General features: G+C 35.4%; 4 protein-coding genes across 6 annotated transcripts; 3 read left to right on the forward strand and 1 right to left on the reverse strand.

Moving 5' to 3' along the window:
* Positions 1-17,989: 17,989 nt before the first annotated feature.
* Positions 17,990-24,775, forward strand: LOC106673820 (probable valine--tRNA ligase, cytoplasmic). The gene is made up of 18 exons (XM_014406121.2): positions 17,990-18,161; positions 18,520-18,718; positions 18,862-19,108; positions 19,171-19,399; positions 19,454-19,633; positions 19,732-19,856; positions 19,931-20,076; positions 20,148-20,264; positions 20,328-20,556; positions 20,612-20,734; positions 22,789-22,896; positions 22,967-23,126; positions 23,459-23,736; positions 23,800-23,988; positions 24,061-24,163; positions 24,222-24,388; positions 24,453-24,605; positions 24,663-24,775. The coding sequence occupies exons 1-18, from the start codon at positions 18,095-18,097 to the stop codon at positions 24,711-24,713; spliced, it is 2,871 nt and encodes a 956-aa protein (XP_014261607.1). The 5' UTR covers positions 17,990-18,094; the 3' UTR covers positions 24,714-24,775.
* Positions 24,776-25,839: 1,064 nt separating this feature from the next.
* LOC106673821 (valine--tRNA ligase-like) lies at positions 25,840-27,880 on the forward strand. Of its 2 annotated transcripts, XR_001341433.2 has the most exons (5): positions 25,840-25,990; positions 26,053-26,258; positions 26,313-26,492; positions 26,596-26,720; positions 26,790-27,880. XR_001341433.2 is itself a non-coding variant. In XM_024227278.1 (4 exons), the coding sequence occupies exons 2-4, from the start codon at positions 26,351-26,353 to the stop codon at positions 26,925-26,927; spliced, it is 405 nt and encodes a 134-aa protein (XP_024083046.1). In that variant the 5' UTR covers positions 25,840-25,990; positions 26,053-26,350; the 3' UTR covers positions 26,928-27,880. The 2 variants fall into 2 exon arrangements, 1 of the variants encoding a protein (XP_024083046.1); XM_024227278.1 differs by having other exon boundaries at positions 26,053-26,492.
* A 288-nt stretch (positions 27,881-28,168) lies between these two features.
* LOC106673819 (zinc finger protein Xfin-like) lies at positions 28,169-40,358 on the reverse strand. The gene is made up of 8 exons (XM_014406120.2): positions 39,306-40,358; positions 38,978-39,118; positions 38,856-38,900; positions 36,674-36,751; positions 36,481-36,596; positions 36,237-36,407; positions 35,974-36,166; positions 28,169-32,262 (listed from the first exon to the last, which is right to left on the reverse strand). The coding sequence occupies exons 1-8, from the start codon at positions 39,444-39,446 to the stop codon at positions 28,213-28,215; spliced, it is 4,935 nt and encodes a 1,644-aa protein (XP_014261606.1). The 5' UTR covers positions 39,447-40,358; the 3' UTR covers positions 28,169-28,212.
* Positions 40,359-49,701: 9,343 nt separating this feature from the next.
* On the forward strand, positions 49,702-60,068 carry LOC106673940 (zinc finger protein 33B-like). 2 transcript variants are annotated; one of them, XM_014406335.2, is made up of 8 exons: positions 49,702-50,280; positions 50,390-50,670; positions 50,748-50,909; positions 53,097-53,255; positions 53,389-53,502; positions 55,959-56,083; positions 58,550-58,764; positions 58,825-60,068. In XM_014406335.2, the coding sequence occupies exons 2-8, from the start codon at positions 50,530-50,532 to the stop codon at positions 59,331-59,333; spliced, it is 1,425 nt and encodes a 474-aa protein (XP_014261821.1). In that variant the 5' UTR covers positions 49,702-50,280; positions 50,390-50,529; the 3' UTR covers positions 59,334-60,068. The 2 variants fall into 2 exon arrangements, with proteins under 2 accessions (XP_014261821.1, XP_014261822.1); XM_014406336.2 differs by lacking the exon at positions 53,389-53,502 and having other exon boundaries at positions 49,707-50,670; positions 58,825-60,067.
* The last annotated feature ends 880 nt before the right edge of the window (positions 60,069-60,948 follow it).

The following is a 60,948-nucleotide window of genomic DNA, read 5'->3' on the forward strand; positions in this document are numbered from 1 at the left end:
ATACATTATTGCTAGCTAAGTATGAACTTTTATTTTAATTAATTTATTTTAATTTTTTTAGTATTAATTGCGGGTGATAATGTTAAAATCTTATTGATGAACTGAAGGAATTCGTTCATCCTGTTAAGCAGATGCTTCTTCTGGATGGGCCACGGTTTGACCTTTGAAGATGTCTCCTTCAATTAGATTCTTCCTATGTAGTTCCAACTGGGTCAAGCATACAATACGTAGATGATGTCCTGATAGGTGAACCGTCACACATACAGTAGGGAACAGGACTAATTTTCCTAAAAGAATCCGAAGTATGGTTGATGCCCCGATATGATTGCTATTAAACTTGATGAAGGGATGTTGATGATGATGTTGCCTTTTTAACTAACGCTTGTGACAATATTATTTCCTAGAAGATCTCGCGGACATCGTCTCTTCAGTCGACGAAGCTGGTTCGAGGGAATTCGTCGGGATGAAAGGTTTTGTGCGGATTTACAATGGTTGTAAGGGTTTTGTGAAATTTGCGGCAACGGGTATAGATTTCATCTTAAACTATGTGTAGTTAGGTTCGGTGCATAAAATGTAGCGTTAAAGATTTTTCGCAAGATTAAAGATTGGCAGTTTGAATGTTTGGCTGAACCCAACACTTCCAGTCTTTAAGTTCGTATCGGCTTAATTATGGATGTTTATGTGAAGTAAATCAGAATGTTTGTCGAGAAGCCATGCAAGAGCCTTTATCGTGTCATAACCTCTTGTCGTTTCAGTGTGAGGATTCCATGTCAGGCATGTCGATGTACAGTCCGAGGAGGCACCTTGTCCGTAGTTGGAAGGGGAATATTATTTAATTAGACTGGTCGTTTTACATAGAGTGAAGTTAATTATGTTATGTTTTATTATTTTCTTTTTTCACCAAGGCTCAAGTAGTGTGAGGTGTTGGAGGTTTCGACTGGAAATGACAGAATCGGAATTATTAGATAGGATCGCTGTATCGTCCGCAAATGTCGCTGTTTGAGGATGTAATGGAATGCCTGCTGCACACCGAGTACAGTATGGAACACCAGCATGGACAGGGTAATGAGCAGAGTAAAAATTGTTCCAGATAACCTGGAAAAACCGATCAGTGAGGTGAACAGAAGCACTTGAGCATGAACAACAATCCCGAGTGGCAAACTCCATCAGAAGCATAGCATACAACAATAAAGGTCTCAGGACAGAACAAGGGAGAAGGAAATAATGTCTACCACCTAGAAATGTTAAACAAATTAACACATTTTCTAGTAGATAAAAGATTTTTATGATTTTTTTTTTCCTTTTCCGACACATAAATTGTCGGATTTATCCATATGGCCTGAGAGCAGATGGACCTGTAATTTGGTCGTTATCGATTATTTCGGTCTATCGTCCCTACTTTGGGTCATCTTCAGTACAGAGTTTTTTGTCTTGTCTGATCCTCTTTATATCCCTGACCGACCAATTTTGAGCTTAAATTACCTATAAATTTCAATAAAATTAAAAATACTTTATAAGCCGAAGCTGTAACTCATTTCGATAGCCGACTTTTTTTAAGATGAACATGTTGCACTAGAAGGAAAACTTTTCGTTTAATATTTTTAACTTTTCCCAGTGAACCAATTTTGTTTCTTTAATCCGGCAAAATCTTGCCCGTTCTTCGGATCAGGCGAAGATATTTATGAGAAATTGTTCCGCCCGGTAATTCATTCTATTAAGAAAATCCACCTGCAAAATAACAAAGTCTCGACTCCCTTCCGACGTAATATTTAAATAATAGAAGAGCAGAGAGATGAAGACACGAGGGAAATCTTCCCTATCTTTCCACTTCATAAATACCTAAATTTCGGCTGACCAAGGTCAGCGTGAGCGGAAAAAGAGATATTCAAACAACGATTGAGGACATGTGGTATTTCAATATTTGAAAAAGTTAAGAAAATCGAAATTTATTTATGAACTACTCTCTCACTACTTATGAAAGCTACGTTTTGCCACTGGTTCAATAATCATTGCCATTTTCATCTTTTTATAATATAAAAAGGTTTTATACGATACAATTTGGATTACATTCTACAATTACTTCATAGTGGATTGAGAAAATAACGAGAGAAAAAAGAAGAGAGAGGTAGACAGATAGAAGGAACTAGAGAGACCAGAGTGGAAAAGGAAAAATTAATTATAATATTGTTAAGTTCTTGTTACGGATGTATTTTAAAAACATAATTAAAAATCTAGAAGTGTATTAGTAACACATACCTGTATATATATATATATATATATATATGTTAAAAAAAAATTTTTCTTTTGTCTTTCAGTGTTTTCAGTGTTGGATAGAGACTCCAAGTCAGTCGTTTATCCTCGAACAGTTGAAAAGTTCATGAAAGTTGATGGCACAAGGTCAGTGATAGGCAATAGGGTTCCATTTATACTCATTGGAGGATAGCTACTTTTACATAGGGTAAAATGTATCTGTACGCTTTTCGTTAGGTTTATCTTCATTCTCCACTATTTCAAGCATACTGTTAATTCATTTAGGTGTTGTAAGTGTTTAGTGTTTATGGAGTGGCCCGAACTAAGCGTAAGAATCGCTGTCATCATCGGATTTTGAAATGTCAACATGTATAGGACTTATGCAGTGTATATAAAAAATAGAAATGGGCCAAGTATCCTTCCGTAAGAAACCTTCTCTGATGTGTTGAGTGTTGATGGAGGGGCCCGAACTAAGCGTAAGAATCGCTGTTATCATCGGATTTTGAAATGTCAACATGTATAGGACTTATGCAGTGTATATGAAAAATAGAAATGGGCCAAGTATCCTTCCGTAAGAAACACCTTCTCTGATGTTTATGTCTCGGCACAATCGGTCCGTCAGATTTGATTTTAGTATGAAATATTAAGTATGAGGGAGGATGTTCTTCAGTTTTCAAAACAAGCCCGAGGGCCAGACTCGATCGAAGGCTGGTTCAAAATCAAGAAAGACAGTCAAACAATGCTGCTTTTGTTCAAGGGAAGAGGATATTGTCAGCAACGCGATGCACCTGTTGAGTTGTGGAGTGAGATGAGCGGAATTCGATCTGATGATCTGGAATAATATTATAATTTTCAATTAACGGAGAAGTAGTTTTTCTACAATTTTAACAAGGAGAGTAATGGGCCGATAGGATATAAAACAGGCTTATTTGGCTTTTGAATAACTTTAATTATTAGGAACTTCCATTGCAATGGAAAATATATTGTATAAGTAAAGTAAGCCTTTGTGGGGCAAATTTTGTAATATTTGTGTAAAATTTGTAATATTTTCTGTACGAAGTTATATGAACTCTCTGGATACTGGTGTTATTCAAAAAATACCATTTCTGTGCCGAGTTGGAATTTAGGGTTCGAATTCGAACCCAGAACCTTTGCCTTACACTTTACAGAGATGAATCGTCGTGTCATCTCTTTTGGGATGCACATTGTCAATTCATTGCATCTAAACTTAGCAAACAATTATTTTTACTGAGAATTCTCAAATGTAGTGTGTCTGAAAGAGTTTAATTAATTAATCTTTTTATGTAAGGTATTGGTTGAAATGAAGAGGTTTAGATGGGGAGTTGGTGTCCGAATGGATCGAAGTCAGCTCAAGTGGTTAGAGCAGCGGCGTATTGAGCCGAAGTTCATGGGTTCGAATCCCGCTCGTGACACTACGTTTTCATTTCAGCCAATACATTAAAAGATTAATTAATTGAAAAAATTTATTTGGTCAATCTGACCACGAAATATAATGGTTTTAATTAATGTTTATTTTTCTTGTTTCCAATGTTATATTGTTTATGCATTATTGGTCCGGGGTTACTCTAGTCATGCTAAACTAATCTTCAAAAAACTGCATAAAGCTTTGAGAATTTTAGGAAATTTAAAGTATAGGGAATGTTGTGATTGGTGACCGTTAATCGATAATTATTCAGAAATCGTGAGATGCGGTCTGGTGTGATGTAGGTTTCAGAAAAACATTTTCTTTATCGTGCCAACGTTTCGATCTTTATTGAGATCATCTTCAGGACGTGGGATTAAATATAAAAAATATATTTTGCATTGTATAAATTCACTTTTCCACATCCTAAATGTATTTGTTAAATGTAAACAATGTTTGTAAATCCCAGGCCCTGAAGATGATCTCAATAAAGATCGAAACGTTGGCACGATAAAGAAAATGTTTTTCTGAAACCTACATCACACCAGACCGCCGCATCTCACGATTTCTGAATAATTTAAAAAGATGTGAAAACACTTGTAAATATTGGACTATATTTGTTTTTAATAACCTAGCAGATGATGTCAAACTGTTACCTGAAAAAAAATTAAACTTAAGATAACAAAATTCCTCATTGTTAATGCTTTTCTGACTTTGAGAAGTTTTTTCATGTATTAATTAGTGGGATAAAAATGAATTAATTTGTACTATTCTTGACGAATGTAATGACAAAACTTGTATTTTGTTTCCTTAACGCAATAAAATTTTTGTATCTTTTGTCATCGCATTAACCCTGCGGCCACCTAGGCTCATGATACAATTTTAAATAAATCGAAATAGTTTTGTTGTTTTATATCTTAAATTGTACTGAAAGAAGAAAATTCTTAGACAAATCATATTTTTCAGTTGGAAATGAAAATCGATAATCTTAATAACCGAAGCTCCTGCCGGACCTGGATGTTTGGATAACAAAGTTGTAATCTGTTATCCGCCGGCATAATTTAAAACCGTTCCGTACCTGGATTTAGTATCACATAGTAAACATTATAGGTTTAGACCGACGGACATTAATTAGTCTCTTTATTCAAAGCACAAAATTAATAACTGGGATAAGTTAGGGTGTTGGCTAATCACGCAAAAGCTCCTTTCTTATGATTAATGCTCTTGTTAAAAACCGCCCTCGGAGGATGCAGTTACAAGTTTGCCCCCTCCTCCTTAATGTACTTTTGTAATTATCTGGGAAAAGATCGGGAGCTTCAGGCATTAATAATGATCACATTAATAAGTCTGGGCAGGGTTTCTGCTGTACTTTTTACAAAGAACGATTCTGAAAATATATTTAGAAGTTTCAAATCCGGAGTTATTTAAAAAAACTTGCAAATGTTCCTATTGTAATAGTTCAAATTAGTTTTTTTTTTCGTATATCTTTGTCTTTATAGTCGTTATTCTTAATCCCGAAGAATACGTAAACCAAACAAAACAATGAGCCACCGATCAAAATTAAATCAAATTTTTCATTTAAACAAAAAAAATTGGCAAACCATTTAGTTTTTTCTAAAACACGTAACAACTTTGAAAAGTGCAAAAATTCCTGTCATTTTGAAAGAATGTAAAAAGAGGAAAAGCATTCAAACGGTTGTAAACGTGCTACTTGAGCCTCGAGTTCACAACCCCTCAAACTGTTTATCCGGCCATAACCAATATAAGGGTGATATCGAGGGAGAAATGTATACAGAAGACCGGGTGGTGAATTTGTAATCATAAGCGTCAAAGTAAAAACTTATCTCCGAGATGATAATCGATTTTTTTTCGTAGGTTCGCCATGAATTTGCATATTGCATATACAACAGTCTGAAGAAACACTCGTGAAGCTTATAGTTTACTGGATCTTCAGTACGACACGAGGTACATGAAGAAGACATCAAGATTGTCACTATCGAAATAAGGTCAAAATTAAATACCACGTTTTGATATTATAATTGAGGAAATAATAAAATTCTGTTTAATGCAGAATTCAAGCTACAACATTAAAACAATTAGGACGATTCCCAAAATCCAATCCTCTAGGGCTGGAAATCATGATGATACTTGCTAACGAGGATAACTGTAAGTCCTATCGGCGTGATAATTAACCATGTGGGTTAAGGAGTCCCGGACAAACTGCTACATTATCCCAAGTCCTACCACTAAGTCCATGAATCCACAGGGACGTCATTCAACGGCAACTTTCGAAGAATCGGGGGTTAAGGAAGACAACCCTAACAGTAAACACCCAAGCGAAGGTGAAAGCCAATGTGCCAAGAGCTGAAACACATAACAGCTTGGTCAGTAATACTGCCTAGGCATTCTAGAGTAATGAGAATAAAAAAGCTGCTCAGGAAGTCCTCCTTATGTACTTATGCCTTATGACTAGAAAGAAATCCTAACCTTAAACCACGTTGTGTGATTTCTAAAATTTGTGAGATTTCTCCATGAGGCTGCGGGATGATGACCGGTAGTTTAGTCATTTCTGATCAATTTGGTATTTCTACCATCACTGGTTTTGGTCCGTCAGACGCGTATGCCATTACGCCATCAGTGCTTGGTTTGTTGTCTTGCCTCAGCCTTCTTATATCCTGACCAACTAGTGAAAATGGCAAAATGGGATACGCATCTGACAAACCAAACAAGCGGTGGGCAGACCAAAATGATTGGAAATGACCGAAGTACCTACAATTTAGTTACAATCAAAAATACGTTATAAATTCTAGGTTGTTATTCGTTCACTTATAACCTCCAAACGAAGGCAACGTTTCTGATGAAGTACATTTAACCATTTCACTTACGTTTTGCAAGTCGAACTATCTAAATACCTTTCACCCCAGTTTCAGTCATACCTCGAATCCTTATCCGCATAAGATCTCCCTTTTTCCAGCTACTAGGAAGATCACTAAACACTACTTTCTCCAATGAAGAAAAGTGTCAGTTCCTTTCCTACCGACTTTCCACAATTTTTACTCCCCATTCTTATCAGAATATCACTTCACACTCAGATCATATCGCTGAATTCCTTGGCTCTTCTCGCCCTCTCGCACTACCTCCACACCATCCACCCCACAGACATCAGTCTCAGATGCTCCGCCTTTCCGAAAAGAAATCCCGGACCATGATTTCATTACCCCTAAAATCCTCAGAAATCTTCCAAAATTGTACATTATAACTATGTATTTTGTACACCTATTTCCCTATCCAGTGGAAACTATATTTAATAACCCCAATACCACAACCACACAAATCCCCTGTGTCCCATGCTCTTATATCCCAATAAAGCCACCTTCCTATTTTATCCAAAATCTTTGAACGACTCCTCCTTAAAAGACTAATTCCCATATTCCACTCTGAAAACTTAATTCCCAATCATCAATTTGGATTTAGAACGAAACATGTCGTGAGTTGACAATAACGACCTACACCGGGACTTCAAAATAGTCTCAATTGACATTGTAAAGTTTGCTTTAAAAAAAGCACGACTTTCTAGTGAGGCGTACTTAGCAAAAGTCAGTCCCTGGCCGGATAATTAAAAAAGATCGATATTGTTGAAATAATACAAATTATTATAAACTTAATTACACTAATCTATCTTTGCTATGAATAATTAACCCAAATATTGAAAAATCAATAGTTGATCTTCCAACTGACCAGTTTTAACATTTAAAAAATATAATATATACAGTATATAAATTATTGCTATACTCTGCCTGTGAAAAACCTCAGAAATACGCGAGGCGTTGCAATAGGTTATGACTTGGATAAAGAAAAGTTCTCTCGGCCAAAACCTTTCACTTTTTTTTCAGAACGTTCGGAAACTTTATAAAAAAAGACAATATTACGGAGGGAAAGTACATTATACAAAAATAAACTTCGTCCTATCTTCAGAAAGATTGACTTGGAACATACTTTGTAAGTAATTAACAACGGTGTTGCAACATTTCTTCCGCGTTTCATCAAGAATCTGTACGAAACGGGGAATTTTTAATTAAACTTAAATCAGCTGCCCAATATGAATTAAATGTTGTTAAATTTTTAAATTTTTAAATTATTCTATTGGATAATGGGAAAATTCAGGGGATCGTATTCTGTTAAATTGAACGTATGTGAACGGTCTTTGGAGGTTTTCATCTGCTAAATGTGCTAACGTTTTCAAGAAAGTTATACATAGCTTTTCAAATAAGTTTTGTGAATTTTTGTTGATTAATAACGAATAAATGATTTTTTAAATACGTCCTACAGTGATCCTTCCTTTCTCAATCCAACTTGTTTCTTTCTTTCTTATTCTTTAGAGACATTCAATTATAAACATTATCAGTAAATAAACAAAAGCCGTACCTTAAAATGTTTAGTTAAATATATTGGTCCTCCAGTTAGAAATCCCGACCCTGTTTCTTCCAGATTCTTTCCCCGTTCGTTTTGTTTCCTTAGAAATACTAGCTATAACCTTATAAGTTATTGGTTGAGATAAAAAAGCCAGTGTCACTAGCGGGATTCGAACCCACGACCTTTGGCTAAATACGCCGCTGCTCTACCACTTGAGCTATCGCGACTTCGATCCACTTGTGACACTAGCTTTTTTATCTCAACCAATACCTTAAATTAATTAATTGAAAGAATTTATTTGATCAATCGGACAACAAAATCTAATAGATTTACTAGTTATAACTATACTACCTCCATTGGAAACATTTATACAACGGGCAATAGAAAAGCTCATTCAGACTTCAAAAAACTATTAAAATAAGTAAGGACTAAATATTTCGGGCACACAACTATAAAAAATAAAATCAAAAACCTATTCCTAAAGATGGGGACGGACTATATCATCCCGGAAACCTACTGTAAAGTCTCAACAATAAAGAAGAAAAAAAAAGAAATCGCGAAAAAATCAAACATGGATGTTGCTCCATAATAAATGAAAGAACCGGAACAAAAATATGAGCAGTCAAACTCATTAAAAAAGTATACATTGGTCTTTCAATCTGAAATACAAGCTACCAATGCTTGTGCCTTAGAAAATCATATAAGAGGTTAGACTGATAAAAAATTCTCCATAAGACCAGTTAGCTAAGCTGTTCTAAAATCACTAGCACGTAAAAAGGTCACGTCTAGAATATTCAGTGTATGCATCCAAAACGTCAAAACCTGGGAAAATACAATTTGACAATATCTTGCTACCCCAGGGCACAAAGAATTTCCTTATAACGAAAAAGAAGACAAACTGGTCAGAGGAAGATCAGCAAGAATATTATGAAAACTCAGAAACTTCTCCATAGCCCACTGCTTGATAAGGCAAATCTATTCTATTTATTTGGTCGGTTGTAGATGGTAGTCAAATAAATGACTTACGCTTCTTGAAATAAACACGCGATCCTCATATCAGCTTATCTTGTAAGAATCTAATATTGATTGGATATCAGCAGACAGAGTGTTCGATTAAGTTGTCTATAATAATCATACCTGCTTTAACAAAGAGTAGATTCATATGTGTAATCAAATTGAACATAGTTTTGTTATTAGTCACACAGTATAGAAATATAAGTTTCCTTAAACAAATTTTAGGATAGTGGCAATCTTCCATTCCCAGGATCTTTCGAAACAAGTTCAGAACCTGCCCAAAACTAGATGCCTATTTTTGGATATTTTTTGAACGAGATTGAATTTTTTCTATTGCCACCCAATTTATTTTCATAAAAACCTTACACACCGAGTTCTCAACTGGTAGACGATTTGTTGGTTGGACAGGTAATTCGTGAAACAGAATTCCCTAATTTCGTGGTCCGCTTGACCAATTAATATATTATAATTAATTAACGTTTTTAGTTGAGATAAAAAAATCAATGGCACGACGGGATTCGAACCCACGTTCTTCGGCTTGATACGCCGCTGCTCTACCACTTGAGCTATCTTGACCTCATCCACTCGGACACCAACTTTCCATCTCAACTCCACGTTTTGAATTTTCCCTCCTTTTGATCAATCGGACCACGATACCTAATAGAACTATTTTCTAGATTTCATGGCACATTCTAGCCAACACACCACTAAAGCGGCGTATCAAGCCGAAGATCGTGGTTCGAATCCCGCTCGTGCCATTGACTTTTTTATCTCAACTAAAAACCTTAATTAATAGTAATAATAATAATAATAATAATAATAATGCTTTATTGAACTTAAGAAAAAAAATGATAATTGTGATTTCAAAGCATTTAAGGACATGGATCTTGGATCCGTCTGCCAGAGGTCGTTGGTTAAAACCACGTGGTTCCACTGTCAACAGTAATGTTCCAATAGTTTGATATTTCTTTTTAAGCCAGTTGCACTATCCTATTTGATATCTATATCGTCAGCATACATTAATATTTTAATTGTCGCATTACCTATACGAATTCCACATTCCAGGATGTTTGGTAGGTCGTGTAAAAAGAGAGCGAATAAGATTGGACTTAACTGGCAACCCTGACGCACTCTAAAATGCACTTTAAAAAATCTGAAATACCCTCCTTTGCACACTCGCAGAAGTCACGGAGAATAAGAATTTTAAAGTGTTGACCATTTTAGAGGAAAAATCTAAGTCGCTGAGTTTTAAAAACAATCCCCGACGATCTATACTATCAAAAGCAGCTCTCAAATCCACAAAGAAGCAATATGTCATCTGCTTTGGTTTCAACAGTCTTAAATTGACCACATTGGCCAATACTGACAGATTGAACTGAAAACCCCTTTCTAAACCCCATTTAACTTTCAGCTAATAAACGTTGGCATCAACATAAATTTCTATCCTTCTAAGCAGTAAGCAAAAAAAAATCTTGGCCACACCATTCAGACATGAAATACCTCTGTATTTAGTGGGATCATTTCTATCCCCTTGCTTAAATAGAGGGAAAATAAACGATTCGCCAAATGAAGAAAAAACTGAACCATATTCATAAACATAGTCATAAAAGAAAAGAAGATGTTCTTGGAATTGACGTGGAGCATATTTAAAAAGTTCATAAGGAATTCTATTTGGGCCTGCTGCCTTGTGATATTTCAACTTCTTTCGTACCGTGAGAAGTTCCATAATGAATAGTGCGTCTAGAGAACAGTTAAAAATCATAGGTTCTGCATAGAAATATCCTAGTATCTTGTTGTTAATTTCAACATTGACTATAAATGATACAAATTTAATTCTCTCGTACCGTCCATAGGCCACTCGTCAATGATCCTTGCGAATATCTTTCATAAAAATTCCAAAAGGAGTGTCATTGCCGACTTCGCTCACGTCCCAGCCACTGCTTTGCATTAATAAGGCGTACAAAACAGTTTTTCCCTTGTGAAAAGAACACGTAGCGTAAAGCGTCTCCATTTATGTCTTTAAAATTATAATTAAGAAAAATGTTTGTGGCTTCTGAACTTTTTCAGTAAGTTGAAACAAAAATAGCTCTGTTCTTCTTGTGTACAAATTCCGAAGAAGACGTGTTTACAAGTACAGTTCAGGCAACCAAAGTCTTCGGATTTTTAGGAGCCATGTAAAACAAAAACAAACATAAAAATAATCGATAATGTACAAAGTAATGAATACAAAAATTAAAAAAAGATTTTTCTTAGTAACATCGTTTATGGAAGTCGTTTATGGTCTCCATGAAATAGAACAAGGATACAAATAAACCACTCCTGGTCTCTCATTTGGTTTCAGTTTTAGATTTTGTAAATCGATACTTTGTCAAAGAAAATAAAACTCGAATTCTAGAAAATTGCCTTCCAGCAAAATGAAAGCAGTAATTGTTTTATTTTTTTATATATATTTTCTACAACCTATACCTTATTTACATTATGTAATGAGCTTGATTTACTATATTTACAAATGGCATAGATCATGTATCGTGACAGGAGTTAACAACCATTGTTGTTCCCCTAAACAACCATCTCCTCTTCAATCGTCTGATGGGATTATAAGGGTGGTTTCAATTGGATAAGGATTGAGCAGGTCTATTTGGGTAAGTGGAGAGTTTCTCCTGCAATTTAGAAAATTTGGCTGCTATTAATTTATTTACAAAATGTATTTTGTGGTCATTGTCAATGATGAAGTTGGTGATGTAGTAAGGAGCTAAACTATGGTTCTGAAGACTTTGGATTGGTTGGACTGCATTCTTTGAGTGTTGGAAGGTTAGCGGTGGTGCCCCACAATTCTAGTCCGTCCAGATTGGTTTTTTGTATTTTCTTGTAGATTGTCGGTTTGTTTTTTGTTGAAATGTTAGCGATGTGTGACAGTGGTCTGTAGAATAATCCGAAAAGTTTGTTTAATTCCTGTCGTTTTAGTGTACGTTAGCTACAGATTCGTCTTGAGTCTAGATGGATCTCAATGTAGCAGAAGGATGAATGATGGGTGCTTTTGCTTTCATTAATTTCTATACACCATCTTTACTCATGGATGTTGAGACCAACTTTAAAGTCCGAACATATCCTCGAAGGGACTTTCAGACGTCTAGTGTTCTAGAGAACACCAAGAAGACTTTATATGCATGGACTTGTCACATTCCTTGGCTCGAGAGGTGGTGCAATGCTAGCCAAGTTCAGAAGTGCTCTTAAAAGACATATGCCTCGAAAAGGGCAGTTTTGTGGTTTCTAGCACAACTTTTCAGCCGTGCCTTTCACGGAGAGATAGGAGAAGCCGCTATCTCCGGCTCCGGTCGGCCGGTACCTTCCAGCTAAGGTACATGGTTTTTGCAAACTTCGAGTACAACCTCAATTGGAACTACTTGGAATCACCTCCGCCCGTAGTACAGCATTATTTTAAAAGTGGGACTGATAACCGATGAATACACCCGTCGCCTGAGGGGTTCAGAAACTCGGGAAGCCTCTGCCAAAGCAGAGGGGGAAAGGAAAAAATAAGGAGATAGGGCAAGGAAAAGGAAGGTAAAGGGGGAAAGTTCTATACGCCAGTTATTGCTCCATTCGGCCGTTTCCAGGACAGCTGGAGCCCCTCTGAAGCAATTGTCGTATCGGGATTAGAGGATAGTACAGCTGTACCATAGGCAAAGGTTGCAAGGACGATGGAGAGTGAAGTTGAGATATCTGCGGTGTAGAGGAAGTAAAGGATAGGTCCAAGTATGCTACCTTGTGGTACTCCCGCTCCCGGAAGACAATAAACAGAGTATAGTCCTTGACGGACTTGGAAGGTTCGGTTAGGTATGAACGAAGTATTTCGAAGGATGCGCTTGGTGGTTCATGCCCCCACACGGTAAGGAGAAAAATATATATCTATCCCGAGCTGGAGCTTTTTTTTTTATTTATAATTTAAATTAACGCTTTCACTTGCTTTTAACGTGTAAAAAATTAAATGCATATAAAGTATAACTACTATGGATAGTAGTTATACTTTATATGCATTTAATTTTTTACACGTTAAAAGCAAGTGAAAACGTTAATTTAAATTATAAATAAAAAAAATAAAATATTGCTTTATTAAAAATATAGATGTTTGTAAACAAAAATTCCTAGGTGGAAATGGAATGTAAACAACCAAGAATGACATTTTCTACGTTACAATACAAAAACATTGTTACATTGTAACGTTCACAATTCGATTTTATGAAGGGTGAGGAGGGTGTTTGCTACAAGACTTGCAATCTTGGATATCGATCATCCCTTTCTGTAATAAACGAAGGCCGCCTTTGTACCGGTCTCCGGAGTTACACGAGTATTACGGCTTGACGATGATTCTAAACTTTCTCCATTAAAAACTCAGTTTAAAGATCGAAGCACTGAAGTACTTATGATGCTTTGATATAAGGGACAGTCATTTAAGCGATTTGTTTTTGTTGTTATTCATTTTTATTTTAAAAAATATTCAAGAGAGAAAGACGATTATTGGCTAAGAAAAAAAATCTTTATAGGCCGGCAGATAAACGCATAAACCGCTGAAATAGACCATTTCGTGATAGCTTAACTGTTTCTTCGCACGAAACCACGTCAGACGCTTAATTTGACTCGTTAAGCTAGAATTATTGATTAAACCATCGTTTTCAATGTTTTCTTCAAACCTTGTAATAATTCCCTTCGTACGGGTCTCTTTTTTAAACACGCCTTGTGTTTGTAGAGGGATGATTCATATTTCGTCACATACGAAAACCATTTTCAACTTCACGGTAGAAAAAAAGCCACAGAAATTATAATGGGTTTAATACATACGAAAATGCAAATATGCCGCGGTGAAAATGCAAATCCAGAAGAAAGGTCCCCCTTCGCCATTCCTCCATTATTGAAAATCAAATTATGTAGATTATAAACTGAGATAGTATTTCCTGCTCTCTCTGGACCTTTTCTTTGTCCTATTTATTAAAAACTGGCCTCCTTACCGGCTAAGAAAATCTTTATATTTTGAAATAAAGTTTGGTAAAGAACAAATGGAAAACACTTGGGATATAGTCCCCTTATGTTTTGACAAATCATTCTTCCCTAAATCAAGAACGTTTCCTAGATAGTATCTAGTAATAAGCCAGATGTAGTCAAAGTCAAACAGTCAAGCATTTTCCATAAATCTGCTACATTAATTTTATTATGGCACTCTCAACTCGAGACAAGAATGACACATCTGCAAGGAAAACAAACACTTTGAGCCCTGAAGATGATCTCAATAAAGATCGAAACGTTGGCATGATAAAGAAAATGTTTTTCTAAAACCTACGTCTCACCAGACTGCACCTTACGATCTCTAAATAATCTTAATTTTATTATTGTATAATTTATTGCGTAATTCCTGCCTTACAGGAAGACTTAACGTTGAGTGTCGCGGAGGAGTGGTCAAAATCACTTACACAGTTTTTTCCAAACTAATATTAAGTAAATTATAAATTTAAAAAACAGGGATTCGAACCCAGAAATACTATCGTGGCAAATACCGAGCCCTGACCAACTGATCACCACAATGATCGGAAGATCGGAAAAGGCCAAAATTACAGGTTCATCGAACTCTAGGTTTTGGTTTGTCAGACGCGTGCAGGCTTCAAGTCATCTTCAGTGGTGGATCTGGCGAATAACGAGGAAATGGATAACAAATGAACGGAAACGATCGAATACATGTACATCACCAAGCAGCGGTCAAGAGGGAATCTCAAACCGTGTAGTCAAAAATTATTTGGAGATCGTGAGATGTGGTTTTAGAAAAACAGTTTCTTTATCGTGCCAACGTTTCGATCTTTATTGAGATCATCTTCAGGGCTCAAAGCGTTTGTTTTCTGTGTATATGTGTCATTCTTGTGTGTCGTGTTGAGAGTGCTGTCCTGTAGTCAAATATACTTTCCTAAAGGTAGATTGGGGATGAGGCCATCCCTCATCTCCAATCTACCTTTAGGAAAGTATATTTAAACTGAGAAGGCTGATCAAACACCTGTAGTCAAAGTTCATCATTTTGATATACTTGCACTCACTTACGTGTACTTATACGCAAGAAGGGTTTCGGTCTCTCTTTTTTTTCCTTTTTTTACCTACCTAACCTTTCTGTTTTGGTAGAACGTTTCAACCCCTCACCATCTTTTGTGGTGGTTCAGACGGGCAAAAAACAACGAGGATTAAAATTGGGATTTGCCTATCCTTTCTGTTTTGGTCTATCAGATGTGTTTCGGCTTCTTTCCGTCTTCAGTTTGTAATAATAATTTTGTTTAAAAATGGAGGCTGAGGGGCGTCTGACTGTCCAATACGGCAAGGGTAGTCAGACCAAAAATGATCTGGAACCACAGTCTGTGAATTTGTTGAGTGTGCCGAAGTAACAGTCCATTAATGCCATCCAAATTAAATTTGAAAATACAAAAACATATGCAAGCTAAAACATGTCAACTTCACTAATTATGATAAGACTTAATTTCCTATTATAAGAATTTCACTTTTTCTTTTTTTAGTAGGAACTAAAAGTCGTACTTTTGCTTTATTAGATCTTCAATAAAATTGGCAACAACCAATGTGTAGAATCTATTTTCAGTCTACGAAGATTTCAGAAAGTTTTTACATACATATGCCGGTGAAATTCCTACTCCTGTTTCACGAATCTCGTGTAATTTATGGCAGCTATTATGAACGCAAGGTTTATTTCAAAAATGAGCTTTCCGTTGTTTTTAAATTAGTTGGAAAGTCATTTAGTGGAAGTCTAGCAATGATAATGAACGAATGAGTGGGAATTTTTGGCACTGAGTTGACCGGAGTTGCATGTTTAAAAAAGGTTCAGTTGAATAAATATGTTTTTATGGTTTTATGAAAGAGGGGAAATTAAAGTAATATCCTATTATTTATTTTATTTATATACCAGCTCCAGTATAATTCAACTCTGACACTCGTATTTCATATTTCAAACTATATGTATTTTTATATATTAATAAAAACATACTTATTTTAATTGTAAACCAAATTAACCGAGGTCAGAAATTCATGACTTTTAATAAAAATTATTTAATTATGATGATTTAAAAAAATTCTCTGATAGTCTAAAATTTAATTAATAATTTATTACCTAATCTTGCTTTTATAAACACGAATTACCTCCCTACATCCTCCAAGTAATTGGTCACAAAATCGAGCTAGATGCGGTCGAGCATTACCATGCATAACACGAAGTTGTCTTCAAAAAATGGAGCGAATAGGACCATAGTTTCCAGAAGAAATTTCTCGATGTACCTCAGTGCAGGCAAATATCATTCTGCATGATAATTAGTCCGGTAAGGGCATGGACGTTGATTCCATCCCATACCATAACTGACTGCTGAAATTGAAAATGACACGAACCAAAGCACCAAGTCTTCTCCACACACGATCCCGGTTCCCAAAAACGAAACTGCCACTCAACTGAGAAGAGCCCAACATTGTTCAAATGTCCAAGCGAGATTTGCGAATAGTCACCTTTCTACTCGATGCCTTTTCAGTGGTAGAGAATCTGATGCGGGACGTCTAGAGCTGATGTCTGGTGACTGTTTTAGAGCTCACCACCATTTGGAGTGAAGTGAGTGGAGCTCACCACCTATCAAGGAATAAAATGATCGTCTCTAACCGACGTAAATCGTGGTCGACCATTACCTTATCTTCGATCAAGCCTTCTGGAGGCCCTAAACCGCTGTAGATCATCGTGAACGGTAGAGCTCGGCATACTCAGGACTTGTGCAATGTAACGGACGCAACGTCTGCTGGCTAAGGCTACTACCCGAGCGAAATCTTTTCGGCTTAAAACCCTGCTTGTAAGAAAAAATGATAATTTTTTACTCAAATTTAATTTTTTATCAAAGAAAACAGTTTCTGAATTTGTATGTGTTAATGTGCTGTTATTATATTTATAAATATAGCGAAAAATTTAATTAATTAGCCTTAATAACTACACAGTTTTTCCAGAAATGAAGGTAATTCTGAAAATTACCACTGAGAATCAAAATGTTAAAGAGGTGAGAGCAAAGAAAACCTTTTCTTGTTTCTTCCTCGTACCCTGCATCGTTTCTACCCTCATCAATGCAGTCAGAAGGTTTCATGAAAAACCAATTTTCTTCGCGTGCGCGCGCGCACACACATACACACACAAAACGCCTTGTACCTTATTCTTCCCATACTTACTGAAATAAAGGCCTAATACAAATAATTACAGTGGCGCCAGGAATTAACTGTTAAAAGCGGAAAAGTTCTATCGTCGATTCCCATCACGTTTCCATAATTAAAGTCATCTTGAAATTTAAATTGTCTATTTTTTTTATGTGGTCTGCCTGAGCGACACCTAGCAAGGACAGTCAGTTGAAAATGATCTTTAATGATATTTAAGATCAGTGTTTATCTTTGGTTCAATTAATTGTATAATCAGTTTTTCCAAAGCAAGGGTGGAAAATCTGTATGTCAATTTTTTTCTTTCTGCGAAGGTTCGCAACAGGGGATATCAACCGTATACAAATCCTCAGGGTGCCCATCTTTAAAAACAAAAATTTGTAAGTATGTCGAGTTCAAATTCAGGCTCGCTGGATTCGAACCCGGGACCGTAACCTTAGTGATGAAGGGCGTGTCAAAACCTAAACAGTTGCGGCCAGAAGCCCCCCCCCCAAGTGTGTCAAATGTGTATATATTTATGAATTTACAAACTTTTTTTTAACTCGATAGTTTTATTGATAGTCTTTTCTTATTTACGGTCAGTTTTAACTTAATTCCTTGAAACATGACGTCATTGATATATCGAGGTCCCATGTGCACACTATCTAATCATAAATATGAAAGGTTACACTAGGTTTCTTTGTTTTGAATTTTATCTCTTGCCGGATTATCCGCCGGTTTATTTCTTTAAAAATAAAAACTATATATTTAAATTAAATGTGATCCACCCACGGAGAAAACATGTCTTTTTTGGTTTTAAAACTAAACCAAAAGACTTATTCAGCCCGGCAATTTTTATTCAAAAGAGGTAGATAATGCCTAATTTTGTAGTTTTCTTTCATTGGCTTGATTATTATTATTATTAACATCTTTCAATAAAATAACATATTCAGCAACATAATGATGAATAAAGTTTGCACGGTGATAAACCTGTAGTTTGGTCGTTACTCATCATTTTGGTCTGTCAAACTCATTCGCCATCCATCATCTCTCCTTAAAACAATCATTAAAGTTAAGATAAAATAACACAAACCTACCACTGAAGACGCCGAGAAGCTGAAACATGCCTTACATACCAAAACTGATTGATGATGACAACAAATTGATGAGAAATGACCAAACTATAAATTGATTTTTAATAAGATCACAATTTATTTCTGCTTCAGAACTATCGTCATTTCCAAAATCGTATACTAAGGATATCGAGAAGAATGTCTACGAGGAGTGGGAAAGCTCGGGAGCTTTTCAGCCGAAAGCGTCAAACGATGGAAATTTCTCCATGATTTTACCACCTCCCAATGTCACAGGAACCCTTCACATCGGACATGCTCTCACTATTTCCATTCAAGATGCAGTTGCCAGGCAGTAAGAACTAATCTTATCAATTAAAGATTAAAAATCTCTTTAAAATAGAAATATAGATTGTTATAGTTAAAGTGCATCTTTTTTTAAATCAGTTGTCAAATTCAAATTGAAAGTCTTGCCGTACAGTTAGTTTTCAATTTCAGCCAAAGAATGCTTGGGAAAAAGGTTTTATGGGTGCCAGGCACTGACCATGCCGGTATTGCAACTCAGGCTGTAGTCGACCGAGAAATTCAGCATAAATTAAAGCAAACTTCAAATGAAATCGGCCGTGAGAAATTTCTACAATGCGTGTGGGACTGGAAAAACAGCAAAAGCGTAAGGATTAATGAACAAATGAGAAAACTTGGCGCATCATTAGATTGGTCGAAAGAAATATTCACTCTGGACGAGGTAGCGAAAAATTTGTCAAGAATTTTGCCATTAAGTATACTTTTTAAAAATACATTTTTCAGTTGCAAAGTAATTCTGTCATGGAAGCTCTTATTAAACTTTGGGATAAAGGTTTAATATATAGAGACGAAACAATTTTAAACTGGTCGTGCGCTCTTAAAACGACAATATCTGACATAGAAGTAGAGCATGTTTTAATTGACGGGCCCACAAAAATATCAGTTCAAGGGTTCGACGAGCCAGTCGTGTTTGGACAAATAATTGATTTTTCATATAAAATCCAGGATTCGAGTATGTCGGTTATTTTCCAAATTTGTACCATTTTGACCGGGTCGTTTATTTCAGATGAAGAAATCGTCGTATCTACGACAAGAGTTGAGACCATGCTTGGCGATGTAGCTGTAGCGGTACATCCTGATGATGAACGTTATATTAATTTTATTGGGAAAAATGTCATCCACCCTTTTAACGGATGTGTTTTACCTATAATATCGGATGATACTGTTGATCCAAAATTTGGAACAGGTCATTAAACAATTCAATTCCTTTATTAATTGAGTCTCCATTTAGGCCATTTTCTCCTATGAACTAATTGACTTTTTTTTTTAACTTTTGTCATATAGGTGCTGTTAAAATAACCCCAGCGCATGATCCAAGAGACTTTTTAATAGCAAAAAGGCATAATTTGCCAATTAAAACTGTTATCAATGAAAATGGCTATCTTTCTGATAAATGTTTTGACTTTTCAGTAAGTAATATTCAATTCAAATATTCACTACAAATGTTTTTTTTTGTTTTTTTAATTTAAAGTTTAATTTTTAGGGTATTCATAGATTCCATGCTCGACAAACACTGATTAAAGCACTAGAAGAGAAAGGGTTGCTGAGATCTATCAAACCTCACAGTTTTCAACTTCCAATTTGTTCTAGATCAAAAGATGTGATTGAATTTATTATTAAACCACAATGGTAAAATTATACTAAACATTTACCATATTTTAATTTTAAAATTGAAATAGAAAATATATTGTCATTGAAAGGTTTATTAAATGTCACGACATGGCAGCCAGAGCAGCAGACGCCGTCAGAACTGGTCAATTGACCATCACACCTGACAAATATAACAAAAACTGGTTTAATTGGTTAGATGGAATAAAGCAAGTAATTTTATCATTAATTAACCCAAATAATTTGTAATTTTTTTAATACGAAAATTTTAGAGATTGGTGTATTTCAAGACAGCTATGGTGGGGGCATCAGTTGCCTTTTTACCACTGTGGAAATGGGCAAAATGACTTATGGGTAGCAGCTCGGGATGAGAATAAAGCGTTGAATATTGCCCAAAATTCTTTAGAAGGAGAAATCACCATAAAAAGAGATTCTGATGTACTCGATACTTGGTTTTCTTCAGCACTTCTGCCTTTTTCAAGTTTAGGATGGATAAAAAATGTATATTCGTATATCACTTCATGTGTTCTTTTAAAATAATTACTTAATTTTTCAGGATAATAACTTCAACGAGTTTTATCCGTTAAATACTATGATAACTGGACATGACATTCTGTTTTTCTGGGTCGCAAGGATGACAATGCTCGGATTAGAGCTTACGGACAAACTTCCCTTTAAAGTATGTTGTAATTTTTAAACGTTCTAGCATAGCTTTCAATTATGAAACTTTACATGTGTCTAAAATTAAATAGTAAAATATCAGGTTGTAAAATAAATTCATAGTGTTTTTTAATAATTTGATTTTATCTGTCTGTTTTGAAGTTTATTTTGCCATTTTTATATAAACACTGAAAATGAATTAAAGGTGTTTTTATTCGTCAATTTTGTCCAAGACCTCGTATTTTTACAAGGTATTTTGCTAATTTAAAATGGGAGAAAAAACTAGCACATTTTTATCATTTAATGGGTTTTATTACTGCAAAGGGAAAACCACAACTCAAAATGCTAGGAAAATTTGTGGTGTATGGTGATGATGCATTAGGAGAAAGCTCAGTCTGTAAGTGGCTTCTGAAGTGAAAATTTTGATTTGGAAGGAGCAAAGCGCACTGAAAATTGCACTTCGTCAAGTGAATGAATGAATGAAATGTAACGCATTACTATTATTGTTTTGTTGTTGCAGTTCTTTGCCCCGCTTTTGTTAGGTGCGCGGTAAATCTGGGAAATTTTATTTGCTCAGGCGGTTTTATTTAACTCAAAAGAAGTCAAGGTCCTGGTTGAGATGAAAAAGTTGGTGTCTTAAGATTAACTGGTCTTACTGTCTACTAAGACTGCAGATAGGTTTGGTGCATCTGTCATCACTGATAACCCTATGACAAACGCATTGGCTTAGTAATATTTAACGTACATCCGTTGTTAATTAGGTTTATTAGGTTAAGTAGCTGAATACTGAAAGTTTAAGTTGTTCGGCCTTCTCCAGTATTATAATGTATTTTTTTTTTTATGTAAGGTCTTTGTTGATATGAAAGATGTCACATGCGGGATTCGAACCCACGACCTTCGGCTCAATACGCCACTGCTCTAAACACTTGAACTAATGTAACTTCAATCCTCTCGGACACCAACTCAACATCTCAACCTACAGCCTTTCCAATTTTCCCTCTTTGTTGCCATTTTTAGACTACTAAATGAATTGGAAAGGAAGTTAATTATTAAGGACAATTTTGAAGGAAAGAGAAATATAACATTAAGGTTTAATAATTTACTTGTTTTATGATGTTGGCTGAGTTTGCATGTATCTGTTCTGTAATTAATTTTGTTTTCGTGTCTCTAATGTAAACCATTTCTAAAAAGTTGCGTTTGTATTTGTTTTTTCCATGTTTAGTATTTGTATTTTGTAGAAATCAAAGTCGTCTTATTTTTCCGTTCTTTTTCTCTTCGTCCCAGTAGTGCCGTACTCCCTTATCCGAATCGTGTCTTGCATCCTGAGACCTTTAACTTAGCCACGTCCCAATTCGGTTGCGGCCAAGCGCTGCCTGGATTCAAGCAAGAACCACTAGTGTGGCAAAACAAGACAGATGCTCTAACCACTCAGCTCCTAAGAAAATAATGTGGAGATATATATAATATATAAGTATATAAGTATAATATGTAAGTATATAATAATACTTAAGGACTGCAGAGAACATCGAGTAGTTCCTTACTCAAAAGACAGAATTACAAAATTACATATACACAGACAACAGGTAGAGGTTTATAAAAAATGGTTTATAAAATATTTATAAAATGGTTTATATTTTGTTGATTAAATATTTTACCTGCAATTTTCATTGAATTTACCATTAAAAACACTATGGACTTATTTTACAACCACCAACAAAACAGTTGACAATTGTTCAATTTCACTAGTTTCGTGGTCCGCTTGACCAATTAATATCATACAATTAATTAAGGTTTTTAGTTGAGATAAAAAAGTCAATGGCACAAGCGGGATTCGAACCCACGATCTTCGGCTTGATACGCCGCTGCTCTACCACTTGAGCTATCGTGACCTCGATCCACTTGGACACCAACCTCCCATCTCAACCACAACCTTTAGAATTTTCCCTCCTTTTTGCCATTTTTCAAGCCGAAGATCATGGGTTCGAATCCCGCTCGTGCCATTGACTTTTTTATCTCAACTAAAAACTTTAATTAATTGTATTGTTCAATTTTTTTCGTTTTTTTAATTTTCAGCATGTGTTTCTGCATTCAGTCGTTTGTGATTCTCAAGGTAGAAAAATGTCGAAAAGCTTAGGCAACGTAGTTGATCCTATCGATATTGTCGACGGCTGTACTCAAAAGGTATTTTTTTCTCTCTTTAAAAATTAATAGAAAAAAATAATTAATTAATTAGTTTTTGGTGTAAAATCAGAAATTACTAGACCAAGTAAGTGAAAGTAATTCAAAAGGGCTGATAAGTCGAGAAGAAATGAATAAGGCTCAACAATTTTTGAAAAATCAATTCCCACAAGGTATTCCGGACTGTGGTGCAGATGCTTTAAGGTTTACCCTCCTCTCTCAAAATCTTAAAAGTATGCTATTTAAATAATTGTACAACTATAACTATTTTTATACATTTCAATTATTTATTCTTTTTATGTAAAGTCTTGGTCGAGATGAAAAAATTAATGTCATGAGCAGGATTCGAACCCACGTCCTTCGGCGCAACCACAAAAGTTAGTGTCACGATAGGTCAAGTGGTTAGAGCAGCAGTATTGAGCCGAAGATCATGGGTTCGAATCCCACTCATGACACTAACGTTTTCATCTCAACCAAGACCTTACAGAAAAAGAATAATTCATTGAAATAAATAATGTTGACCACTAAAACATAAATGGATTTTTATTTATGTCCATTTTTATAGACGTATACATCAACTTTAACGTTAATGATTGCCATGGGAATAAACTATTCTGCAATAAAATCTGGAATGCGACAAGATTCGCTGTACAATCTGCTGAGCAATTTAAAATCACAAGTATAAATTTACCAGTCGAGATGAACGAAATGGATAAATGGATACTTAGTCGACTATCAAAGGCTATTAGAATTATTAAAATTTCTTTTCAGAATCACGATTTTCATGCAATTACAACTGCGCTAAGATCATTTTTGTACGGAGATTTATGTGATTTGTACATAGTAAGTATATATTGCCGTTTTGTTTTGTTTTTTGTTATAAAAATTCATTTATTTGTACTACAGGAAAGTATGAAGCCTCTACTAAATACTGATTCTGGCAAAAATTCTTCTTCAGTTTTACTTTTTACCTTGGAGAACGCCTTAAGATGTCTGTCGCCTTTGATGCCATTCATTTCTGAAACACTTTACAGAAAGCTACCAAGTAAAATGAACGACTCTGTAATGTTTCAGAAATTCCCCGATGAAATTGAGGTTTTATTTTCAGATTTTTTACCGATTACCGAATTACTTTTAAGTTGATGTCATCTTTTTCATTTGTTTTAGATGGTTAATGAAAATATAGAAGACAAAATTAATTTACTTAAACAAATCTTGTACGTCATCAGAAGTTTAAAGACAAAAAATGGAATTAATTATAAAACTACAAGTATATATTTATTTCACTTTTTTTTATTCTGTGATATTAAGGTTTCTTCTTTTTCTAGCTTATATTAAAACATGCCATAAAAATTCACTAGAAACTCTTAAGTACGTGATTGAACCTTTAACAAAATCTGACATTAAATTTGTGAATGATAAACCACATCCTTCACTCAAATACCTAGACGATAATGTTAATTTCGATACAGATATTTACGTCGTATTGGACCAAGTAAGCCATAGCCATAAATCATAGGAAGAAATCATTTCTGTCATTATTTCTTGCCTTTTTCAAGGGTTTACCCGATAAGAAAAAAACCGACGTTGATATTCTTGTCAAGAAGAAAAAGAAAATCGAATTGGATTTGAACAAATTGCTGAAGATAACTTCTTCAGATGGTTACGCGCTCAAAGCCCCTGACAAGGTTAAACAGGATCACAAATTAAAGGTAATTTATAATTAAATAACATGTTCATAAAAAAAATGGTAACAAGATTTATTGCAGATCATGAAATTAAAAAAAGAATTAGAACAACTTGATGGACACGAGATATGATAATTTAATTGAAAATTATTTGTACATATTGTAAATTATATTTTTATTATAGATAAATAAATCTACTTTTTTTTTTTTTTTTTTTTTTTTTAACTACCATGAAGTAGAGAGGTGAAACACAGTCTGATATCCTTGCTCATCTATTGTCGGGCGAAAAAAATTAAAACACGGATTAACGACCAACTTACAAGTGCTCTGATTTGTAAAAGATCTTCCCAAGGTACGACAAAAATTTTTATCAAATTTTTTTTAATCAAAAAATCATTAAAAAAATTCTAACAAGTCAAATCATAACGTGGTGTTTCATAGTAACATCATCAAAGGCCTAGTACACAGGAAGCATTTTCTAATGCACGTTAGTGAAATACTGAAGGTCAAAATAGAGCGTATACATGGTAACAAGCATTTAATATCAAGTGCAAAAAATCATCAATTAACTGACATTCTAAAATAATGGAAAAATTTGTTGTTCATAATCACGTAATTATGGGTAGACAGTAACGAACATATATATAGAACGTACATATTTTTCATTGTAAAATTGCGCTTGTCCAAACATTTCGTGTTCACCACAAGCACCTGTTTATGCAGGATTTAACTATTGTGTTCTAAGCCAAAGCAATTTGATTTGAAAAATACCCCCGACACTACAAGTTTTGAAACAATGGTTTTCTAAAGAGGTGCGTCATTATGAAATATTTGGATATGGATAGCATTTAGTGCGTCGTCCCAGAATGACACCCATAAAGAATGTATTAAGCAGCATAAACCAAGGGCAGGTTGAGATTCTGACATCTGGGAGAGAAAAAGCCAAGGCCTGAGCCTTTAGGATTACACGCAGAAGCTTTAAAAAGCTTTAGGATCTGGTAAAAATGATATTAAAATATAATACTTATTGTATAATAGACCAATATTGGTCGAAGTAAAGGTCGTAGAGACAGGACAGGTAACTATGAACATAACTCATTAAGAAAAATCAAACAAAACTATCAGAGGATATTGATAAAATCCTATCGTCATTCATGTTAGGTATGAGTTATGGTGATATTCAAAAACATGTCGCAGAATTATACAGGCTGGAAATATCAAATGAAGCAATAACTAATATGGCAACCGACCAGCATAAATTAAAGCAAACTTCAAATGAAATCGGCCGTGAGAAATTTCTACAATGCGTGTGGGACTGGAAAAACAGCAAAAGTGTAAGGATTAATGAACAAATGAGAAAACTTGGCGCATCGTTAGATTGGTCGAAAGAAATATTCACTCTGGACGAGGTAGCAAAAAATTCGTCAATAATTTTGCCGTTAAGTATACTTTTTAAAAATACATTTTTCAGTTGCAAAGTAATTCTGTCATGGAAGCTCTTATTAAACTTTGGGATAAAGGTTTAATATATAGAGACGAAACAATTTTAAACTGGTCGTGCGCTCTTAAAACGACAATATCTGATATAGAAGTAGAGCATGTTTTAATTGACGGGTTGGTTCGATGAGCCAGTCGTGTTTGGACAAATCATTGATTTTTCATATAAAATCGATTCGAGTATGTCAGTTATTTTCCAAATTTGAACCATTTTGACCGGGTCGTTTATTTCAGATGAAGAAATCGTTGTATCTACAACAAGGGTTGAGACCATGCTTGGCGATGTAGCTGTAGCGGTACATCCTGATGATGAACGTTATATTAATTTTATTGGGAAAAATGTCATCCACCCTTTTAACGGATGTGTTTTACCTATAATATCGGATGATACTGTTGATCCAAAATTTGGAACAGGTCATTAAACAATTCAATTCCTTTATTAATTGAGTCTCCATTTAGGCCATATTCTCCTATGAACTAATTGACTTTTTTTTTTTTTTTAACTTTTGTCATATAGGTGGTGTTAAAATAACCCCAGCGCATGATCCAAGAGACTTTTTAATAGCAAAAAGGCATAATTTGCCAACTAAAACTGTTATCAATGAAAATGGCTATCTTTCTGATAAATGTTTTGACTTTTCAGTAAGTAATATTCAATTCAAATATTCACTACAATTTTTTTTTTTTTTTAATTGAAAGTTTAATTTTTAGGGTATTCATAGATTCCATGCTCGACAAACACTGATTAAAGTACTAGAAGAGAAAGGGTTGCTGAGATCTATCAAACCTCACAGTTTTCAACTTCCAATTTGGCAACCGACCAGCAGCCTTATGCGGAGCATATGCTAAATGTAATGGTTGAAATCAGTGATTATCAAAATTTATCAGCAGCAGGAAATTATGTTCAGCGACCATCTTCGCCGCCGGTGACTAAATTTGAAAAGCATGGCCAACAGTTAGGTCATGGTATTAAAATTAAATTAAATTTGAGAGGATAAATTATGTCCAAGCAACGTAGCCTTCATTTACATAAAAAACTATAAATTTCAAGAGGTTGGTTTCTCTGTAAAATGATTTTTTGCGGGTACAAAAAATCCGATAAAGTATTGCATTTCTTCGCTAAAACGTTTAGAAAGTGTTTTTTCAAGGCATGTTTTTGCTAATTTAAACTCAGTTAAGAGCAGATAATTCTTCTAAATTTTTTTCAATAGGCATAGAGTGCATCAGCTTGTTTAACACCCGTCCTTGCTTGGTATGACATTCATCATCTAAAATCGGCTGAAAATCTTTTTCCTAAAAACTCCTTTTACCTGGACCTCAAATATTGGAATTCAGTCCTTGGGAAACATCATTCGGCGTAATTAACAACTAGATATTTTTGAAAAACAGTTTAATTTGAAAGCTTGATGTTTAACAAACTCAAATATGTAACTTGAGCTTTTTGACAGCTAACTGATTTATACAATAATACGTTCAATAACATTGCAGTTTACTTCAAAGAAATAGTTCAGATAGGAAAGTCATGTGAAACAAACATGTCTTTTAAAAACACCCATATTAATAGTTGTAAAAGATTAAATAAAACAAAGTCTAATATTTAAAGATAATTTTATTGCCCTACTCTGTCTACAATAAACTACAGTGCACATGCTTAAAAAAACAACTGTTTTTTTTTTCCTTTTTTTGGTTTTTATAATCTAAAAATAATATATGGGTAAGAATGAAAAATATTACATCTCTGATTTAGTTATAAAGTTATAAACTAAAAAGCTTACAATACGCTTTTTTTTTTTTTTTTAATTCAATAATATACAGAAATAATGTATAAAGCAATAAATTTATTTGAATTACAATGCTGTACAAATTTGTAATATATTTACACATTTTAATTTGTTAAAGGTACTAGAACAAATAAAACTAAACTTTTTTTTTGTTATTGACAAAAATAAGTCTGTTCCACAAAGCTAATTCAAAGGGTGTACACCGCACAAAGAAAGAATAATAATTCTGGACCCCTGTATTTGTCAATTTATTCTCGGTAGCAAATGGAATGTTACAAATTGAAATGTTTTTTTTATTTTTTTTTTTTTTACAGTTATCTTCTTAATGAAGCGTAAAATATACAGCCAGTCTTCTAATTTTCATTCGCCTTTGAAATGCAACATTCATCAGAGATATCTACCTTTACTACCTCAAACATGTTGTCACAGACATAGGCCTCTATAGCCCTCACAGGCTCTTCCTGGGTAACATTGGTAAAATCGTCGGATTTTACTTCTTCTTCTACTTCCTCCTCCTCTTCTTCTTCTTCTTCTTCATAATCTTCCTCTTCCTCCTCTTCTTCTTCTTCGTCAGAAGAAGAAGAAGAACTGTCAATATCATCGGCGACTTCAGATTTGTCTACTTCGGAAGCAGATGATACGTCATTTGTATCATTGATATCGGTATTTTCAACTTCATCACCACTGTCCTCGTCATCGTCTTCTTCTTCTTCCTCCTCCTCCTCCTCCTCCTCTTCTTCTTCTTCCTCCTCCTCTTCTTCTTCTTCCACTTCTTCATCAACTTCATCTCCTTCATCTTCTTCAGCCATAATTGTCTCCATATCTTCACCACTTTTAACTTGGGCCCTTAGTTTAGCTTTACAGACTTTATTATGTTCGGTTAATTGGATGTAGGTGGAAAAGTTCGACTTGCAGTCTGCACAGACGAATTCTGCCCCTTTGTGTTTGTCAGCTTTGTGAGACGCCAAAAGATTCGCTGATGTAAACAGTTCACCGCACTGACCACATTTGTAACTGTCAGATTGGCTATGTATTCTCTTGTGATTTATTAACCCTTGTTCACTCGCAAAAACTAATGAACAGACGTCACAACTGTTAAAAGGAAATTTGGTGGTCGAATTGGTTTCGGCTCCGTTAAAGGTATTTTCTTTCTTTACAAGATCCAATGGCTTTTTACCTTGTTCGGCATTGTTCTTTGTGTCCGGTGTGACATTGTGAACGTTATAGCAGTGATCGCAGAAAAGCTTGAACAGGGGAAATGATATCTGACATATCAAACAAAGATGAGCACTCTTTTGCGCCCGTTCCTCATGTCCGGCGTGGATCGTGGCGTGATTTTGCAATTTGGATCTGGCATTGTGATATTTGCCACAAACCCTGCACGACAAATTGGTTCCGTCGCAATCGAAATTGTTCGGATGTTCTAAAACGAGGTGATTACTTAACTCTACATAGCTGTGACACAGTTTCAAGCAAATTCCGCATGAAGTCCCTGCTTGGACTCTATGAAATCTAATCAAGTGCTGCCAAAGGTGCCTTTTTGCAGGCCACACTTTGCCACAGATTTCACACATACTGGGCGTAAAATCGTTAGAATACACTTTCCGATTAGCTTTAATTTTACCTCCTTTATCGCTCTCAGGCATGAGACCCAACTGGTGCATAAAATTAGTGTCGGATTCATAAGGAATGGTTTGAAGCTCTTCTTTTACCTCGACTTTACCCTCAATTAAAACTGATTCTAAAATACTAGGCTGGTTTTCTTTATGGCTGTTTTCTTTGTGGGATATAAAATCATCCATAAAAACAAATGTCTCTTGGCAAATATCGCAAGAAAATTCGGATTTAGGTTTTTTAGCCGGAGGTGCGATAGTTTCTATCAATTCTTCTTTCTCACTTTCGTCGTCGAGTTGTCGTTTAACACATATCTTTTCACCTTGTTGAGCTCCGATTATGTCCATGATACTATTCGCGTCTAACTCTACTTCGTCGATTTGATCCTCTTCTTCACCGCTATCACTCGGGTGATTGTTTAAATGTATATTGAGGTCGTCTTTTGTCGGTAATATTTTAAGGCAGATTTTACAAGGGTGAAAATATGTACTATGCGATTTTATGTGCTCCATTAATTTTGATTTGTTTGTACAAGGTTTCGCACAGACGGGACAAGAGTTTGGACGATCGAGAGCAACTTTGTGGTTCGTTTCCACGTGTGATTGCAATTCTTTAAAACTCGATAACGGCTTTAAACAAATTGCACATAAAAATTTTGTTTCTTTGCTATGATTAGACGTCAAATGCTTCTTCATTTTTAATTTGCTGGTAACCATTTCTGCGCAGAAGATGCAAATGTGAAATTGAACACTTTGGCGGTGATCCCTCTGATGGCGATTCAAATCTGCCCTACTCCTTAAAATTCTACCGCAATCGGGATAGCTGCATTTAACATCTGGATGATCGCCATGATTATTGCATATGTGTTTGTAGAGATCAGATTTAGAATTCACTTTCATTAAACAAATTTCACAAGTGTATGTTAAATGAGAGCTACGCATATGTTTATACAGAAGATTCTGGGCAGGGAAAGGTTTCGAGCACCTTTCGCAATTGTACATTCCATTTATGAGAGGAGGCAGAGGCATGGGCGGAGGCCTCGGACCTTTGCAGTGTTTAAGGTGTTTCTTGACTAATGATTCTTTCCTAAACACTTTCATGCACTTTTCACATGCATGGACACCGTTACTAGTTTTCATATTAAGAATACTGCCGTCAATTAAAGAGCTTTCATTTCTATGGTGTTTGGCCATATGGCTGGCTAAATGTGACTTTGAAGCTGACGTTTTTTCGCAAATAGGACAAGTGATTTCTGGATGGCCTTTATGAATTTTATGAACGTGTTTCCACAAATGAGACGTCCTCCCGTAATACTTTGTACATAAGTCGCATGGCATTACTTCGTGCTTTTGTAACCTATGTTTCCCCAGTGCTTCTATGCTTTCAAATTCTTCGGTGGCTCCTTGGCAAAGATCGCACGTCAGTTTCGGTGGATCTTCCAGAAAATGTTGGTCGCTTTCTGTTATAGGATTTTCCAATAATAGTTGAATTTCCGGAGGGGTGTTTAGAACATAATGGACCTTACGATGTCTCGTCATTTTTGACACTTTGGAATAAGGTCTTCCGCATATGTCACAACAGAAGTCGCCACCGGCAAGCGGCCAATGCAGGCCACGGACGTGATTAACTAACGAAGAGATATTACAAAAAACTTTAAGACAAACACCACAGATAAAAGGTAAACAATCTGGATGAACGCCCATCATGTGTTTCCAATATTCCACTCTCGTTTTCCACATTTTACCACAGACTTCGCAAGTATTTGGATACTGCCCTTGTAACATATGGTGACTTGATTCGTGCTCCTTCTTAACCGCACTCGTCGGGAAAACTTTACCGCATTCTTTTAATTCACAAGTGACCGAAGGTTCTCCTGCGTGTACTGTCGCCATGTGTTTCCATCTTTCCGATCGTGACATATGCGACAGGCCACAGAGTTCACACGCAAAGTAAAAATGGTAGCTGCCTGATGACGATATATTGAGACCGGCTGAATCTCTATGTGCGCTTCTCTTATGTTTGAGTAATTTAGCTTCGCTTTCAAAAACTTTAAAGCAGACTTCACAGCTTGACATAAAACCGTCGTCTTGTGGGAAGTTTCCTTGTATTTCATTAGCATAAAATTCACTATTCAAAACGACCACAGTTTCCGGATCGATCAGATTACCTTGCGAGTCGGTCAGTTTGTGAATTTTAGCATGGGTGACTAATTTTTTCCTTGAGTCATGTTGCCGAGCGCACACCTGACAACTATACCGTCTTTGTTCTGTTTTGTTCCTCGGATGACATGCTTCGACATGTTGTGACAAGCTTTCATTGTCGTCGCAAATCTTTAAACATATACCGCACGCTTTAGAGGCTTCATCTCTATGCGAGTACAGCATGTGTAGCCAAAGACTTGCTCTATCGTTAAATTCTCGAATACAGATTTCACAGCAGAAAACTGTTTCCGCTTCCATCATTCTTTCAGCATATGCATTTTCACCAGCATCAGTTCTAGCATTGTTAAAATCTAAAGTTCCATCATAACCGTGTGTGTTTAACAAATGATCGGATAAAACTTGAGTGTCCATAAACTTCTCTTCGCATAATAAACATGAATAAAGCAATTGCGGACGTTCGTTACCATCCTCGGGAGATTCGTCTGTAGCGAGGTTGTCATCAGAATTATAAGGCGCGTCCGATGAATCCCTTTCAATTTTTCTCGGCTTGGAACTTTTTCTTTTATTTGAAGTCCCTTCTTCTTTGGAATCACTGGCTTCAGTCAACTCACCATCTTCATTGCTCACCTACAACATAATTAAATGGTAGCAATGCTTAAATTATATTAGATAAGAAAGGAAGAAATAAATATTGGGTGTATGCACTTTTTTTTTTTTCAAATTTATACTTTCACCCTTAAAAACAAGATCCTTTATCATCTGCTAGCCCATTAGCCCATTAGCTCTAGGGTGGGAAAAGACCTATTGAAAGAGATTGCTAAGAAATGGGTAATTGATCCATTCAGTTTAGAATAAACATCATGGAAGATAAAATTTATTTGACGCATTGCTTGGACATAGAGATGCGTCAAAATTTATCTGGAATTTATGGTGATAACACAGTAACTGAGCATTTGAGTCAAGAGTGGTTCTGATGTTTTGGAGCAGGACCTTCTTGTGGAACGCCTAACAAACTTAAAAGTGATGACTAAGTATATCGCACATTATAAAGAAGAAACCTATCTCTGGGTTATGTTGTGAAACTCGTGTCCCTCATGAACGAGTAAGACCGGCTTGTTGCGGGTTTATTTCCTATTAGATCATTGGGGATGAGAAGTAGGTCCTTCACAAAAATATTAAACACCTAATGACCAATGCAGGAAGAATGAAACACTGCTGTCAATGTCAAGGATTGCACCCTTGTAAGATCGTACTGTCTGATTGGTGGGATATTCAAGGAATGATTTATTGGGAACTGTTACTGTACAACCAAAACCTTATGGCAGATGTTGACTGTGTGCCCAGCTACAGCGTCTCGGGTCAGCGTTGAAAGATTCTGTTGCAACATCGTCTTTCATCATGGCAATGACAAGCCTCACATGGAGTCAAATCGCAGAGTTAGAATGACAACAATTGCCTGACCCTCCATACTCTACAGCAGTGATTCCCAAACTTTTTTGACCCCTGGACCCCTTTTTATAGCCGAAAATTGCTAACAGACCCCAAAGTGAAAAAGTATAAAAATTACAAATTTAAAAAAACATTTTTTGAAGAAGTATTTATTGAAATTATAAATATATATAAATTATAATCCACTATTTTTCGTGGTCCGCTTGACCAATTAATAACATTCAATTAATTAAGGTTTTTAAGTTGAGATAAAAAAGCCAGTGTCACGAGCGGGATTCGAACCCACAATCTTCGGCTAGATACGCCGCTGCTCTACCACTTGAGCTATCGTGACCTCGATCCACTCGGGCACCAACTTTCCATCTCAACCCCACCTTTTGAATTTTCCCTCCTTTTTGCCATTTTTCAAATGTTGATGTTGTGTAATCGGATTGGATTCTCGGCAACAAATGAGATTCGGGTTCGAATCCCGCTCGTGACACTGGCTTTTTTATCTCAACTTAAAAACCTTAATTAATTGAATAAATTATAATATTAATTACTTTTATTTAAAATAAAATATAAAGAAATGAATGACCTCGATGAATATGATGAAATGTTATGAGTGTATATATGGCCGGCTCAATGTTTGTGATAGAGTCTACCAAATAGGAAGACAGGAAAACAGAAAACAACTTCTGTACAATAACCCTTAATGCAAGATATAAAATTGGAACCTGTTTTTGTAACCAGAATTTGTGGTATCCTTGTTCAAACAGTGGTTTAAGTTCCTCATTTGTGGATAGTTCAATATGTATGGATTCATCTGTGTTTGAGATCTTTGTCCAAGCGCTAAAGGGTTCAACACCCAGTCGGGAATATCCAAGTGAAGAATGTCTTCAAATCTTTGGTTCGGGTCTGTATGAAGAGCCATTAAATGTTGACAGTAAGCAAATAAATGTTCATCTCTAATTTGCAATTTCGAAAGATTTGTAACCTGAGAACATTCTCCTCTTCGTTTTGTTTGTACAGAAAAAGTTTTGCAACAAACGCACATATTACGCTTTTAGTTTTGATTAAATTTAATTGGTCACATTGTAGTTTCAAATTAGTTTCGTTAAATTTGGCAAATAAATCAATCATATAGGCTATGTCATTTTTGAGTTAATTAAATTGTGTCGCAAATCATTGTCTTTGCTTTCCAACTGAATCAAAGAGAACATAAAATCGATTTAAACATGCACTTTTTAGATAACCAACGTACTTCTGTTTTATAGTATGTTATTTTATATTATTATTTATATTATATTATATTATATTAAACCTTGCACGGCCCCCTGACGTTGATTGACCCAAATCAATTTTAATTTTCCACACCCTGGATTTGGACACCCTGAATGATACCGGGGATCCGTGAGGGTCCGTAGGGACCACTTTGGGAACCGCTGCTCTACAAGCTGATTTTGTCCCTTCCGATTTTTACTTGTTCTGCTCCTTAAACCACTTTAAAAAATAGGGAATTTTTGAGAGGAATCAAAAATAAAAGATCTACAGATTTCTTCTTGTCTAAGTCATTAATCTTTTGGTGCGCATTGGCCGAAGATGATCTACTGAATATCCTTAGAGGGAGGCCAAGTTGATCAGCCTAACCCTATCCCACAACCTTCAGGGTGCTAGAGATCTCTATCAGTTTGAAAGGCGCTGAATACCTTGAGAATTTACTCTTAGGCTGCTCATCCATTGGAACCGAACTAGGACGGCCATTCAACAGCCGAACTATTTGACCAAACGGAGGACTGGCAATATGGCCGAACGCCGTCATCCACTGTAGCTGATTTTCGTCAGTTCACGACACAGCCCAAATGGATGTAGAAGACTTGTTCCTGCTTGAAAATTCTTAGTTTACATACAAATGGAGGGAAAGAAATAAACAAAAATATTGGAAGTTCCATTTATAAAGCTATCCTCGACTACAGCTTTCGCTAGACATATCTCCAATGAAAGAGCAGATCACGCATGCCCCAAAGAGCCTTGGTTCTCCTCAACAGCACTTACCAAATGAAAACGAAACTAAAAGGTAAACAAAAAGTAAAGAAAGGCGTTCAACAATGGTGAGCGTTTGATGTCGGTTGACAGCTGAATTCAAAGTAACAATTCAGCTGAATAGGACTGGAAAATCCAACTTTATTTGGATCGGAAAGTGCTTCGGCCATACACGGCCCAACACGACTAAGCAAATTGGTTCTAATGGACGCTTGCTCATTCATTTCTTCGCTTTTGGATCATCCGGCCCTATTCGACCTTGCAACAGCCGAGCAAGTTCAGCCGAAAACGGTTCCAGTGGATGGCCTACCTTATCCCTTATAAATGAACTCAAAATTATAAACATATGGTTTTGACAGTGTCCAATATCTGCATAATCGCTAAAATATTGGGAATGCAAAAATTTCACTTTAAATAGGAGAATTTCCCATTTAATTTGTTCTTTTATCTTCTTTTGTTTATGAGTTTGCATGTAATAAATTTATTTCAAGATCATTTATTTTTATTTGATTTGATTTAACTTTTCTTTTTTTTTTTGTTAAACCGATTTTTATTAAAATAAAATTTGAAAGACCCATAGTGCCGTAACACTTGCAAAAGGTGAATATTTCTGCCACCAGAACATTATGTTATAGAAAAACGAAGGAAAATCTTTAAAAAAATCTTTTGGCTTAAAAAATACATTAAATTTATACTTTAAGAAAGTTTGACTTTTTATCTGAAAATCAAAAAACTTATGCACACACCCAATAATAATAATAATAATAATAAATGCATACACTAGCAATATTTCTGCAATAACTCACTATTTCCCAAATTAAAAATTTAAATAGTTATATTTATATGACAATAACGAAATCATCTTGCCTTGGGTTGTTGAAGACTGATGTCATCCTTGTGTTTCACTCTTTTGTGATCCTCAAGATTCGAAATGGATGAAAACGTTCTTAAACAAAGGGCACAAGTTACCAAAGGATCGCCCTTGTGACATGTGCTCACATGACCCCACAAATGCTTGGCCATGGAATACGATTTGCTGCAGAGATCACATCGGTAAAGTCTGAAATTATATTGTTATTTTTTTATTTATTTTTTTTTTTTTTAATTTGTGAAGGAAACTTAAAAATTACCTGATCTGAGCAGGGCTGGGCCTGTTTGACATAGAAAGCGATGGAGAGCTCGTCTCACCAATGTGGACGCGGGAATGAAGCGCCAAATGGCCCTTACTCGAGAAAACCTTTTCACAGACGAAACATGAGTAACTTTCTTTATCTGAATCTTTGCTTTTATCTTGATGAAATCTACAAAAGCATTTTATTATTATTTTTATTTGACTTAATACACAGTAATAAATACAAATATAAATCTAAATACTTTGCATGAATTGTAAGAGAACTTTTGGAATTGAATAATCTCCCGCATATTTTACAACTGAATGGCCCTTCTTCTTCATCTTGTGGTTTGCCATGGTTGTCTTGAGGAGACTCTCCCTATAATATATTAAATACAATGTAAAAATAACATTCTGTAATTCTGAAAAAATTATTGGCATAAAAAAAATACTCACACTAACAAGGCATGCTTCCAAAAAATCAGCAGGATTTGGAGTCTCGTATTCTCCATCAGTACACTCTTCGTTTGAATTCTATTTAAAGAAAGCAATATGTAAGATAAACTGATCTATTTTTTATATCATTTTGTAAATCTAATTATTTATATCATGGACCAATCATAAGACCATATAGGTTCATGAATCAATATGATTTATATACATTTGGTAAATCTAGGCAAGGATTCTAAGAAATTTAAACTGTATTTATTGAAGTTTGTCAATAGGGATTGGACTAGGTTTGGATTGGATTTATATAGGCTCAAATACACACATGTACGTACACACAAACATGTGCGCAGTTGGGCCAATTGGCTTCTCGTAGCTATTTACAGTAAATTGCCGACAGGGTCGAGAAGCACCCACCCTGGGTGATGTCAACAGCTAGGTCAATTCAGCACCCAACATATGCAGTCCCAAACCCGTTCGTACTCATGTTCATTCTTAAATACATTCACTCCTATTTGCATACTATTCATTCAATTAGAGTGAAGGTCACACATTCACGCTAATAAATACATTCACTCTCAACCCTTTACACATAATATACAACTAAAGTACTTGAGGCTCGATGGGAGTCCTCATTCCACTATTGACCCTCTCACATCACACATTTACACTAATAAATACATTCTCTCGTCAAACTAGGTATACATAGCTATTATTACTATATACAATAGAACAGCCCTGTTTCCTCCAAGAATTTGAACAGGTGACCCAGATGGCAGGGCAAAGGAACCCACACTATCAATGAGTACCTCAGACAGGAGAAAAAGAAAATGAAGGAACAATGGAATTCACTCATTGGACACAAACAATCCGAGAACCTCTTAACAAATTTCAGAAGGAAAGAAGTACAGAATGAATCAAAGGAAGCAGGGAAAAAAACTGCGAATAGTAACAGGATTCTTAACAGGACACTGCAAACTAAATGGACATTTAAAGAAAATTGGTATAATTCAAGACGGCACATGCAGATCCTCAAAGAGGGCAGAGGAGACACCGACGCATCTATTAACAAACTGTGGCGCCACACTTGCTCGCAGGATTAAGTGCTCTAGGCCGTAGAAGAAATTCAACCACTGAAACTGGGCCTACTAATCAAGTTCCTGCAGAAGAGTGATACGACTACTAACCGGTCACTGGTATTTGATAAAACATCAACAAGGGCATAAACAATGATGATAACATCTGCAGATTATAAAATGAGGATGAGAAAACAGCCACCCGTATCATCGAATGCGAAGCAACAGCTCAATGGATATTTAACCTAACATACAGAAAAAAACCTAGGGAATGAAATTGCAGCAGCAACAAATGACCTAATACTTCTGAGAGGAAGGGTTGAGTCAATTGCACTGAAGTAGGGACTTAAGAAGGTACAATAAGCCAGAAGGCACTTCCTGAGAAGCACAAACCCCGCTTCCTAGTGTCATCACAATCACCTTCACTATGGTTTTGATGAAAAAGCAAATTCAATTGTTACTCTCAAACTTTCGACATATTTCATGTCATCATCAGAGGAAGCAATCTTAAATATATTGTTGTAACCGCAGTATGAAGTGCTTTGGGCCGTAGAAGAAATTCAACCACTGAAACCGGGCCTACTAATCAAGTTCCTGCAGAAGAGTGATACGACTACTAACAGGTCACTGGTATTTGAGAAAATATCAACATGGGCATAAACAACGATGATACCATCTGCAGATTATAAAATGAGGATGAGGAAACAGCCACCCGTATCATTGAATGCGAAGCAACAGCTCAATGGAGATTTAATCTAACACAAAAAAAATTTAGGAAATGAAATTGTAGCAGTGACAGTCAATGACCTGATACTTCTAAGAAGAATTGAGTTTATTGCACTGAACTAGGGAACTAGGGAAGGCAGAAGGCTGTCTGGGGAGCAAATCCCGCTTCCTAGTATCCTCATTACCATCCAAAGTTCCATGATGAAATAGTGCTCACCGAAGTGAAACAGGCACAGAACGGGGGATACAATCTTACAGGGTGCAGTATATTACACCCCGACTAATACATCTACATGTTTGCCCTTATTTTACCAAAATTCGATTTAGTTTTTGTTCTGAGGGTGCAGATTAAATCTATTTGTAGATAGAATAAAGGGTTTTTTTTTTACCTTGACATCACTGTGCTGAAAATATTCTCCTTCACCGGTGTCATCCTGAAAATGTGGAGTGAATGGGATAGAATTTTCCTCGAGATAAATTGATTTTTTTTTTTTTTAAACCTAGTTTGTACCTTATCTCCTCGTGACCTTTTAATAACTGACTCGAGCCTCGCCTTCGCGTCAATACACCCTCTCCTGAAGTCGTAGAAATTCTCCAAATTGTAAATACACCGGAAGCACAAAGATTTTGGATAAAGGTCGTCTTCTGAAACCTGAAAATCGGAAAACGTCCATCACCCTTTGGATAAATGTCAACCCGTGTTACAAGAAAAGCCGGCAGATCCGTAAATCCGACGAAAAATCGTCGATAATAAAAGGGTGTCGCGTAATATAATTACGAGACGGAGAAAATATAATTATAAATAAAGAAACGTGTTATGAAGTAGTCCCGGTCCTTACCTCGAAAGGTAGACAAGTCGTTATTTTATCAACGAGTTTCCTCTCCCTTCCACTTTCACTGAATATGTCCATTTTAATCGCATCGTAGGATGCACATAACCTACACAAATCCTCGTAGTTTTCCATACCTCGGTTCGACATTGCTATTTTCTCAGCCCTGTTCGCGAGTCGGGTTCCTGGAGTCGGGTGTCCGAGTTCCCCGAGGGTGTGACAATCGAATATCGCCTGCCTTGTCGAGGTTAACAACCATCCGATTTATTATAATCAAAATAACAACCAATTTGTTAATAAATAAACCAGATGGGAATTTACGGAGAAAATGTCCCGAGTCGTGCGGGCCTTCGGCGAGTGCACCCAGGAAAACGCCATGTTGGTTGGGACCGAGGCAGGGAGCAGGCGGACGGCGGAACGGGCCGATTTCCACTTCACATGTTGCTATAGCTACAATTAGCGCGACCCGGGGACGATATCGCGATGGGACGGGAGCGACGGAGACGCCGCCCGACGAGAAAAGCGATTTCCCAGACGAGGACGGACCCGGAAACCGTTTTGACTCAGAATCTAGGACGAGCACCGCCTACGTTGCACAACGAACGCCTTGACGAGAGGTTGGCGTCCGACTGGGAGGACGGGGGCTTGGGCCGGGTTTGGGGGTATCCCCTAGTGGCTCGGCTGCACTCCAAACCAGCCCAGGAAGTTGAAAATGGCGTCGCCGTCGCCGTCCTCGTCGATAGCTACCTACCGGCACGTCCCCACTGATCTTCGTCCCATAATCTCGGAACGGCCGACTGCCGCATCCGGCCCCGCCGCGCCCCTAACCGCCCGGCAGACCGGCCGTTCGAGCCCCAGACCGCTTTTCCGCTTTCCTCCGGCCCTCCGACACCCGAATTACGCCTTTCCAGGTACCGGGGGCAGTTTCCCGCCTCCGGCCGGCCTCACTCCAGGAAAGAAATACCAAAAGGCCTCACAGCCCTGTCTCAATTTTTCTACAATAACAAAAAAAATAGTTTGTCTCTTGTCTATCAGACCTGACGAAAAGATAACTATTGTTACAATATCAATTTGTGATTAGGGTAATTTTTTCTCAACTATTAAAGATCCAATTTAGTGTAAAATCGGTTCGAACGCCCCTTACTCGTTTCAAATTTTACAAAAATCCGACCAAAGTTTTTCTCTTCAGTTAAAGTAAAAGAATAGAGAAAAATCGGTGAATTTCACTCGACCGATCAATTAAAATTTGGCCGATTTTCTTTCCCGGGTATATCGATATGCTGTCTTGACCACACCAACACCTGACCAAAAAAAATCTCAGACGTAAACATTAAAAATTAGTTTTAAAGACGAGCTAATATCAATTATTGCGATGTAAACTCGTTCATAAATCATTTCAAATTAGATTGGGATAAATGATCATATGTTTTCGTTGAATACTGCAGGATAAAAAAGTTGAAACATTTAAGTTTAATAAGACTACACAGACACCGGTCCAAAATAACACAAATTTTCATTGGACAATTTATACATAAAAAAGTCATCAATAATGCGCTAGGTCATCAATTTTTACGAAGTAAACTCATTCATAAATCAGTATAAATCGAGTACTCAACATATGTTTAAATTCGACGCTTTCATTGAAGACTGCAGAATTAAAAAAAAGTTTAAAAATTTAAGTTTAAGAACGACTACACAGACACCCGTCCAAATTAACACAAATTCTCATTAGACAATTTATATATAAAAAAAGTCGGTATCTCTAGGTTAGTTGAACTAATATGAATTATTATGATGTAAACTCGTTCATAAATCGTTTCAAATTAGAGTGGGATAGATCGAGTATACAACACGTTTTCGTTGAGGCTGCAGGATAAAAAAAGTTTTAAAAGACTACACAGACACCGGTCCAAATTAACACAAATTCTCATTAGACAATTTATACATAAAAAAGTCGGTCTCTAGGTTTACAGTAGCTAATATCAATTATTATGATGTTAACTCGGTCATAAATCGTTTCTAATTAGATTGGGATAGATCGAGTACACAACACGTTTTCTTTGAGGACTGCATGATAAAAAAAGTTTAAAAACATTAAACAGACATCCTTCCAAATTAACACAAATTCTCATTAGACAATTTATACATAAAAAATCGGTCTCTCTAGGTTTACAGTCGAGCTAATATCTTTCATTACGATGTAAACTCGTTCATGAATCGTTTCAAATTAGACGTTGAGACTGCAGAATAAAAAAAGTTTAAAAAGCCTACACAGACACCGTCCAAATTAACACAAATTTTCATTAGACAATTTACACATAAAAAGAAGGTATCTCTAGGTTTACAGTCTAGCTAATATCAATTATTATGATGTAAACTCGGTCATAAATCGTTTCTAATTAGATTGGGATCGATCGAGTACTCAACAAGTTTTCGTTGAGGACTGCAGGATAAAAAAGTTTAAAAAATACTACACAGACACCCGTCCAAATTAACACAAATTCTCATCAGACAATTTATACCTAAATATGTCGGTCTCTCTAGGTGAACTGTCGAGCTAATATAAATTATTATGTTGTAAACTCGTTCATAAATCGTTTCCAAGTGTGGCACGCTTTCGTTGAGGATTGGAATGTAAAAAAAAGTTTAAAAATTCAGCTAAAACACAAAGTCCAATTCAAAAAATTTGTAATAGGTACATAGAATTTCAATAGAAATAGAAAAATAAAGGTAGGATGAGTATGTAGATTCACATTTTGTAAATGATGGTTCTACACACAGCATTTGTTATTTACAAATAACCGGATTTCGAGCATTAAAACGCTCATCATCAGGTTGAACGAGTTAAAAACACGTCCATCGAAACGAATTGTCACAATTTTGTTCAATTGTCTCACAATTGCCAATAACTTTCCACATCTTATTTTTTTATATTCTTCTTTTTCTTCATTATACAGTCAAATTCGCAGACATGTTAAATCTTGAATTATTTTGTACATTTTAAGTTAAATTACCTTTCATAATTTTTATAAGAATAAAATGTTGTTAAATTATGTATAATTACAAATTTTAACAATATAATTCAATTAATTATGCACAAAATACTCTTTTACTTTACATATTGTTTAATACTCAAGTAACGTTTCCCTTGTTTTGTTAGTTTTGCTTTTTATATTGTTATATTTTACATATTGCTTTATTTTATTTATTGTATATTTAAACACTTTTGTAAATTGAATTAATTCCGTAAATTATTATTATTATTATTATTATTATTGTGGGGTGGCGTTTGTAACTCCTTCAATCTGATGATGGGCTTTTAATGCTCGAAATCCGGTTAGTTTTAAATTACAAATTCTATGAGTAGAACTATCATTTATAAAAAGTTAATTAGAAATATTAAAAATGTCTGTGACCATGATATGACCTTTGATCCACCATTCATTGTTATGGAGAAATCCTATCTGCCTATGATTAGGCCTAGTGTGATTTTATTTATTAATTTTTTTGTATTACTCATTTATCGTGAAACCATCCATTTGGTTCAGATAACATTCAGTTGCCACAAAATCCCATCCAAAGTTAATTTTTGCCAAAAACAACCCGTACCTTCACCTCCATTTAATTCTGTTTTTAAAAATCTACAAAAAGATAAGTAGATTGGTCGACCGAATTGTTCAATTTAACCTGATCGATCGGTTAAATTCTGATCAACATGACCTGAAAACCAAAAATTTTCCATTCGACCTGACATAACTTACTTATGTCTATGTAGAAGGGATACAATTATCATAGAAGCTATGTACATACAAGATCTGCAAGAAAACGCCCTTCTTTTTCGCTTTTCTTTAAAAGACATTTTTAAAATAAATTTTTAAAAAATTATAGGATAGCAGATAATTTCCATATGTTGAAATTCTTTGTTTAAAAATTCTGGAATTTCCTTCCTGTAAAAGCCTAATCACCATGGCCAAATCTCTATCTCAATTTCCCATAATAAAGTTTGTACGTGATTAATTCATACGACTAGTCGAATATAAATAAAAACATTTATAAACCCGAAAATATACATCAAATTCTGTCAAATCTTTACTGAGCTGTTTCCAACGAGTCCAACGTGAAGTCTTTTCGGTTTTCAACACACTCTGATTTAATTTTAAACTATATAAAACGATGATGCGATGATTTAAAACGATGAGAAAAACAAGAAGGGAAGTCAACCGCGATAACGAACGCAATCTCTGACCATTCGCCAAGTTCTGTCGCTTTTATGCTTGCTATGAGCATCCGCTTATTTCTGTTTTGTAAACACCTCTCCGATTCGTAACAAATCGTAAAGTAATTCTTTTACATAATCCCTTTCAGGAAGAATCACACTTGAGGACTATGGACGATTTATGTTATTGATGTTTTTGGTGGGTGGTAGCATGTTTCTACCAGACGTGACCAGGAGCAACTACAAAAATGATCACCCCTGATCTTACCTAATAGGAAAATTGCCCTCCTTTCAGTACCTATATCTCCGTAACCCCTTGGCTAAATTGAATTAAATGTACTTGTGTAATCTTTAATGATAATTTCGAATGGTTATATTTTAAAATATACCTTTAAAAAAGAATATAACGGATTTTTTCAGCCGAGCATCCAACCCATTCGTATGATACTGTGAGAAAAACAAAATTCTGAATTATTAAATTCTCTAATTTCGTGGTCCGCTTGACCAATTAATATATTATGATTAATTAAGGTTTTTAGTTGAGATAAAAAAGTCAATGGCACGAGCGGGATTCGAACCCACGATCTTCGGCTAGATTCTGAATTATGTTCATTATATCCAGAGAAAAATGGATCTTTGAGTACTTTGAGTTCAGGAAGAGTTTATTTATTTGGGTACAAATAACTGCAGAAAAATTAGGTCTTTGTTAAATCTGGTCCTCCGGGAAGGATGGCCAGACTCCTTCGAGACAGAACACCGTTGGTACTGCTTGTCATTTTTCTAGTTGATAAACTAAATTTATTTTGATCCAATGAATGTTTTAGCATTCAAGTAAAGATTTTCGTTCAAGTCATGACTTTCCTGTCAAGTTGAAACATGACATTTTGAAGTAAACTTATCGTGTAATGATATAAGGTTAGTAGAATTTTATCGTAAACGTTCTTTGGAATTTGCCAGGTTTATTAGTGCAAAATTAAGATTTTTGCCTCGGATTACGCATTGCTATGTGCTGTGGTACAAAAGTGGCCGATATTATGATTTATGATTTATAAACCCCGTAGCCTAATATCTTGACGAGTATAAATAAGTGCGAAAAAAAATGCGTTGACTTATATGAAGTAAATGAAATGTAAATTTGCTGATTTGAAGAATGAAATTAACACAACATGAAAGAACAATGGTTTGCAAATAAGTTGATAAATTTTTATCGAAAAACTAAAGTTGTATCGCGAGAACGCGCCTTTACTTTTATCGGGATTCGTTAAAGTCAATCACCAGTCCTTTCAGATGATTTTTGGTCATCCGGCCCGGATCTTCATTACTCGATGATATACGCTAAGAAGAAAGCGCGGTGTATAAAATAACAACAAATAAACGTGTACAATGGAGTTGAAATAAAGCCTGCTGAACCAATCCCGAAAAAAGCAAAAATATTCATGATCCCAGTAGCAGATCTCGACGTTTACGCGTTTTATTCTTACAGTACGCCTGTATTCCTTTATCGTCCGAAAAATTCCATTTTGGTGATTCTACTTAGCATGAAAGTAAAAGAAAACTTGAATGCTCGACATAAATAATGGGAAAACTCGTGTGAAAGAGGAGAGGAGACGTGTTTTGTGAAGCGTGGAGAGCGAGTCGGCACGACGGGTGACCTAGGCTTAGCCACGTGCTCTCCGCAACAAAATCAATAAAAGTTTTTAAAAACAACAATTCTGAGGTAAAGAGGGCCGTGGCGGCGAGTGATGAGGGTGTCCGGTTTATATTTATGCTAATAGTCCTGGGTTCGAATCCCGGCAAAGCTCATGGGTTTTTAATTGAGAATAATTTCAAAAAGTAGTATAAAGTTATTTGACCCCTCCTCCACCTGAGAGACCTGCACCCACGCACGGAGACAGAGGCAAGTACAAGAGAAATTAGAAGCATATCAACATCATATTTCGCCTACATGCTCTCTGAACAAGACGATCAGTAACCTCATCGAAAGCATCAGAGGTATTACATTTCGGCCCCGCTGTTAGACGAGGGCTATGGAGGTGGAAAGTGTGGTGGAGTAAGTTCCAGAACCGGCCTTACTTATCTACTGACGAAGTAAGGAATATTGACAATTTGTTTAAAGACATTTGATGATAGGATTGGATGAGTTAGATATTGGGTGGCTTGACGGAAAGCCACAGTTCCAATAAGGTTAGTTGAGTTTGGCGGTCAATATATATTTCGATCCTAAAAACCTTTGTAGTTGTCTAAGTATATTAAGTTGTCTTTTAATCATAAGTGGGGAGTATGCTGTCTAGGTATAATCCTAAGTGCCTACTTTGAGAGGAAATCGGTAGCTCCTTGTTGATATATCGGTGGAGAGCAAAATTATTTTTTCAATGTAAATATACACAGTGTACATTTTCCCTCATTTAGTTTTGTCCATCACATTTGGTACCAGTCAAAAAGTTCAACTTTACATCTGCAGTAACATGAACTGACTATCTTATCTGGCTCCAAAGGCTCCAGAATGACAAGCTGAACATAAGTGATGGCATAATATTACAACTACTAATGCGGGCTGACGAAATTAAAAACAAGGAAAGATAGCACAGTAGTATGGTTAAAGGCAAATACTGGCATGTGCTACAATTTTTGGTAAATTTCTGGTACTGTGGCAATTTCGGTTATGCGGTCGATATTTCGTCAACTGGCAAAACGGGTACCTCACAAATGAAAAGAAATAACAACCCTTTCCATTCACGCTAATAAATTACAATCATTTCAATAAATTAACATAAACACAACACCCGAAACAAACAGAAGTCTGGTCACATTCACCGCCAAGAGAACTCGAAACTCTTCTGGGCTGGGTTATATAACCCCTTCCTTTCACGCTAATAAATTACATTCATTCAAATAAATTAACATAAACACAACAGTCGAAACGAAGAATCTGGTAACATTCACTCCTCCAGAGTACTTGATATTCCTAAGGCGGGATTGAATTCACTCCATTCTCGCTAATAAGTTACTTTTACCCTTCAATATCACACACTCATCCTAGGTACTCGATATACCTCGGGACAGGGTTAGCCCTTTTCTTTCACGTTTATAAATTACAGCCATTCCAGTAAATTTACAAAACTCATTACACAAAATAAACATAGAGGTCAGGACAAATTCCATCCTCAGAGTACTCCATATTCCTCGGTACTGAGTTAAACAACCCGTTCCTTTCACGCTAATAAATTACATTCATTTCAATAAATTAATATAAACACAACACCCGAACCAAACATAGTAGTCTGGTCAAATTCACTCCTCCAGAGTATTCCATCTTCCTCAGGACTGGGTTGAACTCTCCATTCTCGCTAATAAATTACATTCAGTCCAGAAAATTAACATAAGCACAACACTCGATACAAACATAGAAGCCTGGACAAATTCATACACTCTCAGTACTCCTTATTCCTCGGTACCGGGTTATAAACAACCCCATCCTTTCACGCTAATAAATTACGTTCATTTCAATAAATTAACATAAACACAACACCCGAAACAAACATAGTAGTTGGGTAAAGTTCACTCCTCCAGAGTACACCTCATTCCTCGGTACCGGGTTAAACAACCCCTTCCTTTCACGCTAATAAATTACATTCATTTCAATAAATAAATATAAACACAACACCCGAACTAAACTTAGTAGTCGGGTAAAATTCACTCCTACTTATTACTCTTTATTCCTCGGTACCGGGTTAAACAACCCATTCCTTTCACGCTAATAAATTGCATTCATAAATTTGCGTAAAACCTTCACAGACCCACGGAAACATGTAAATAGAAATCAATTATTAATTTCTTTAAAATATTATGAGTAATTAATTATAAATATGGTATATGCTAGTAATTTATTATGCATCAATATTTTGATATGGCTGTACATTTATTTTGAGCATAAGTTACAGGATAAAGTTGGTGTTTCCTGCCTCTTAAAGAAATTAAATTTAAAATTTAATTTTAAAAAATGTTTCAATTGGAGTAATGCATATTTTTCAAATGTGTTTTTTCAATTAAGATGAACGGTTTCATTCCACTAATGGATCACCTTTGAAAGTCTCTTTTGGAAAGGTTGTCGGATTGCGGCCCATTTCTGACATAAGACGAGTCGTCATCCTTCGTCGATGAAAACCACTTGTCGAAAATGGGACCAGGCCCGGTCGAGCACCACCTACCCAGTGACCGGAGCGAAGGTGGATGGCAAATGGATGGGACGAAGCAGATGTGCCCTTGGGAAACACGTCAGACGAACGGGGTTCGGGGGGAGGACGTTCAACGGTGTTCGGGCTGGGTCCGTCCTGTTCTTCCCTACCCAGGCCCCAGCACCGACTCGGGGATCCTCCCTGACCCTCAACGTTATCGATCTCTCAACTCGCCACGTCTCGGAAAGGGGGCTCACTTGTACATTATGTAAGCCTGTACCAATCAACGTCAAATGTTGATTATTTTGTATGCATTTGGAAACCGCATAAACAAAAATCATACTTTCATTTTTTTAATATGACATTTTCACTGTACGAGCCATGTAGTCATCGAAAGGATTTTCTCAAATGGAACACGTGCCGAACAACAACCTTGGGATTTCCCCTATTCCGCGACTATCGTGATGATCTCATGTTTTGGAGTCCATGTGTCTTTCTTAAAATGGTTTCATCCTAATCTAACAGGAGCTATTAAATTATCATATTTAGTCTCCAAAAAATAATTTTGCCCCTTCTTGACTTACTCAAGGCTCACTTCTTGGTCCTTTCTTCTTTAAACTTAGTAAATGATTTTTCCTCCTGTTTTCCATATATTGATTTTACACCCAGCTCACGATATCAAAATCTAATCCATAGAATCCATTAATAATATCCCAATATTAATAATATATCAATATAATAATAATATAATTCGTGTTGAACCGGTAAAGCTTCATGTATGAAAAAGCAAATGTAATTATTACTGACAATCTTTCGGCCTATTTTAAGGTCATCATCAGGGCAAAACAATCTTAAATATGTCAATTTGTAGATATATTTAAGATTGTGAAATTTCCTCCTGATCCTGAGTTACGTATGATTCTAATCTGCCTATCCTCATTATAAACCAACAAAATTCAACGAGGATAAGCAGTCCAGATTATAAACTATCAAACAATTAAGATTGTTTCTTCTGATGATGACCTTACAATAAGTCGAAAGCTTGGGAATGACAATTGAATTTGCTTTTTCATCAAAAACTGATGAAGATACTAGGAAGTGGGGTTTGTGCTCCCTAGGTTCTTGCTTATTGTACCTTGTTAATTCCCTAGTCCAGTGCTAGGTTAAGTCTCCATTGAGCTGTTGCTTCGCATTCGAATATGATACATGATTGTTTCTTCCTCCTCATGACATAATCTGCAAATGGAAACATCGTTATATATGCCCATGTTATGTAGATGTTCTCTCAGATGCCAGTGACCGGTTAATACTCCTATCACTTCTCTGAGTCTGGCACTCTCCAACTGCCGTGAGTTTGCCAGTTTTAGTGAGAGTTGTTTTAGCATAGGTTTTACTATGTCTAGCGCCCCTAGAGTTTATCTACTTCTCCTTTTGTTTTATTTCGATCCATTCTGTGATGGAGGATTCTGTATTAATTTTCGTTATCCCAAGTTTTTCTTCTTCTTCTTTGGGACTTCTCCCCAAGTCCCAAGTTCGGGGTATATTTATGCTCTTGCAGATCCTCCTTGGCAGTGTGTCTGCTTTCTCGTTACCCAAAATTCCTTGTGCCCTGGCACCTAAGATATAATCAGGTTGTTGGGTTTCCCCAGGTTTTGAAGATTTTGGATGCATTCACTGACTAATTTTGATGTCATTTTTTCATACGCTAATGCTTTAATAGCTGCATGGCTATCTGAAAATCACAAAATCACACTGTGATGAGTTTTCGTGAGTACAAAATGGTCATCTAACACTTAAAACTAACTACATATTACTTGTATTTAGTATTAATAGGTATATTGTAAAAGATCTTGGCGGTTCTGTTCAACATTTTGTTGTACGTATTAGAAATATGATCACAATGCGTTTTTTCACAGTAACAGAAAAGGCACTAATTCTAGAACAACTCGTAGGCACATGCCATGAGAAACCATCCAATGCTGGCACTGATATCTTAATGAACAAAGCGGTTGGGATGGTTAGCGAGTTTTGAGGATAAGAATGTGTAAAAAGGGCTTGAGCAGTAGGTTTAGGTTTAGGATGGATCGATTGGATCCCCGTAAAGAGCCAAGGCGTGATACTCTTCTGCTAAGCGTGACCTGAACCTTCCTCTATAAGCTGGACGCCAGCGGGGTTTGCTCCAAAAGCTCGGTATGTCCGGCGTGGCCTATCCTCAAACGGGTTCACGATCTCTTCCTCGCGTGTCAGAAAAGCTCAGTCGCGCCCTTGTCACGCAAGTACTCAGACCCCCTGATGTTAACGATCATTGTAAATAGTCATATGTACATACCTGAACTATGTTTGATTTAACATGTAAAACGGAAAAATGACATTGAAAGCTTATTTTATAACAGGCGTAATCAAAAATATTGTTTAATTTTACATTTAAAGTAAAAAAGAGCAGTTAGACATTTTCGGTTTTGGATAAAACACCGCGTATCCGGCAAAAGTGAAAGAGTGATAAACCATTAAACTTTAACTATCGATTAATAATTATGATGTAAATTATTTACTTAGAAAATATTGTTGAAGCAGCAGTAAAGATGGGTTAGAGGTGAGCAGAGTTCAAAGTTAAACTTTAGTCTTTAGTTCGATTGAACTTTGAGTGAACTAAAGCCATTATTTGTATGGATTTTTGTTTCATCGATATCCTTTTTTTAAAGAATCGTTTTGAAAGGAAAATATATCGATATTTATCTGTATCACTGGGATATCGGTATCGGTGCGTTGTGAATTGTGATTAATAACAAATCGCCTGAAGATGTCTGCACACGGTTGAGATATTTCAACAGTTCTCAGTAGGATGTCTGGCTACCGTAGAGTCAGTTTTTACGAGCTGTGCCGCCTCTGCACGACGAACGAAGGTGTCAAAGTGCCGATATTCGACGGCGAAGGGCGCAGAAGGCAGATCGAGACGAAGCTGCAGATCTGTTTACGACTCCAGGTCCTTTGTTTACAATCGTTTACGATTCCGACGTGCGTCCAGGACTCGTCAAAGACTAAAACGGCCAACGTTTCCAGGTATCGGAGGTCGACTCGTTGCCAAAACACATCTGCGAACCTTGTTTGGAGAGGCTGGAGGGTTATTTCGACTTCAGGGCGAACTGTGTCAGCGCGGAGATGATGCTGCAGAGCTACGCGTCCGCTCTCCAGCATAACGAAGATTTCAAGAGAGATGGAACGGTATGCATTTTAGGACTATATTTGCATCAAATCCTGATGGACAGAACCGTAAAGATTCTTTCACGATCATTCACTTGTTTTCGTATGCAAGATGCATCTCGTCACCTTCAGTGGTGGGTTTTGGTTGCCATGCTGTCAGTGGTCTCCATGCCATACAGTAAGACATCTTTTTGAGGTCTGCGAGGTGATGAACCTGTAGTTTGGCTATTTCAAACGATTTTTGTCTGATTGTCTATTTTGCCAGTCGAGTCCATGTCATAAAATGTTCATGTATCTTATTGAGGTTGTGATCTTCGACGTTCAAGAAAAAAATAGGATAGGTAGACCTTTGTAGGTCGAATGATGGAACATGACCAAACGACATGTTCAATTAATTTGTATTTATTTATTTTTTTATTTTATTGATTTCAGCTCTACTGTGAAACATGTTAATTTTTGAACATGAGATTGATATAAAAAAGTTACTGTCAAGGATGGGTTTCAAACCCACCAATCTGAAGACCGTGTGTTCAAATCCCATCCATGACATTAATTTTGAACTAACTGTAACTTTCATAGAAAAAGTAATATGTAGTTTCAAAGAAACAACTACTGTAAAATAATTTGGTCATTACTGATAATTTTGATCTGCTTATCACCACTGTGTTGGTTTGTCAGATATACAGCCCAATACTCAAGATGGCAAAATACCGAAACACATGTGACAAAGCAACACAGTAAGTATATGCAGACAGTATGCATTCTAAGACCACGACGTTAATATTAAGTCCTGATGGACAGTACAGTAAAGATTCTTTCGTGATCATTCACTTGTTTTTGTATGCCAGATACATCTCGTCATCTTCAGTGGTGGGTTTGCCATGCTGTCAGTTATCTCCACGTCATACAATCGTAAGACATCTTGTTGAGGTCTGCAAGATGATAAACCTGCAGTTTGGCTATTTCAAATGATTTTGGTCTGATTGTCTATTTTGCCAGTCGAGTCCATATCATAAAATGTGTGGTGATTAGTGACCGTTAGTCAATGATTATTCGGAAATCGTGAGATGCAGTCTGCCAGACCACATCTCACGATTTCCGAATAATCATATCATAAAATGTTCATGTATCTTGTTGAAGTTGTGATCTTCGAGATTCATCACCTGCACATGACAATTACTGAAGGTAACAAGATGCAGAAACACATCTGTCAGAAGAAAAAAATACGATAGGTAGACCTCGATAGGTAGAATGATGGAATATGACCAAATGACATCTTTAATTAATTTTTTTAATTTTATTATTTTATTGATGAACATGCTGCTCCACTGTGAAACATGTTAATTTTGAACGTAAGATTGGTATAAAAAAAGTTAATGTCAAGATGGGTTTCGAACCCACCATTCTGAAGATCATGGCGTCAAATCATATCCGTGGCATTAATTATTTGGAAATCGTAAGATGTGATCTAGTGTGATGTAGGTTTCAGAATAACATTTTCTTTATCGTGCCAACGTTTCGCTCTTTATTGAGATCATCTTCAGGGTTTCGGATTTATAAACATTGTTTAAATTTAAAAAATACATGTAGGATGTGGAAAAAAGTGAATTTATATAATGCAAAAAATATTTTTTATATTCAATAAAAGTATTTCTGCTCTACTGAAATCTACATCATACCAGACCGCATCTCACGATTTCCAAATAATCATTGACTAACTGTCACTAATCAAGACACGTGGCATTAACTTTGAACTAACTTGTAACTTTAACTAGCTGTAACTTTCGTAGAAACAACTACTGAAAAATAATTTGGTCCTTGCTGATCACATCTGATAAACCAACCGAGCAAGTATAGGCAGACCAAAACGATCAGCAACGACCAAATTACAGGTTCATCGCCTGTAGGCCAAATAGAGAAAGGGTTAAATTTAATAAAGCTAAAATTAGAAATTTAGTTTAAAATTATAATTGTGGTGTTGGTATCGGTGGTGATGGGAATATCGGTCAATCGGTTTAGCCGATATTCCCATCACCACCGATACCAACACCACAATTATAGTCAATGGTCATCACAAGTTACATTTAAAATTATCTACAGATTGTAGAATATAATCTAAATTTAATAATTCCCATCACAACTTGAAATTTGTACACTTCAGGGAATTCCAACCAAACAAAAATCCGACGGTTGTTTTTATGCTTTAAGGTTTATGTGAAGGACAACGTCGAATTACCAAATTTGCAGATGGCATTGCAAAACCAAGAGCTTTGTACATTCAACTTCAAGAGCGATATGAACCAGGCTTCTCTTATAGAAGGAATTGTGTCTACTGAGGAGGCGACAAACGCTGCAGAAATTGCTGAGGTGAGGAAACCAGAATATTAAAAATACTGTTTATCTTCATATATGTTGATTTTGTGTTTAGTTATTTGTAATTTTACTTTCCTTTTTTCTTTTCTTTTTTTTTTTCATTCTTTTATCGTTTTTCTTCTGTCAGGTGTCAAACTTTGACAAAATATCCTTTGAGCACAGCTACTCAAACAAGAGAAAAATACAGTCGCATGCGTCAAAAACCGAATCGAAAGTCAACCCAGACCTCTATACCAGAATGGTTGGTATTCGTGGATTTTGAGGTTGGAGAAATGTACTAACTGTAAATGTTGTCATTAATCAACCACAATTCAGATTGAATTACCACTGTCTCAAGTTGACAGTGGTGTATGAAAGCTTAAATAACATAAAAAAGCATTAAATCTTACAAGGTTAACTCCAAATGTTGACATTGGAGTGTAGAACGTATCATAATCACACTGGCATAATTTTTAAAAGTTGACCAATAAAATTCTAGTGAAGTAGTTTATAAACAATCCTTAAATAATTGTAATTAAATATAGCATATTTATAATCAATAGCTGATAATTTTTAATGTTAGGCAGGAAAATTGTAAGTTTATCAAACAGTATTGACTTCCAGACTTTTTGAATTCCATACACAACATTTAATAAAATTATTGTGATGATCAAATATGTTTAAAAATTGTTGTCAGTTGTTGCAAATTTAATCACCAGAATTTTTTTTTTGGGGGGGGGGGAGTCACCGCAGCGTTTTAGGTGTTGTCGTAGTGCTCATCACTAAACCAAGGAACCATGTCTGAATCCAACAGCTTTGTAAATGGGTTCACAATTCAAACCCAACAAATGGGCTTTTTTTGGAAACACCACTACTCAAGGGTTCATATAATATAGTTGAATCAAAGACTTAGTAGAAGAGAAGAACGCAAATAAAATACTTTCTTAATTATAACATAATTTGACCGACATACTCACAGCCCTAGCAGAAAAATTAATAGAAGACAAGTAAAAGTAACTCAACATTACAAATATGATAATTTGAAGATCATGGGATGCAGACTAATGTGACATAGGTTTTAGAAAAAATTGTCTTTATCGTGCCAACACATCTGCCAACATTTCAATCTATTGAGACCATCTTCAGGATCTGGGATTTATAAACATTGTTTAAATTATACAAATACAAGTAGGATGTGAAAAATAAAATAAAAAATTTAATTTATACAATGCTTTTTTCATATCCTACAGTATTTGTATAATTTAAACAATGCTTATAAATCCCAGGCCATGAAGATGAAAATATATATACAAACTGGGGGATTTATGTAAATACTATTTTACGACAAATAAAAATTATAATTTAGTGTGAATTAAAAAAAAAATTCTACAAGTTGTGTAAGAGGATTTACATAAATAATTTCATCTTGAAAATTGAATTCCGTAATCAAATTATATCTACAATTCCAGGCCGCTTTAGAATATTTCCCTAAAGAGAATATCTTTTCCATTCAAATAGTCACAAAATTCTTGAAACATTAATATAACCTTATTAAATTCACATCCTCGTCCACATTGCTATTACATAGCAGAAAAAATTTTAAACCAGGCAATATTTGTTTAAATAAATTAGCTCCCCTCTAACATTTGTGAGTCAACTTTCAAAGCTTGTTTCGCATTTAATTTTCATTGATGGATTAATGCTATTTAGCTGTTTATAAACGAGGATGACGTACACTATTACGCCCTTTGCCACGACTTATTATTTATTACGGTTAATATTCGTTTATTAAATTTGCTACCAACATTTTCTCTCGTAAAACATCATTTATAACAAAATTTACTTTTTCACAGAAACATACCAGAATAACTTACGATTGATTACTTGACTGGTTAGAATATTGGGGTATCTGCTGGCGTCCAGGTTTAAACATTTATTTATGTAATTTAAAAATAACTTCTTAAAAAAAATAATTTTTTTCGGTTTCACTCTGGACTCAGATACTTTTTGCACTGCAATGGTTATTTATTATTGTTATACTATAACAAAAATATTTTTTATTTATAAAATTATAAATAATTATTAAATATTTAAATGAGTTGACCAAGCTATTTGAAATTTTAAAATCCTGTAGGATGACATGCTGTTGGGGCTTTTTTTCTTACTAATTCACTTTATTTTCAGTTTTTATTATGTTATTTTTTATAAATTTAATTATGTATGGCTTTTGGCTTTGTAATTGTTTATTACTTTGATTGAATGCTCTTCACTATCACTTGTAATTCATAATTTTGCATTCTGTTAAATCACTTTTTTTTTTAATGAAATTGTTAATAAATGTGTGCACATACGTGTGATGTAAATAAGGTGGAAGGCTAAGGATTTTTTTTGAGACCGTAGAAGAAAAAAAGACTAAAATTCTCTTAAATATTACAGAAATTTGTATATTGATGTACACAACCTATTTTTCTTTTCATTTTTTATATATATATTTATATATATATATATATTTTTTACCATTTATGACAAACATTACATTAAAGATTATTATATTTAAAAATTTCATACACATGTTTCCATGCACACTGTCGAATTTGTACACCACGGCTAAATTAATAAAAGCAGCTTGACTTTAGCGCCTCGTACTAGAAACCAAATTTGCGAATATATACTAAACATCAACAATTTTACGATAGTAAAATATAGTTTTCTGTATAGATCGTTGATGATTCATTAAGGGAACAAAAAATGATTGTTGGAAGGATGAATTCAGTACAGGACACATTAGAAGATGATATCTCTGTCAAAACGGAGGAACATAAAACCAACAACTCTGAACATTTGTAAGTATGTCAGATCAAATTAATTTTCTCTCAAATATAACATTATTTAAATTATATAGATTTTATATTATCACATTTACTTTTTTATTAAATAAAGAAAGTAATATTTTAATTTGTTTTTTAAATAATTTCTAAAGTATATTATGTAAGTATATAAGTAGAATGTTGTCCTCTGTTGACCCTCTCTTAGCTTTTGGAAGAATACTCTGAACTGGGTAGTATTGGCAAAATAGTGGTGATCGTTGAGTCCCCAGTACAGGTCTAGATGGAAAAAAAATATTTGGGTGAGGTGGACATCCCATCCTCCAGACCTGACCACCATGATCCAGCCTTCTGATGCTTAAAAAAAATAATGATAATAAAATAAAAATAACAGCATCGGCAAAGATGCTCTCACACATCAACAGCACTATCAATAGGTCGGAGATGAGGGACCTTTTTTGAAAACAGAAGTTGACACACAAACACTTACTTTAGTCCAAAGCCCCTCAGACAAAAGTTATACTTAACACATTCAGTGCAGCCTGGTTTTTCAATTTTCCCTCTCAGACATCAAAAATTTCCTATTCCTTGCATGCAGTACATCTGTTCAGCAGGTTGGGCCAGAGTGGCCTTTATGCAAGCACTGAATGTATTAATTGAAGATTGTCTTGGCTCTTTATAGAGATCCTGTAGGAATGCCACCTGATACGAGAACTGTAATGAACAGTGAGCATTTGGGCCCCCTGTTCTGATTTTTTTTAGAAGAAACAGTTGTTTTATGGTATATAGTACTGATAGATATCTCCTCTTGTGTATATTGATAGTGAATGTATTTATTAGCATTAATGTGTGGTGTGAGAAGGCAGATGGTGGAATGTTGAGTACTCTTGCCAGCCTATTTGAGTGAATAATAGAAAAGATTTTATTTAACAACAAATGAGAGTTTAAGTTTGCATAACTTTAAAATTGCTTGCGTTGGGATCTGAAATAACATAAAATAAAAACAGCCCCTGGAGCCTAAAGCCCCTGTCACACTGGATGCTAATGGCTTTTTAATTGATCATAATATAAAAAAAAATTATTATTCAGGAATCGTGAGATGATGTAGGTTTCAGAAAAACATTTTCTTTATCGTGCCGTTTCTTCTTTATTGAGATCATCTTCAGGGCTCAAAGTGTTTGTCTTCTGTGTAATTGTGCCATTCTTGCGTGTCGTGTTGAGGGTATTAGTGAGATGTTAATGTTTTTTGTTTATATATGTTTGATTTTGAAGGAGTGGTGAAGGAAGTTGGGATAGAAATTCATTTTTCCATGAAGAGTTGGCTTCTTTGAGATGAAAGGAACAATGGAAAAAAGGTAATGGCTTGTCGTCCGGCCCTGGTTAGCCTTTCAGGATTATTATAGACAGGATTATTAGGGAAAGAAGAGACAAATTGTTGAAACTTTAGACTAAGTAATTTTTTTTTTAACGAGGGTTCACAACAGCAGAGGTCGTATAAACTCTCAGGGTGCCGGTGTTATTGAAAAAGAGCCCATTTGTAAGTACATCAAGTACATCGGGTTTGAATGCAGTGTGACTGGATTCGAACCCAGGACCTTTACCTTACAGTGATGGGTGCAGTTATTGATATTGAAATTAGCTTAGCTGTGGCTGAGTTTACATGTGACTGGCCTGTGATCGATGCTGTGTTTATCTCTGTTGGTGTAAACCATTTCTAAAAAGTTACATTTATGTTTTGTTCGTAATATTTTTGGATTGTTGAAGTCAAAATTGTATTGGTGTTCAAAATGGTGGGTAGCCAGTGCTGTAGGATTTTTGTTTGGGGTTTTTGTGCAATCATAGATATGTTGTTTTACCCTCTTATCAAATATAGGGGATGTAATTCCGATATAAGTTGCCGGACAATTGATACAATTGATTTTGTAAATTACATCAGATTTATTTGTTACCGGTGTGGAATCTTTAATCCACAATTACATACGTACAATATACTGATACAAAGATACTGAAATAACTGACAGATGACAGTCAGATAAGAAAAGTTGTACAATTTGAAAGAGGATGACACCACGATTAAATATCACTGACAAACATTGCGTGAAACACTGACATTGACAGCAGAGTGGATATGACCAAGTCATATCATTCCCCCAAAGTAGGTGCTTCTCATTTCTGTATATATTTACATGTATGTACCGATTGGAGCTTATATAAATCAATCAATCCAGTAAAATGTCACTGTTTACATAAGAATTTTCAGTTAATTTTATTTTCTGTATTTATTTTATAATGACATGAAATGGTCAGTGATGATATTTAGCCAAATCAGAACATTTGGTATAACTTACTTTGAGTGTATTGAAGAAAATAGAAGAACGAGAGCGATTTTATTTTCTCTGAGACCATGACATAAAAGCCAATTTTAAAGGAGTGTGTGTCATATTCAAATCAATATCTCAGTTGTTTTGTTTATTTTAATTTTAGAACTGGAGAATTAATAGACCATGCTGAAGAAGAATGTTTGGAAATGATTGGATTAAATGAAAAGGAAGAAGAGAGAAGAATTTGCAGACTTGAGCCATGCAGCAGTGACGGTATCGAATTGGGCATAGTGGCTTCGTCTGAATTTGTCTGCAGGACTTGCACGAAGTGTTTCAAGAGGAAAGAACATCTAAATCAACACGTTAAATCCCATTCCGGTAATTTTAACTGTTTGGATTAAAAAACAAAAATTGTTTTATTTTTGTCTCCCCTTGCAGTTGATAGGCCGTTTAAATGCCGGAGTTGCTCTAGGTCATTCAACAGGAAAGAACACATGATGAGACACGAGCTATGTCACACGGGCCAAAAAGAATACATTTGCGACATATGCCTTAAAACATTCAGTCGAAAAGACAATGTGAGAAAGCACCGTAGGACGCACGAACCGTCCGGTCCGTACACGTGCGAGTATTGCGGTAAGGAGTTTGTCATCAAACCTTACTACATCATGCACCGAAACGCCCACATCACGAATGGCGAGACCCCTTTAGAACTCCAGTTCCAATGTAATATATGCCAGAAACAATTTGCAAAAAAAGATCTATTGACGCAACACCTGAAAAAGCATAAAATGACCAAAACGGAAACTTATTCGGAAAGTGATAAATCTGAATGCAAATCTCAGATGATGGACATCTTTGGTAGTGATGCAAAAATCATGGTCATCAAACCTATCAGCTCAGGTTCAAAATCTATCATAGAACAAGCATTAAAACAGGCTGGCTAGTCTTAGATGTTAGATTACCTGTTAATTTGTTTTTTATTTTTTTATTTAAAAGAAATATTTTATTTTTAGCATTTGTTTTTTACTGTATTAGATATTGAAGTGAATATTAAGTTTAGTGTTTTATGTCTTTTATTTTATTTTTTGAAAAACAAAGAGTTAGTATGTTGCAAAAGCTTTGTGCTGATTTCACATGATCTGCATTGTCACACAAACTCTCCGGAAAGAGTTAATAAGTTCTTCCATTGTGTGCCTCTTATTTTTTTTTCACATTATGTTCTGAATATTTAAATTTCTGCTACAGGTAACGATATTATTAAAATCCACATAATTGTTGATTTATAAAGTAGGTCGTTGGCTAAACAAGAAAACAGCTATTTGGTTGAGTTATAACTGTGATATTCTTTTTTAGAAGAATCTCTTTAGTTCATAATAATCCACGTAAGCGACATATTTTCAATATGACAGTTGCAAAACCAAATAAAAACTTGTATCAAGACTGTGAGTAAAATTGTAAATTTACTCCTGCATTACCAAAAAAAAAAAAATTATTAATACCAATTTGGAGTATTGAGAAATGGATCCAAAACTCAATATTTTTAACAGATTGCTATAACTGCTTCTTTTACGATCTATATATTTCTTTGTATTTAATTTGGTCACCTATTGCTAAGAAAGATATCTAATAATTTAAGTAACGATTTTTCAAAAATAAATTTTTTTATTAATACCAATTTGGAGTGTTGAGAAATACTCAATTTTTTTTTTAATTTTGTAAAAAAAGTTTTAAATTTATTTTTGAAAAATCATTACTTAAATTAATATATTTTTCTTAGCAATAGGTGATTAAATTGAATGCAAAGAAATATATAATTCGTGAAAGAAGCAGTTATAACAATCTGTTAAAAATATTGAGTTTTGGATACATTTCAGCAGTTCTAGTTTTTGTGCCATAAAATGTACAAAAGTGAAAATTGTTAGATAAAACCGAATCAAAATTAAGTTGTATTCATATTTACAAGGGGAGAGGCCATGTGGTCACTGATTCAATGATTTTTTTTTACGTGATAGTAGGTAAAAAAAAATTAGATGTAAAAATAACTGAAAATTGCTTTTACAAAGCTACCATTGCCCACAGCACTCAAATAATTTTTGAATGAAATTTTAAGGGATGTTACTATATTGAAAATATTAGACGCACGTGTCTAACGATTTGGCGAAATTGACCCCAGCAAGGTCTTAATAAAATGTTACAATATTGTGGTATATTCTGGTTCTACAAAAAGTGAAAAAAGTTCAAAATTTGTAATCGATAAAAAAAAAATACAAATTTACAACATTCTCTCTTTAAGATTTTTTTTCTTTTTGGCATTCTTGTATTACTTTCATATTTGTTTTATCTATGCATTTACATCACAGCAATAAACCAAACAGCTAGAACAAACACATGTCTAATATTTTTCAATGTACTAACATCCCTTAAAATTTTATTCAAATTGAGAGAGCTGTGAGCATCTTAGTTAACACAATTTTTCGTCTTTATTTTTTTTTTCTGAAGCACATTGGACAGAACCCTCAGACATGTGTGATGTCCAATAATTTTCAACCTAGTATCACT

The sequence above is a fragment of the Cimex lectularius genome, unplaced genomic scaffold (assembly GCF_000648675.2).
Source record: "Cimex lectularius strain Harlan isolate CLEC.00 unplaced genomic scaffold, Clec_2.1 scaffold42, whole genome shotgun sequence".
NCBI classification, from domain to species: domain Eukaryota; kingdom Metazoa; phylum Arthropoda; class Insecta; order Hemiptera; family Cimicidae; genus Cimex; species Cimex lectularius.

Bases quoted from the DNA above. Each gene is read 5' to 3' on its own strand.
- LOC106673821 (XM_024227278.1), top strand. From the start codon at position 26,351: ATGCTTGGCGATGTAGCTGTAGCGGTACATCCTGATGATGAACGTTAT. The intron at 26,493-26,595 runs GTCATTAAACAA...TTTGTCATATAG, and splicing joins TGATCCAAAATTTGGAACAG to GTGGTGTTAAAATAACCCCA. The intron at 26,721-26,789 runs GTAAGTAATATT...TTTAATTTTTAG, and splicing joins ATAAATGTTTTGACTTTTCA to GGTATTCATAGATTCCATGC.
- LOC106673940 (XM_014406335.2), top strand. From the start codon at position 50,530: ATGTCTGGCTACCGTAGAGTCAGTTTTTACGAGCTGTGCCGCCTCTGC. The intron at 50,910-53,096 runs GTATGCATTTTA...TTATGCTTTAAG, and splicing joins ATTTCAAGAGAGATGGAACG to GTTTATGTGAAGGACAACGT. The intron at 53,503-55,958 runs GTTGGTATTCGT...TTTTCTGTATAG, and splicing joins CAGACCTCTATACCAGAATG to ATCGTTGATGATTCATTAAG.
- LOC106673820 (XM_014406121.2), top strand. From the start codon at position 18,095: ATGTCTTTTTTGGTTTTAAAACTAAACCAAAAGACTTATTCAGCCCGG. The intron at 19,634-19,731 runs GTCATTAAACAA...TTTGTCATATAG, and splicing joins TGATCCAAAATTTGGAACAG to GTGCTGTTAAAATAACCCCA. The intron at 23,737-23,799 runs GTAAGTATATAT...TTTGTACTACAG, and splicing joins ATTTATGTGATTTGTACATA to GAAAGTATGAAGCCTCTACT.
- LOC106673819 (XM_014406120.2), bottom strand. From the start codon at position 39,446: ATGTCGAACCGAGGTATGGAAAACTACGAGGATTTGTGTAGGTTATGT. The intron at 38,901-38,977 runs GTACAAACTAGG...CCACATTTTCAG, and splicing joins AAAGGTCACGAGGAGATAAG to GATGACACCGGTGAAGGAGA. The intron at 36,752-38,855 runs GTAAAAAAAAAA...TTCTTTAAATAG, and splicing joins TTCAGCACAGTGATGTCAAG to AATTCAAACGAAGAGTGTAC.